Consider the following 63,236-nt stretch of genomic DNA (forward strand, 5'->3'; position numbering starts at 1 on the left):
TGCTAATATTAGAAGAATGGAAACTGTTCCAAAACCACTGTATGCTCGAAGAACACGGCAACTAATGGAGCCATTGCAATCTTTGCAACCAGGAGCAACATCTGCTAATATCACATACTCAAGTACAATGGAAAGTGTTCCAGAACCACTGTATACTCAAAGAACAGTGCAACCAAAGCAGAAGTTGCAATCTTTGGTACGAGGGCCAACATCAACCGATGTTAAATTCTCTCTGACAGATGATGATAGAACAGTGGAAGCTATTGGTGTATCAGCTGATGGTAGAAATGATAGGCAGAAGGATGATTGCAGAAGTAGAGATGAGAGTGGAAGTTGTCTTGATGGAGTAAGTTGTGAGTTTGAAAGATTCATTGCTGAAGTGCCTGGGAGGAGTGTTCAGAGTGAGCTTCACCGAATAAATATTTTCATGTCAGAGAGAAGTGTGACTGTGCAGTCCTGATCATCCCGTCAACATTGGAACTTCAATACCAGTTGACACTGTTTTATTAAAGCCTCTTACATTCAAGTGCTTGCAGAAGCTGGTATAATTCTCATTCACATTTTCCATTTGTTCATCTTTTGGAGTATGTTTTTGACTTTATGCACTCTTCAAATTTTTAATAATTGTTTTCCATGATAACTCTGTTAGATAAGTATAAAATTTACTTTATTTTATTTTCAATTTCAACTAAAATAATTTCAAACGCTGAATTTACTCAGAGCGAAGTGAAAAGTTCAAGTAATATATATAAAAGTAACTACAGCATTAATTCCTCAATTAAAGTAATTTATATTTTATAGTCACTTTAAATTACACCACTTTTTTTTCATAAATAAATGAAATATAAATAAAATAATAATAATAATAATATATAAGATTAACTACAGCATTAATTCTCAATTAAAGTAATTTATTTTTTACAGTCATTTTAAACTAGGTTTTTTTCCATAAAAATATAATGAGGTTAAATTTGTTTTGAATTTCATCCGTTTCTAAACTAACATTATTTGGTCTCAAAACTTAAAAAAAAAAAAAAAGACATGGATATAATAATTGTTTCTAAAGGATGAAATAAATTTGCTACATGTATGTCTAAGTGTTAATAATTATGTGTTCATGTAACGTAAACATAAATGATAACTTTATGTCACATAAACAAATTCTCAACATTGTGATAAGAATGAAATTTGGAAATCTATTTATCTTTTAAATTTGGAAATAAAAAGCCATTAAAGTTTCGGACAGGATGAAATCTAATTTCACAACTAAAAACATATTTATCTATATTAATCTCGTAATTAAATTTCCGTATTTAAATACTTTAAATAGAAAAATTTAAATACATTACGTATTTAAAAATCCCAATTAAAAAAAATGATTTGGAGATGTCCTAAATTCCTTACCAGACCAAGTCATAAATCATTTATTAAATTGCAAATTTTGATCGGTAATTTCTTTGTAATGTTGGTACCACATTTTAGAAATTTCACAAATTTTGTCCAACTATCTATTTTCTTTATAAAGTTATTTTTTAATCTTGAAATTTTAATTTTGTAAAATATCTTTTTGTATTACCTTTAATGAGAATATTAGGTTTAAGGTTCATAAGGTGAAACTATAATAATATATACAGAATTGAAGATTAATTAATTTAATTTTAAAACCTGAAAACTAAAATAAAAAATATCTTTGTAATAATTAATTGAAATCATTTCAATTTTCAACATTACTTACCCAACGGGCTTTTGTGACTGAAGCCCAAAATAGAAGGTTAAAATAATACGCGTGAAATTTAGCTTGTTTAAATTGTATAAAAATAATACATAACATAATATATATAAAATAATATCATTTAATGTAACATCGAAGTCAGGATGGCCGAGTGGTCTAAGGCGCCAGACTCAAGTTCTGGTCCTCGTTCGAGGGCGTGGGTTCAAATCCCACTTCTGACAATTACTTTTATTTTAAATATCAGTGTTTATTATTAATATTTAGTTTTAAATAAATTATTATTTTAAAAAGCCCAAGATACACAAATGTTAAATTAAAATATATATATAAAGTAATAATGACGAAAACTATTTTCTTTACAACATCAAAAGTCAAACTAAATTCTTGGAGATAAGAAGAAAAGTAAGACTTTGTTTCAAATATTAAAAATAACTTTAAGTGGATATTTTAAATAGATTAAAATTCCAGTAAAAAAATGTAAAAGGAAAAAACTTGAGTATACTTGGATATAAAGTAAGATAAAAGTGGACTTAAACACTCCCATTTTTTTCTTTTATATATTTTTATCCAAAATAAAGAAGATAACAGAGTGTTACAAAGTTCCATTAAACATAAATATATATTTATTATTATGGTTAGTATAAGTTCAGCATAAACATTGTCTAGTGAGTAAACTTAACCTAGTGATGGAGCATAATTTAAAATTATGTGTTTAAATTTTTGCAAAAGTTTTCTCATTTAATTTTTTTAAAATAAAATTTTTAATTAGATGATATGTTATCGAGGTAATTTTAACTTAAAGGAATTTATCCAGATAAGATTTTTCAATTTGGTTGAGTTTAGACAATTTGATCTAAATTTATGAGTTAGAGTAAAAAAAGTTCATAAAACTTAAATGCGTACATATATATATATATATATATATATATATATATATATATATATATATATATATATATATATATATATANAAGGGTAAAAGATCAATATACTAAGAAAAGCTCCATAGACTATATTAATGCATGCATATTTTTTAAAATAAAATTCTATTTAAATGAAAATATTCAAAAAAATCTTCATACACATAAGAACTTATTACTTAATTTAAATCAAATAAAAAAAGTTTAATTGATCACTGTTACACTTACATTACATTAGGTAATATTGAATAAGTTAAACTGAATTAGGTTGATCGACTCAAATGCACAAGATGAGTTGAGTCTTAATTTTTCTAATTAAGTTGCAAATATAAAAAAATAATTAAAAACTATTTTATAATTAATATAAAATATTTAGACATAAATTTGTAATTTAAAGTATTTTAATTACTCATTAACTCTTTAAAAGATAAATATTAAGAAGTTAAGTGAAATCTTCGAGTAAGTCAAATATAGTTTTGTCATAATCTTAACCTATTTTATTAGAAACTTTTAAAATTGAAACTTTTTTAATCTACTTATTTAGTAGATCAATGAAAAGAAATTTATTTTAAGAATGAGCTAAGTTGAATCATAGTGCATAAATCAAATTAAGAGCTTTAAGAATAGGCTTTGTTTCATAAGAGAAATAGCTGCGGCTTTGTATATGATACTGAAATATGAATAGCTTTATAAGACCCACAAAAATCTATGTTGCTAAACACTCTTAAACAAACATACTTTTTGTTATATAAATTCATTATCTCTAATTTCTTTTAACATGCTTTATTTTCTTTGAATTTTGCGTTTTAATTTTTATTTATATGATAATATTTTAAACAAAACTTGGTGTTTTTCTTATATAAGTAATCTTTTTTTGTTGACCAACGTTGACTTTAGGTTCTCAACTTTTGGCCCAATTTAAGTGAAATGAATGACACAATAGAATTTGCAATTGGCCTACCTCATTGTCTCGTGTTATTCTTTATATTATTTTAAAAGAAAGGGTCGTTTTCAAAAACTATATTATATATTATATAGTCATAATTATTACTATATTATTTGCCATTTTTGAAGACCTAGATATTTTGCTTATTCTCTTTTTTTGTCAATAGTCATGGGGCCCATTCATAGGGCAATCATGATTGTTTATGGTAAAATAATAATAATAAGATGGTGCATAGAATACTTAATATATATATATATATATATATATATATATATATATATATATATATAGAGAGAGAGAGAGAGAGAGAGAGAGAGAGAGAGAGGAAGAGATTGGGAGATTGAAAAATGGCCAATTGAGAGTAAAATGAATGATTCACAAATAAAAGTTCTTTTATATAATGATTATTTAGGATGAAGGTGAAATGAAAGAGCATGAGTAATTCGGTGAGCAAATTACACATTAAGCTATTGTATCTATAATAAACTAAAAGAAAGATAATTAATGACGGAAATGTTATGTTATGAGAGAGTAGAAATGTGAAATATATGAAACTATTATACAATTAACTAATAGATTATTATCTTTTTAGAAGAGAGTACTAATAAAAAAATGTAAAATTATTGATAAATAAAATATGTCGATAATTATAAAATCTTTCATAAATCAAAATTATTGATTAAATTTCATTATCGTATACTAAAATTTGTAGTAATTACTAACAATACAAAATTTATTAATAGTTAACAATAAAAGATTTGGTTCTTTTTCTTTTTCTATTTTTATTTATTTTTCTTTCTCTTATTTTTCTTATTATAATTATATTGTTACTGTCATCAACTTTTTTTTTCTTCTTTACACCCATTATCCTCTACCATTGTCGTACCTTGGTTACTCTCCTCATTTCCTTTTCTTCCTTCTTCTTCTCAATGTTCTTTTTCTCCTATTCTTCTCCCTCACTTCTAAGTAATTTATAACAAATATTTCATTAGTTTTAATGAAAAAAATGATATTTTACCAATAAAATTTCTGACAAATTTTTAAAAAATATAATTACCAACAAGTTTTAAAAAGAAAATTTATTAATAATAGATTTTACCACAACATGATAAAAACCTAAAGTATAAATGTAGAGCTCATTTTAACGAGAAAAATATTTATTGATAATAAACCTTATACATTTGAGAGACTTTAATTAATTGAGGTTCTTGAACATTTGTAGAAAAATAAAATGTTCAAAATCTTAATGAATATGAAGTGTGTAAGACTTTCAAAAATCAAGTATTAGATACGGTAGAGTGTATTAAATAATGATATTCTATTAATTTATTTTAAAAATATCAAAGTATAAATAGAATTTCTCAATCAAAAGTTTCATTATCTAAGAAATTTTATTTCTCTAAAATTTCCTTCTTTTAATTTTTTCTATCTTCTCTCTAGAAATCTTAACTCTCTACCCATTTATTGGAAGATCTATTGGAAGATCAGAGACCGCATAAGAATTCCCTGAAATGAGATTTTCATTTCTAACAGATTAATTTCAGCTATAAAGTGAGATTTAGAGTTTAATATATATATATATATATTTAGACAATTTTTTTCTAACAGTTTATCTCAGATATTATATGTTTAGAAGGTTCTACAAATATATAATAAATTATATATTTTCTCAGCTATCTAATATGTAATATTAAACTTATGATATTTTATTTAATAGATTACTTTATTAAATGGATGTTACACAATAGACCAAATTAGAGGTGAATGGCCATAAAATATTAAAGAAAAAATTTAGAATGTTGAAGAGTTTTGAAAGAAAGATACAATTGGAAATATCCACCAATAATACAATGAAAAAACAATTGCATGAAAAGTTTTGGACTTAGACAAGTATAATAAATCTATGTCGAAGATCGATGAAGTGTAAAAGATATTTTTACTCGAGTTTATATGATCATCTCATTATAAATCTTTTTCACTTATTTTATTGAATGAGTTGTTTAACAATTGATATATTAATAAAATACTTTCAATTTAATAAAGAAATTTGTGAAAATAGGCAAGTGATAAAATTACAAATAAATATATTATTTTTTATTTAAAAATAGATTTTAACATAATAATTTATACTATATTTTGATGTAAGATTTTGTTATATAAATTAAAAAAAGCAAAATGCACTACTTAATAAAAAAAAATACAATAATTATGAAAATTTTATTACTCAATTTTTTCCCATCTTATATAACTTTTAATATCTACAAAATTACGTGGAAAGTTTGTAACATGATGGTGTGTTATGGATTTTTTTTTTTATAAAACTAAAATGAGGTAAAAATGGTAACATTCAACAGGCAATAAAACAAAAGCCATTTTGTTTTGTTTGTAAAAAATTGTAGAAATTTTAAACATTGATTATAAACTGTGAAAAAAAGAATTTAGAAAGTAGTAAAATTTGTAAAAGGATAATAGTTTTGATGATCAAATAATTAATTAGAAAAATTTAAAACTTCCAAATTTGGTGGTAATCATTTATTATCATCATGAAGAAACAACAAAGTGTACTTATGCATTAAGAATACAAAGAACAAAGAGAGATTCTCTCTACTTATTCATGCACTTACTCTTAATTAGCATAATTACCCTTTCTACAAGAGATAAACTATAAAAGCCAAAAAGAACACAATGATTAAGATTAATGGCAACCAATTACGATTAATGGTGTGTGTCCACTTGATTACGAACATTAAAAAATGTTTAATTTCAATTACTAAGATTTGCATGAAAGGTTCTCTCTTTCATTTCATTGCCTTCTATCATACGTCTCTTTTACGTTTTTTTATTTTTTTATTTTTTTAACAAGTTATTACCATATTGTCTTCTTTCTTAAATGAATTTTGGACTTTCCATGAAAGAGAAACCCCATTGAATCTCAAGATTCCATCTTTCTCTATCAACGTCAACACCATACTTTGCTTTGTCTCATATTTAATGGAAATTCATTTACATAAATTCAATTTCTTCGATTTTTATATAAAGGGTAATCATAATGCATCAAGTTAAATAGGAGGGAAGACAAAGCTAAAAGTTGCGTGACCAAATCATCACCATTATGGAAATGTTAAATAAACAAATAAAGGAATTTTGAACTTTTATGGATGTTAAGTGTGTTAACTAAGCAAGCAATTTTTATTCTTTATCAGCCTCAAAACTGAAAAGTTGGTTGAGTATAATCGATTATAATTCAAATTAACTTTTATTTGGATAAGTTTGATGAAAAGGGGTTCTAAGAATTAATTTCGTTTGAAAAAAAAAAAACAGATTTTGTATAAGGAAAAATGATATAGGTAAACAAAATCATAAACTACTTGTTTTAATTCACAAAAACAAGTTATTTTTACATATTTCCTTTTACAAATTTCAGCTGCAAATAGATTTTTTTTATGACAAAATAGTGCAAACCAGAAAAAAAAGAATATATATATATATATATATATATATATATATATTTTTTTTTTTTTTTTTTTTTTCCAAACATGATCAACATATAATCAAATTTATATATTTTTTAATGTGATGTCCCCAATGAAAGGTAGAAAACAGCCATTTACTGAAAATTTATAGGAATAAGAAATCTTTACCTATTCATTTAGTTACAACTTTCTCTTCACACAAACATATTTGAAAATTTGTTAAACTCTTAATTATCAATGCCAAAACAGTATTTGAATGAAGATTTAGTCAGACTTAGTGCACCTAATTCCATATCTTTTTCTTCTCCCCTGAAGTTTAAGAGGTACACCAAAAATTCAAATTTGGTTGAACTACAGTTACATTAGGTTCCTGTTGCATCCACCAAGGTCAACTTGCAAGTGAGTCACAGGTCTACTTGCAGCAGCAGAAAAAAGGGTATGGGAAGAAGTGAAAAAAATTGGATTTTTCAGTGGATTCATTACTGCAGAGTCTGGCCCATTTCAGAAGAAATTTCTGCAATTTGCAATTTGCAATTTGCAAGTGAAGGGGAACTGAGATCAACCAATCATCTAAACTGATGCAAGACACTGTTGAAATGATGAAATGAAGCATGCCACAACATTGGTTATATCAGCATCAGAGTCACACAAAATTAAATATCACAAGACCAAAGGTTGCACCTCAGGACACGTGGAGAGAGAGAGAGAGAGAGAGAGAGAGAGTCAATAGGTTGATTCAGACATCAAACTATGCTTTGGGGGATAAGTACACTGTTTTGAATATCTCTTCATTGATTTTTGCATTATTGAGTATGTTATCAAAGGTTTCAAAGTTCAAAGACACTTTTACTGATAACATTAACTGCAATGAAAGAAACATACAAGTTACACTTAGATTTCTAAGTTTAACAATATTATAATTAGTGAAGTTTAATAATGCAAGAGATGAAGTGTTATTTGTGAGGAAAGTATGTTGCATCCACAATCCAAGAATGTGGTTTTGAGAAATTGGTGAGATTTGGAAGGAATAGATACTTTGCTTCAAAGCATAAAAAAATAAAAAATTCTTTTCCCCTTAAAGCAGTCTCATAAATGATCCAACCAAAGGGTCATCCTGAATCAACACAAAATCCAACACGTATACCTTCTTCATCCCCAATGATATAAGCAATATAGTGTTAAGACTTATACACATTTATCAGCATAGGCCATCACCATCCCATACCAATAAAAGTACAAATCACTCTCTCTCTTTTGTTTCTTTTAATCTCCAAAAAAATAGGGTAAAAGCAACACCAAAATCCTTGCGTGTCCGAAACCTCTGAAAGAAATTGCAACCTAATCAAAGACAGAGTGAATGTTGTTGAACACTTTCTGAAATTTTGGGGGAGTTTGAAATAAATAAAAGAAGAAAAACAGAGTGGGGGGAAACAGAGTGAGGAAACAGAGGATATTCATATGAAGAGTGAAGTGAGCTGGAGAAGAAAGAGTCAACCTGGGAAAGCCGGGAGAGTTTTTGCTGGAGGGAATTTTGGATTGCATCCATGAAATCACCACGGCACTTGCTTTTGCTGATAGGATGAGCGATTCTGCATACAGAGTCGAAACCACACCACGCCTTGCTCAATGGAGAATCGAAAACTTGGCTTCTTGCACTTACCGAAAATCCGATCCTTTCAAGATCGGAAAGTGGAACTGGTATTTTTCTATCTGTCTGTGTGTTTATTTGTCCGTTTCTTAATAAAAGAAAGTGATCATGTTTCATTTAAAGAACAGAAGACTCACAAGTGGGGTTGTGTTGTTTGATCAGCAGATTATGCAACACCCCACGTGGTTTAATTGGTTTTGGTGTGTGATGAAGTGTTTGGTACCTCAGAAAGTTTGGTTTTTGCGCTGAAATTTGAAGACCCTTGTTTTAGATTTTGTGTTGTTGATTTGTTGTCAGATTGGAACAAAGAGTGTAGTTTTGATTTTTGTATATATGTTTTCTGGTTTGAAATGAAGGCATTTGTCTGTGGAGAAGAACAGGGTTTTGTTTGTTAAATTGTTTCCAGAAATATCGAATCTTACAAGAGACAACCCTCCAATTGCATCTTTCATCATTCGGGTTGTAAGTTCTGTTGGAGATCGCAGGGCCATCATACACCCAGGTCTTGTTTCTTTTTACCTTTTCTCTCTTTTTTGTTGGTTCATTTTACTTTTTCTTCTGAATAGAGAATAATCAATAATCTTAGATTCTGCGTTTATTACTATGATGTTGTCGTACTTTGTCCAAATTGCATGATAATTGCAAATAGAAGACAATATGGCTTATCTTATGCCACTTTATTTGCTTTTTTACAATATCTCAAAACTGTTTTCTTTCTCATGTTGACTGAGTACATGCATAAATCTTCTCTTTTTTATGTGTTGCAGAAATAAAGGACAAAGTTCTAAAGAACAACGAGGATTTTGTTTGGGCAATTGAGGTTCCACTAACTGGGAAATTCATTATTGACGTTGAGTTTCTAGATTTGAAGACTGCATCACCAAGCGTATGTTCTAAATACACATTTCTTTATATATGGTTGTTTCTTTAGTGTTTATTGCAAATGATGATTATTTCAAGGCTTTGTAATCCAGTCATAATCATGAGCACTTAACTAAATCCTTTATCTGGCATTATGGAAGATCATCAATAATAAGCATGAAAGATTGGTGATAATGGATTAGTACCTACAAAGTAGAGTTTAATTATTATGCACTATAGTATAAACATTTTATACTTCGAATTCAAGCAATAAAAAATCAATAAGAAATCTTTTTACACTGATCATGCATATACCTTATCTTAAACTTAGAATGTTATTTCTGAATGCAGAGTGGAGAACCTTGTTCCATTTGGGCAGAAGGATTTACTCAGCAAAGATCAAATGCAAATGCCATAGAGTGTCTTGGTAGAATGCTAACAGAAGGAATCCACACTGACATCACCATCAATGTTTCTGATGGAAGTATTGGAGCTCATAGAGCTGTTCTTGCTGCAAGATCACCCGTATTCCGCAGCATGTTTTCACACAATCTTCAAGAGAAAGAGTTGTCAACCATAAACATCTCAGATATGTCACTTGATTCATGCCAGACTTTTCTCAATTATCTCTATGGAATCATCAAACATGAAGAGTTTCTGATGCATAGGCTGGCCCTTCTTCGTGCAGCTGACAAGTATGACATATCTGATCTAAGAGATGCATGCCATGAGAGTCTTCTTGAAGACATTGACACAAAAAATGTACTTGAGAGGCTCCAAAATGCTTCTCTATATCAGTTGATGAAACTGAAGATGACTTGTATTCGGTATCTTGTGAAGTTTGGCAAAATATATGAAATCCGTGATGATTTCAACACCTTTTTGCATAATGCAGATAGGGATCTGATTGCTGAAGTCTTCCATGAAGTTCTTGATGCTTGGAAAGGATTTTGAAGATATCGCAACTTCAGACAAGTATAGGAAGACATGGTGTTACTTAACATACTCAAGAAATAGGTTGTTGTTTCAATTTGTTGTGCAGGATTTGTTTTCATGAACCTAATTCTTTCACTCAGATGGATTACTTCTACGATTTTATGTACATTCTCATGTTGTGGTCTTCAAACGTAAACCACAAGTCATTATTGTTTACAGAAAATGTAAATCATATGAAAGGAAAAAAACATATGTTCATAAACGCAAATGGATCTGAATTGTGACGATACTTGATTGCTGCATTCTGTTTTCTTGGTTTAAAGAATTTTACATTTTATAATTTACATATCATATTGTATTTTTAACTTGCTAGGGCCAAATAGTCAGTGTATTTAATATTCAGGTAGAGAAATCTTGAGATTTCTGTGAAAAGAATAAGAAAAAAAAGTTGAAATATGATTACCAAGTCACATCAGTATGATACTTCAGATTTTTATCAGACAGAAGTGGTTGATATGCTATGGACTGAGCTCATATTATTCAGTTCCAAAGCAGCATAGCACTCCTTCCACTTGTCTTATCATAGTTGTCAGATAAGACCAAACATCCATACTAGCTTCTCAATGAACATGAAAAAACATGGCTGAGACGTAAAACCAAACATTTAACAAAAGGGTAATGATACATGGTCAATATTTTTTGACAATATTTAAACATCATCCGTGTCATTCTCTAATTGGTCCAAATGACACAATGACACCACCATGGATCAATCATACAATGACACGTATGATGATATTAAAATATTGTAAAAAAAATGTTATCTAAATATCTTTATCCTTAACAAAACTCTATGTTTCACGTGAGTAGTCATGTAACACAAATCAAAAGGGTTTCCTAGTGGTTTATTTTCTTAACTTGATGCATTATTTATTTATATATATTCTCCACTTCTTGTGAATTGTACATTAAAGGGAATATTGAAATGATGATACCTTGACTCTCTTTTACAGGCACTTTAATATCAAAGAAAGGTCACTTCATAGCCAAGCTAAGAAAAACGACTCCATTGTCTCCCAATAATAAAACACCTATAATGGCTAAGAAGAAAGATACTCTTTTCCATTCAAAAGTGTATTTTGTTCTGCCATCAAAACGACATGGAAACTGCAAATATGGACCACCAAGTTTTGCATACATAACATGCAACACAAAGAAACACAGCTTCCTTTGAGCTCCACCCAACTTTAACTTAGCATCAAAACCAAAACCATTCAGCTAACACAGAAAACTAAAACCAAAATTCATTCAGTGTTCTTAATTGACAAGAAGGTGAAACAATACACAACACAAAAAGTTGATGAAGTACTCACCTCTTAGCCAAAATTCTTGAAGAGGGTGATCAATATCAATCTAAGTATTCTTGCCAAAAGTTTCAACTTTGAAGAGAAAAGTGAGGAACAATGAAGTTAATAGCAAGTGCATCATGCTTTATGGTAGACATTTTGGCAAGAATATGGAATATTACGAGGATCTTCTGTTTCTGGCTGAAACTGTAATGTCATGTGGCCCTATAAGTGGGTAATTTTGTTTTCATTATGAATACGTAATTTTTGATGGTGACACAAGACTTTTGTTCTCTCTTGGCTTTTTCACCCACTTATTGTAGTTTCTGTTAACATAATAGTAAATTTTTCTGATAATCTTTTCTGACCAATTTTCGTACTTGATTTATGCGACTAGTATTTAAGATATTTATATTTTTGTGAGATAAAAAAAAAGTCTTTTTTTTGTTTGATATTTTATAAGATAATAAGAAAATTAATATGTTAATATAATTTTAAGAATGAATTTAACTAATGGAAAAATGGTTTAAACTTCATTAAATTCCAAAAGTTTATTTCAAAATTTCAAAAAAAATACTCGAAGTTTATTTTAAACTTAAATAAATAAACGTGCTTAAATACTTTTTTTTAATATATTTTATAAATAAATAATTTAAAAAATATATAATTTTAATAAATTTAATTTATTTTTATTATTCCTCAATTATTTTAATCTTTTTCTCTTCTCTTCTAAATTCTACGTCTAATCCTTGCATCATGACTCTCACAGCACCGCCGCAACTGTACTTCGGTCCCGCCGCACTTGGACCTTACCCTATATGGTTGCCAAGAATCAGATTCCGGTTTGCTTTGCTTAACTTTCTTCTCTGTTTTCATTTTCATTACTTTTATCACTTTTATTTGTACCGATTCTTCATTTTGCGGCGTTGCTTCTAGTTAGGTATTTTTTTTGTTTGATATTTTCTTTTTCAATATACCAAATGAAAATTTTTCAAGATTTCAAGCAGTAGATTTTTAATTGGGTATTGTATTGCTCTTCTATTTTGCTTCTAGAAGATGTCAATGCTCACTGAGTAGAAACCAATTCAGACCTCGAATCATTCAGAAACTTCTTCACCTGACAATATGCTTGTTATTTGCCCCTTTTGCTTCTTATGTTTCTAACTTGCTTTTGGAAAAGTCGTTGTCAATATTTACGTAAATTAGAGTGTTGGAATCCTTTGGAGTGGACTTGTTATGGTTAATCTTTTAGTCATGGCCTTCTCAAAAGACTCTATCCTAATTGGAGTTTTGCACCCTTAAAATCTGCTCTTATCATATATATCATGCCTCACAAAATGTTATATTTTTGTGCAGCTTGGATAGTAAATTCTTAGTGAACAATCTGTAACAATTCATAATTTATAGATAGATGATGCTAACTAATATCTTAAACTTGGTTGAAAATTATATATATTATAATTCGACTTGAGGATGTAAATCTACTACTAAATATAAGTAGTAGTAGATTTTGTTTAGAAATATAGGTAGTAATAGAGGAATTTTGAATCTTATCCCTGTTCCTCACAATTTTGTCATTCTGCTTTTATCATGCAAAAATTACTATTTCTCACCAAGGAAGAAAGGATGTGTATGGATCAACCATCGTTTAAAGACAATTTTAGAGTTATTATTGGAGGTGGAAAATGCAAGTGTTAGTATAAGAATTATTTCAAAACAAAATGTATTTTAATAATTAAAATTTTACTTGAGACATAATTTGATATTTATTTAAAAATGTTTAATTGCACTCTGGGAGCAATAGAGTGGTTTAAGTTTTTTAAATTTCAATTATGAGTTACATTTGCAATTGAAGCAATTAATTATTCTTCATCTCATTCTAAAGTATATTAATAACATGCTAGTTGAAATATCCATTTTATAAAAGATAATTTTAAATACTTAAAAAGGGTGCTTTTAGGAGTAAAAAAATAATTATCTCATGAAGATATTTAAGAAAATATTTTTTTTAGAAAAAGTATCATTTTTTAGAAAAAAATTATTCCATGGAGTCCCTTCTTTCTTTCAGAAAAATTCTACCACTTTAATAAATCTTTGTATTAGTTTTCTTTAACATTGTGGTGCAAACAAATGCTTCAAACTCGTTGCCATCCTAATCCCTAAGTTTTCTCTTGCTCCCCATGGTTCGCCTCAGACACAGGCATTTCTTGGTTTCCTTTCTACTTTTATTAGCCTATCAGGAGCTTCCTCCACGCTGAATGATAAGGTCAAGTTCTGTTTTCGTGGCAAATTCATGTTTTGATAAATTAGTTCTGAATTTGTTTCTCAATATACACCTTCTAAATTTGAACAAAATCCTTTCTTACTCGCATATTAACTACTATACACTTGCAGTTTTAGGGAAAGAGGTCTGTGCTGATACTGTTGCAGGAAATCCAATGTCAATAGATATCTCTGGTAGATGAAAGAAATGCATTACAATAGGCAGTACAAACCTGATTTCATCCTTGAAGTTTATCATGTTTAATCACCTCAACAAATTTATTGTGTTAGAGTTCTTCACAATTATAAATCTATAAATGCAGGGGAGATGGTGGTTGGACCAGCTAGAGGAATTATCTTTGAAGAAACTGGTAAGGAGTTATCCAAAACTAGCTGCTGGTGGGAGAGGCTGAGGTTGCCAAACCAGAATGAAGGTCAAGCAAATGCTTCACCAAGCCATAGATCTGTTGTACTCTAATGGACCAACTTCTGTTGATGATTACACTCGTCTTGTGCTTCATTGTGCTCGAGCCAATGACTTCATTCAAGCAAAGCGACTGCAGTCTCACATGGAACTTCACCTTTTTCAACCCAAAGACTCCTTCATCCACAACCAACTCATCCATTTGTATGTCAAATTGGGCAAGCTCGCAGATGCTCAAAACGTGTTTGATAACATGACTAAGAGAGATGTTTATTCTTGGAATGCCTTGCTTTCTGCTTATGCTAAGATGGGCATGGTTGAGAATTTAAATGTTGTCTTTGATCGAATGCCTTATCGCAATTCTATTTCATATAACAAATTAATTGCATATTTTGCTAGTAATGGACATTCAGGCAAAGCATTAGAAGTTCTTATGAGAATGCAGGAAGAGGGGTTTCAGCCTACCCATCACTCCTATGTGAAGGCATTGCAAGCATGTTCTCAGCTTTTGGATTTGAGGCATGGGAAACAAATTCATGGGAAGATTGTTGTTACTGATTTGGAAGGAAATACTTTTGTAAGGAATGCTGTGACTGATATGTATGCCAGATGTGGTGATATAGATAGGGCACGGTGGTTGTTTGATCGAATGATTAATAAAAATGTTGTTTCATGGAATTTGATGATCTCTCGGTATGTAAAATTGGGAAAACCTGATGAGTGCATACATTTGTTTGATGAAATGCAGTTGTCAGCTTTGAAACCTGACGTAGTTACAGTTTCAAATGTTCTCAACGCTTACTTTCAATGTGGACGTGTAGAAGATGCGAGAAATATATTTAGCAAATTACCGAAAAAAGATGAAATTTGTTGGACAACCATGATAGTTGGTTATACTCAAAATGGAAGAGAGGAGGATGCTTTGATGTTGTTTGGGGACATGCTAAGTAGAAATGTTAAACTTGACTGTTACACCATTTCTAGTGTGATTTGCTCCTGTGCTAAACTAGCTTCTTTGTACCATGGTCAAGTTGTCCATGGAAAAGTAATTTTAGTGGGCGTTGAGAATGACATGCTTGTATCAAGTGCTCTTGTTGATATGTACTCCAAATGTGGAATCACTTTGGATGCCTGGGTCGTTTTTGAAACTATGCCTATTAGGAATGTGATCACTTGGAATGCCATGATTCTGGGTTATGCACAAAATGGACAGGTTCCCGAGGCCTTGGCTTTGTATGAAAGAATGCAACAAGAAAATTTCAAACCTGATAATATTACTTTTGTGGCTGTCTTATCTGCTTGTATCAATGCTGATATGGTAAAAGAAGGACAGAAATATTTTAATTCTATTAGTGCACAAGGAATGACACCCACATTGGATCACTATGCATGTATGGTTACTCTCCTTGGTAGGTCAGGTAGAATTGATAAAGCAGTGGATCTAATTCAAGGTATGCCTCACGAACCAAGTTGCCGTATTTGGTCCACCTTACTATCTGTTTGTACCAAAGCTGACCTAAAGAGTGCAGAGTTGGCAGCTAATCATCTCTTTAAATTGGATCCACATAATGCTGGACCTTACATAATGCTTTCCAACTTGTATGCTGCATGCGGGAGATGGAAAGATGTAGCTGTTGTAAGATCTCTCATGAAGGAAAAGAGTGCAAAGAAGCTTGCGGCCTACAGTTGGGTTGAGGTTGGGAATGAAGTCCACAGATTTGTTTCAGAAGATCACTCTCATCCAGAAGTGGGAAAAATCTATGGAGAGTTGAAGAGATTGATCTCAATATTGCAACAAATTGGTTATAATCCTGATATAAACATTGTCCTACACAATGTGGGAGAGGACGAAAAATTTAGATCCATTTCCTACCATAGTGAGAAACTTGCCCTTGCATTTGCTTTAATTAGAAAGCCCAATGGGATTGCACCAATACGGATCATAAAGAACATACGTGTCTGTGATGACTGCCATGTATTTATGAAGTTTGCATCAGTTACTATAAGGCGTCCAATCGTTATGAGAGATTCAAACAGGTTTCATCATTTCTTTGATGGGAAGTGTTCTTGCAAGGACAATTGGTAAAGTCTCAATCAGATGGTTAACTGCTTTACTTTAACTGTTTCTAAAAGGAAGGGTGCTAGTAATGTAATATGCACTTTATCCATTCTAAAAGGTTATGAAACAGGGGAGAAAGCTATTATACGGTTCAAGACTTCCTAGTATTAAAGCAGGTGTGTTGCAAAAGAATACTAGGTGAGAAGTACAAGAGTACCTCAATGAAAATTCCGTGGCAGCAATGCAATTTAAGATGTTTTGGACTATATGAGACAAGTACGCTCTTAATTCATTGATCAATACTTGACATTGAATGAGCTGGTTTGAGATTTGAATGGAAGTGTTGAAAAATATTCTCACAAAAAGTTGCAGGGAAATTGGGGCTAAATATTGTTTGTGACTTATGCTATTCAATATTTTGGTAGATGCAATTTATACCTTCAGGTAAATTTGAATTATGATTGTACATATTTCAAAAGCTTTTTACATTTTTTACCAATATAGAAAACAAGTTCTAATGTTGTATAACATCTTATATTATTGACAGGAAACACTTCGGGTTCCATCACCTTCAATTTTTCTAACAGTTGTTTGTTTCTTAGTAGCTCAGTTTTAATTGCAACTGCACCTCATTGACGACAATACATGTTTGTTTTCATTTTTTATATTTAATAACTGAACATTGATCAACTAATCATATAATAATATTACATGGTATTGGTAGTAGTGTTTACAGAATATTGTCATGTCGTTAATGTACATGCATGGATGTTGGTTCTCTATATCATTGAGTGTATGAAGTTTGTAGAAGATCCACAACTTTTGAAAGAATTCTGAATTGATTTTTGTGTGCATGCGAGGGAAACTATAAATAAATTACTATTCTGGGTGCATTTTGCAGTGTTATTTATTTCCATTGCCTCTTTACAATGGTAAATATGAAAGGATAATTTGGTGATAATTTTGTCAGGGATGAACATAACAGTTAGCACCACCTGAATGCGATTGGATCTTAAATCTTAAGTTGTCATCTCTATTATCAATGCATGAATTCATTGATACGCCTGCATTCGTAATCTCCACCAAGGGTTCTATGCATTTGACTTTTGCGATAGGCCCTGTCCCTGTCAACTAAGATGTGGTCCAGGAAGCTCTTTTAGGGGTAAGTACTGTTTAAATTGGTTTCAATTTTGAGTATCATTCTTATATAATTATTGCTTCATTATTCTTGTGAAAGTTAAAATGCATGCTGTGGTCTAGCATGATTATATGATAAGGTTCAAGACCCAATGAAGCCATAGTAAATCAAAATTAGTTTTATAAGAAATTTTATCTTACACCAAATAAATAATCTCATGATTGTCATGTTAATAAATAATTTTTATATAAATTATATTGTAGTGATTTATTATTGCTGTAATTCAGCAACTGGATTTATGTTAATGAATTTCTTTGAGGATTTTCTAGATGCTTCAGGTTTATCTAGTTTTACATATAATTCAATGGATCCTATTCCTATCATGAATGCGTTGGTCTTGCTTCAACATTTGATTATGTAATTGAAGTTATATGGTACTCTAGTCCATTCTATATGAGACCAATTGACTTGTTATTAAAAATTTGTAGAGAACATTTTCTTAGTCAAACTATGGGGTTAACCCAAATAATTCACAAAATATATCCTGCTAGTCATATGGTTATATATGTCAAAATCACAATCACGTTTGATCAAAGACTTTTGAAGATTTTCTTCTTTGTCAAATCGATGGTTGCTATATTGGAGGATTTTTTTAAGAGGTGGAGAAAGTGAAGAAGTGGTACTTTTGATTTTGCTCAGCTATATTTGTTACTATTGATTATTTTATATAGAAGCTTTAAGCATGCTACTTTTGGTTAACTTCCATTGAACAAATTAGATTTGGGACCCAATGCCAACATTATTACCTGTTTGTGTTTAATAACTGTATCCTTTATTGCTTCCCTTGCCGTGCACTGTAATTAATCTATTAGTTTACTATGCTCTTCTAGATATCTCAACATAAACCCAGATATATCTGTTTAATTTTATAGTATTCTTGTGTTAAGAATTACCGTGAAGTGTGTAACATTCTAAATTTTTTCACACATAATATATTTCATAAACAATATTTAAACACAAAAAAATGTATCTTTATTAAAGTTATCCAAAATATAATTGTATTTAATACAAGGTTTTTACACTCTTAGCAAAGTACATATATTTATTTTAATTAGAAGTTATGCATGACTAAATTTTCGATACTATTCTGCCGCGTTTTCCTCACCTTACAGATCTATAATCACATTCTCATCTGTTTCTGTATAACACGTTATAATATCATCGCACAATACAAACAAGCATAAGTGAGTCAGTATGCAAAAGATCACTATTAAAGCAAGGTTAAACTCATTCGGAGGTTCTTATTTTGGTGTTTTTGTTCCAATTACGTCCTGTCTTTAATTTTTTTACCAATTAAGTCCCTTAGATTGAAAAATTGAAAGGAATTAACTTCTGCCGTTAAATCAAGTTAACGGAGTTAACTTCTCGCTTATTTGTGATGGTGAGGTGAAGAAATATAAATACATGGCGTCCAAAGAATTTTTGAGGTGACTTTTATTATGCACATGGTTTTTATTAGTGAACTTAAATAAAAAATTAAAAAATTGGAGTTTTTGTTATCCATTTTAAAAGCTTCCATCAGATTTGCAAAGATGGTTTAGGGTTCGTTGTTTTTCAACATTGGGATTAGGAGTATAGATATCCATCCAAGCTTTCTTGAGAGGGGTATAACGATGAGGTGGAACATTCACTTTGCGGAACTGAATCTGTCCATCACGCATCTCATGAGGCTTCAACGCCTCAAACTTTGGCTTCGGTGGCAAAACTTTGGCTTCTGATGCCACAGTCTCAATTTCCATGTTAGAAGTTGTCTGATTCGACATCATTCTGCACCTGTTCAAAAAGCAACCCATAATAAGTTGATTTAAAACATACAAAAGACAAACAATTGACAATTTCTCCACTTCTATTTACGAGCAGCATAATTATCAATCACAGATAGTTCTCAATAACTGATATTTCTTAGTATAAAATAGTATCTGCAGGCAACTTCACACAGCTATGATGAGCAGAGAATTCCGAAAGAGAACAAAAGTTCAGAGTTTGGAAGAAAATATAACTGATCAGGTAACCTCCTTATCAACTGATTTGCAAAGATGGTTCAAGGGTTCGCTGTTCTTCAACATTGCGATTCAGATTTCTCGTACAATTCTAATCCCAATTCTATTTAAAATAACCATAATTTTAAAATGGGTAACAAAAACCCCAATTTTTTTATTTTTTTGTTTAAGTTTACTAATAAAAGCCATGTGCATAATAAAAGTCACCCCAAAGGTTCTTTGGACGTCACGTATTCATATTTCTCCACCTTACTCTCACAGGTAAACTGGAAGTTAATTCCATTAACTTGATTTAACGGTAAGAGTTAATTTCTTTCAATTTTTCAATCTTAAGGACTTAATTGGTAAAAAATTAAAGGTTGAGACGTAATTGAGACAAAAACAGTAAAACAGAGACCTCCGAATGAGTTTAACTATAAAACAAACATAAGGTTATTATTATACAATATTCATTTATAATAAAAATTATCTCATCATACTAAATTCGATCATCCGGATGAAATATTGTGGAGGCCTCCAATCTTCTTACATAGTTATTGTCAATGCAATGCATCATGTCATCCATAAAATTATCTTGTCAACACCTATGTCTAAAATTGACAAATAATAAAGTAGTTATCAGTTTTCTTAAAAATGCGAAATGAATTCCTCCAAACATAAACTTCAAATTAAAATATGAACTGTCAAAGTAAATTAATATGTTTTGGAAATTATGTATAAAAATTTCAAGTTGATCCAACTGTTAAATAGGTGAAAATTAAGATTTTACAAAAAAACTCTTAAATAAAAATAAAATGGTTATCGATTTATTCAAAATTAAAGGATTAATTTCTCTAAGTACATATTTCAAATTAAAAATTTGAGCCGTCAAGGTGAAATAATGTCTTTAAAATCATGTTAAATTTTCATCTTAATCTAATAATAAATAAAGTAAAAATTGAGATTTTACTTAGATAATTTAAAAAATAGAAAATAATGAAAAATAGTAAAAAGATTAAAACCCTCACAAATATACATGATAACTATCTTATTAAAAGTGAACATGCTCATATCTTATATATTCATATTTATGATCTTAAAATATACAATTGTCATGAAAAAGAATAGAGGTAGTAACTCCTATCTCTTTTCTAATTCTAAAAATTTTCTTGGCTAGAATCTCTTCTCTTGTTGTAACGAAAAAAAAAAACTATAATTTTATTCACAAGCATAGTTACCATCTAAGTTAACACATTTTTTTTTCTTTTATTACCACTTTTCTTTTATATAAAATCATTCATCACATTTCTACTAATAAAAGATTATTACTTCTAATAATAATAATAGATAACTATTCCTATTTATTAAGATAAATATATCTTACAACGTGCAGACACTGGAAGTGACTTTTTTAACCAGTGTTTAGCTGATGTAGATATATGTACATAAACAGCTTTCTTTTCTCAGCTAATATCGCAAGAATGAATATTTTGGATACTTGAATGTTAAAAATTAGTAGTTTATTATTGATTCAGAAAAGATAATTTGAAAACCTTCGCCATCTACCACACTACATAATTTTGTAATTATATTATTTAGAACCAATCAAATATATACACGTTACGAAATTCAGTGGAAGAAGGAAAGATATGAAACTAGATCATCTGGCGCAATTAAGGGTTTTAAATTGAATATGAAATAAGAGATGTTCTCTCTGTCTCTCTCTTCACTACTCGGCTTCTTCCTTGTCATAGTTAAGGTTTCTCTTTGTATAAGTAGTAGGCAATATTAATAAGTTAACCATATTATAGTGTATTTAAGGATGTCGATGATGCTAATTCCAGACAAACAAGACCAACCCACAAAGCATAAAGTATAGCTTTTTGATGTAATAATGCTTGCATTTCATGACAATAATAATTGAAAATAGGGAGCTAAAAGAGTATAATTTACGAAAATGGTATCAAATGCTTTTTAAATTATATAGATGCGTAAGCTTTAAAAAAATTGCTCGTGTATTATACTTGCATGCCTTCTGCTTTTGTCTTATAATAAATAGAAAAGTAAAAGTGCTAGGTTTTGTCTTTTAATAAAAATGAAGAGGCGTGTTTGACAAAAATTAATTGAAGTACTTTTTTAATAACTTTGTAATTTAATAGACACTTTCCTTTCCACTCTCTTTTAGTATTAGATATATTTTTGATACATAATATACTAATAATAAATAAATATAGGGAAAACAAGTTATTGATTTAAGAACTGATTCATATTGTTTATTACTTTGTAATACTTTATATTTTAATATATCAAAATTTATTTAAAATATTTTAATTTTAAAAAATATTTGTATTACCAAACTAATAAATTTTAAACAATTAGTCACAATATTTTAATTTAGAAAAATATTTGATTTGAAGAATTGTAATTTCCAAAGTAATTACTTCTTTTGGAAAAATAACAGCCTCAAGAGCTAAAATTTCAAAATATATATATATAAAAAAAATCTAGCAATACATGATGTATATATATAAATAGAAGTTATATGCTTTGAAGTACAAATTCTTTTAATAAAATCTACAACATTTTTCAGTAAAGTTTTAACATATTTGTTTTAAATAAAAATTATATTACACTATATTGATTGGTGGAATATTAGTGAGGCGGTGTACCTTAATCATATTTATGTGATTTATAGGAGCAGATAAGAATTTATGTACATTAGAGCAGTTTTAGATTTTTTAGAACGGTTTGATCTTCTATTAGGAAAACTAATATTTGTTTTATTTTGTGCAAATAATATAAATTTATGTTTGATCATGTCGTGAGAATTATGTTTGAGTTGATAGGTGATTATTTGAGATGATTATTTAGTAATAGTCGTGGTTTGATGTGTGAAATTAGATTATTGTTGAATGGTTGATGTGAATGATTGTGTATTGATACTTGTATGATCATTTGAATGCTGCTATTTTGGAGTATAAATTGTATAAAACTAATGTGGTATTGGGAAGCAAAAATTAGGCTGAGTTATAGTTAATAAAAAAAATTATTGAGTTGGTAAATAGTCAATAAGTTGAGTTTTTGGTTAATTTTTAGGGGTTTTAATAGTTTAAAATTTAAAGGAGTAGGTATGTGTTAAAACTGAAGATTTGAGGTTTGTTTATGAGTCAATTGTGACTTCTTTAGATCTTTAGTTTGCTAAATTATGATTTCAAAAGTTACCTTATCATTCTATAGGGTCAAGTTCACTGTAATATTATTATTAAAATTTGTGTCGGAAATTTGTTGATAAAAATAAGATATTGAATATAAATTAGGTCAAGTGTTGGGGGAGCCACTTGCCAGAACAATTTTTTGACTAATTTTATAGTTTTATCTTTTTCTACAAAGTCAGCACACTTAAAGGTAGCATGCAAATTTTAATACATTATAAAAAAAAACTAATATAGTAAAATATTAAAAGAATTGTCATTTATCTTACATAAGCATATAGGCGGACCTGTCAGATGTAAAGTGTTTTCCCATTAAAATTGAAATATATAACATCTTATAAAACAATGACTTGGATATTATTTATTTTTAGCATTAATATCATCGTGGTGGAGCATGTGGTGTGACATCGTCAACAGAAAAATAAAAAGTATGTCCAAGATTACACCTGTAGATTTTGCTTTGCATTCCAACATTATGTGAAGTGAAAAAGAATCTCTCTTATCATCTTTTATAAAGTACAGATTCTTTATTATATTTTAACATATTTTAAAATATAAAAATCAATATATTTTAATTACCATAATAAATATTAAAAACTTATTTAACTATAGTTAATCCAATGAAGAGTGTTTTAACTTACAGCTTTTTTCTCAACCATGCAATGTGATCAATAAGATAAGATAAGCCTGATATACTTGATAATTATCGTAATATGCCGTGGGACACATTTTAACTACCAAACATTTTGTCAGATGTTAGTGTGCATTCCTCAGTTTATATCGTTTGGATCTTAAGGTTACAATAGTGACTTAAGCAGAAGGATTAATTAATTCAACATTTCTTACCTAAAACTTAATATATCTGCATAAATTATAAACCTGCCAATGATAAAGCATATATATGCGTCCTTGACAAAGATGGTTTGTACGGTAACTCGAGGCCTATTTAAGGGAAGAGAAAATTAAAAATAATCATCTCTTATTCACTTTCATCATCTGCATCATGAACTGGAAAAAAGCCTATATTGTTCTGATAGCCTTGGAGTTAACTTGTGTAGGAGCAAAGTATGGAGATTCCAAGAACAATCCCTTTCAAAGATTAAGTCCATCCATATTGCTTTTCTTCCTTGCTATGTTTTCTCATCTCCTTGCACTCAATGCTAACATGAACTTGCCAACTATCATCATAACTTTCCATCTATCAGGCTTAGTAGCTTCTGAGGCACTGCTTTGGATTCTCCTAGCTGAGTTCTTCCCCTACTATATCATCATCAACATACTTCTCTTCCTTTTAGCCTCCTTCTGCTTCTTCAACCACATAGCTAACATCACTCAGCTTCTATGTGAAAAAGTTTCAAATGCTGTTCAGATGCCGAATATGGAATCTGATGAATCCCAAGTGTAGCATTTGCAGCATAACCTCTCTTTGGTATCATGGATATATATATATATATAGGTTATATGGTTGTGTTTTCTGCTAATATATATGTTTTCTTTTCTATTAGAACATGTTCTGGATGAAATTATGACAAGTTTAGATATAAGATGCCTGCAGATGTTTTAGAATAAGAAATAGTTTCAATGATAGTCTAAAACGAAGCATATATCTAGGGTTCTGTGTATATATTATGTTCTTTCTTTCAATGAATAAACGAATTACCCTTGTTGATAAGTGATTTCATCAGTTTATCATTTACTTTCCATAGTTTAATAGTACTACTTATATTGATATTTTTATTAAAATTTATATTTATATTTTTTATTTAGGATAGATTAATTAGAAGGAAAATTTTAAATGAGGACTGACACAATTTATTTAAATACTTGACATATAATATGTTGTCATGAGATAAGATTTTTTTTTTAAAAATAAAAATAAAATAAAAACTGTAAAATAATATTATTTATAGTCCAACCTTAATTATTTAAATAACATTGAAAAAAATTAAATTAAAAAAATTGAAAAAACTAAAGCTAAATTGAATAAAAAATATTAAAACTACATTAAATAAATTTAATTAAAGTAATTAATATTTAAGTTTTATTTTTTCAACGGAATAAGAGTTACCATTTAAAACCATAAAGAAACATAACAGGTAAAAGACAAGAATGGCCTCCAACAAGTTTTAAAATACACATCGTTGTCCCTATAAAACCCTAAATACATTACTGCAAACCCTGAGAGATTGAAGCTACTGCATCAAACTTTCCACCCCGCCCCCGCCGTCAGTGCAGGTCGCTTCCACCACTGCCAGCTTCTCCGTCTCGACTGTCTCCCTCTTTTCAAGTATGTTTTTAGCTTTGTTTCACGTTGAGTATCGTATGTTGCTCTGTTCTAGTTTCTCCCTATTGACCTAATTAGATTTCATTGTCAAATTCTTCTGATCGTGAGCATGAAAAACAAAAACTAATCTTCACAAATCCATGCTTTAGTTGGAATCTCTGAATTAGATAACTCATGTGGAGGAATAGGTTTTAGTTATTCTATGATTCTCATAAAATTGTGAAGGATTTGAAAAGGAAGTGAAATTGAACGATATTAACGTGTGGCTCCTTCGTTAAGAGTGAGTGTCCTTTAGTATAAAGGAGAATAATCCAATCAGTTGATAAGGAGGTTTGGAGCACCTGATCAGTTATATTTTCTTGCAAACTCTGAACTTTTGTTTTGTTTCGGAATGCTCTGCTCATCATAGCTGCGTGAAGTTGCCTGCAGATGCTATTTGATACTAAGAAATATCAGCTATTCAGAACTATTTGTGATTGATAATTATGCTGCTCGTAAACAGAAGTGGAGAAATAGACAATTGTTTGTCTTTTTGTATGTTTTAAATCAACTTATTTTGGGTTGCAGAATGATGTCGAATCATACCGCTTCTACCATGGAAATTGAGACTGTGGCATCAGAAGCCAAAGTTTTGCCACCGAAGCCAAAGTTTGAGGCGTTGAAGCCTCATGAGATGTCTGATGGACAGATTCAGTTCCGCAAAGTGAATGTTCCACCTCATCGTTATACCCCTCTCAAGAAAGCTTGGATGGATATTTATACTCCCATTTTTGAACAGATGAAAATTGATGTGCGCATGAATTTGAAGGCTCGTAGAGTTGAGCTGAAGACAAGGGCCGACACACCTGATATTAGTAACCTGCAAAAATGTGCTGATTTTGTCCATGCTTTCATGCTGGGTTTTGATGTCATAGATGCCATCGCTCTTCTGCGTCTGGATGAGCTCTACGTTGAGTCTTTTGAGATCAAGGATGTTAAAACACTTAGAGGGGACCATTTGTCTCGTGCAATTGGAAGGTTATCTGGCAAAGGTGGTAAAACAAAGTTTGCAATTGAGAACGCGTCAAAGACAAGAATCGTGATTGCTGACACCAAAATTCACATATTGGGATCTTTTGCCAACATAAAGATTGCCAGGGATTCTCTTTGTAGCCTGATTCTCGGATCACCAGCAGGAAAGGTGTATTCAAAACTAAGAGCAGTTACTGCTAGATTGGCAGAAAGGTTTTGATCCTCTCTTATTCATGCCATTATAGGATTATTTTCTTGTTCCCTTAGATTCTTTTTTATAACCATCTAGTTTGTTGAGGATGATATTGTGAGGAGTTGCTTCATTCAGTTCAGCTATCCAAGTCCAAATCAATCATTGTTGTGAGTGTAAAGCATACTGTTTAAGTAAAGTTTTGTCCCTGATCATGAATACATTGGTACAAATTAGCGTTATTTATGAATGTTTACTGATCGATTGTTACAGAAAATCTTGTTAGTCTATGTGTGCCGAGTTCAATCTACAATAGGTGATAAGTCCTTTTAGTCTCTCTTTAAATTGACTCTGATGAGAGAAAATCTATAACAATCTGCCATAGGTTGTTTCATATTCGTTTTTCATGTGAATTACATAAACTAAAACACTAATTATTGATAATCAAAATTAAAACATGTTTTCTCTTTTCAGTTATAAAATATACAAAAACTAATGTGTGGGTGGGTGTATAAATGTCAATATGTATCAGTTATAAAAAACAAAAGGCCAAAATGACTAGAAGTTAGAGTTATCACAGGTTAAAGATTCAAAATGTTGGATAATTTTAAATGTCTTTATTGGAAAGTGAAATGGAAAATTAGTTGGTTAAAGATGAGAGATACCTATGGTTTATTAAAAATTTATATTTTAATCAGATCAATTATCATTTAAATTTCCCACTGCATAGGCATATATTGTGGCACGTATGTATATACTTAAAAATATAGATTGTGGTATAAAGCAGGTTATTTAGTGCTGAATAAAGTACAGTCATTCATTCCCAGCTCTTGGACTATTTAAGTTCGAATTTTACTTCCTCCACCTCACAATTTCTTCGCACATACCCTCAATTTTTCAAAATGATCACTATGTTTCAGAAGCTTTAAGCTTTCCAACAATTTGGGAATATAATTTTCTGAATAAGATTGTTTGAAAAAAAATTGGGAACCGTGTTTCTGAAACGCATTAAAGGCATTACAGAACATGTTCTCTGAAATAAGATTTCCAAAATAAACTTTTCAGAATGTATATAATATCTTCTGGAAGGAAAATGATATTTGAAAAATATGTTTTGGCAATAGACACTGAACACGTGTCTAAATGTTATTGGTGCATGTGAAAAATCATTTTTAAATAATTACATGAGGTAACAATGAAAGAATTCGGGCATATTCAAAATTGGAGTTCATTTTCAAATTTTCTGATTTAGAACTTTTGAGAGAGAAGCTCTGAGAACCACCCACCAGTGCTGTCGTCGGAGTGTTGTCTTCCCTCCACTCAGCCACCCAATATTGTCACAGTGTCGGCGTTCGAAGGCAAAACCTAGACGTTGTCGTGTTCTCTCTTCCCAACCACCGTGCTGCCACTGTAGTGTTGGCGTTCGAAGGCAAAATCTTGACGTCTTCTTTGATTCTCCCAACCACCCATAACGCACATCCATAATGTTCAGGAACTTCCAAGTCAGGATATGTTTCAATCTCAACTCACCCAATCAGAATTCATGTCTTTATTGACTTCTGGAGAATATATCGTTGATAACGTTGATGTCTCACCAATTACTTATACACACCTTTAACTCATGCACTTTTCGAATAAACAATTTTTTGGGTATGTATGTTGTTCAATATATATTGCAGGGGCTGACTGATGGGGAATGTGTTACAGGGGTATATGCCGCGGTTGGTCAGAGAACCGCGGCATATTCCCCTGTTATTAAATTTTTTTTCCTGAGGTAGAGTCAAAGGTGATGGTTGACTAGGGTATATGCCGCGGTTAAGTGGGGAACCGTGACATAATGTGCGCTGTATAATCCCTATTTTTTACTAGTGACATCCATCTCGTCTTTAGAAATGGATAGAGTTATTATTTGAGAGTTATGAATAGTTTACATAGATACTTATATTTATCTCATTTGGTATATTAAAAGATACCTAAATATCTATGTACTCTTTTTTTGTACAAATTCTTTTTTTTTGTACGAACACTCTAAATCCTTACTAATTTATATGGTTTTTGTTGATTTAAAAAAAAAATCATCATAAGTATCCAAAACAGTGGACCTACATAAAAATTTTCATGGTCAAGCATAGAACAGAGAAACCCAAACACAAACAATGAACAAATCAAGACAATATGGAATCAAAACAAGACATAATCATACAAATCATCAAGACAGTGAATGAAAAATAATGAACAACTCAGAAATGCAACATAAAAACACGAATCAAATGAAGTAGATAATGAATCAAGATAGAGACGCGAATCAACAACACAAAACTGAAACTCAGAACACTCAATAAAATACCATAAATAAATATAAATATTTGAAAATATAAAAATAAAAATAAAAGGTATTTTCATTTTATCCTGGTCTTACATCCACCCATCTCGCCTTTTAAAATTGATAAAGTTATTCTTTAAGAGTTATGAATCTTATATTTATCTCATTTGGTATATTAAAAGAATACTTAAATCTATGTATTCTTTTTTGTACGGACTATTTTCTGTACGGATTAGAACACTCTACATCCTTTTTAATTTATATAACTTTTGTTGATTTAAAAAACAAACTAACTTACCCTTCACAAAAGTGTAGGTGACTTTCATGAAATCATTAGAAGTATCCAAAACATCTAACCTACATAAAAATTTTCAGAAAAGGCTTTTATCATCCAACAAAATACCATAAATAAATATTAATATTTGAAAATATAAAAATAAAAAAAAATTATTTTATCCAGGTCTTACATCCACTCATCTCGCCTTTTAAAATTGATAGAGTTATTCTTTGAAAGTTATATATGAATCGTTTATGTCGATACTTATATTAAAAAGATACCTAAAGATCTATGTATTTTTTTATACTGACTCTATTTTTTACAGATTAGAACACTCTAAATCTTTTTAATTTATATAATTTTTGTTGATTTAAAAAACATTAAATGAACTATCTTACCTTCACAAAAGTGCATATGAGTCTCATGAAAATGATCAGAAGTATCCAAAACACCGAACCTACATAAAAAATTTTCGGGAAAAGGTATACATAATATTATTAATGCCTTTATTATTAGCTTGCAAAGAACAACCGATAAACAAGTAATTATTTTAGACAAATAAAACCTACCCGCAATCATTAAACTGAAAGGCTAATTGATTTGGACAAAAGAAGGATTGAGATGAATGTTGTTAAGGCTTATAGAATATCACAACCCCATACATGAAAATATGTATGAATGAGTTAGCACATGGTAAGTCTTTAGAGTTAAACATAATTTAATATATAAATGCAATATATGAGAAAAGACTTATGGAATGCCGTTTGATTGCTGTCCAACTTATTTACAAAAACAAATAACAAATAAGCCAGAATAACATGACTTTGATTATATAATTTAAAAATAACATTTGTCCTAACAGTCATATGTCAATTAAGAATACTAAGTTCTTGTTCGAAAATTTTCTTCTAGTGCGAATGTCCCACACATAACTAGATATTCCTGTATTGAAAATAATATAAAGTAAAGTTTGTGAGAATTAGTGTATGATCTAATTTATGTGATAGATTAAAAAAATTTACTTATAAATTTACTTTCAATTATCTCTAAATCCACTCAAATAACAAAAAAAAATTATATTTAAATCTTTTCAAATCTACTTAATTACTCTCTCCTAAATCCTTTCAAATAAACAAGATATGAGTGATTTACGCGGTTGGAAAATCATCTTTAAAAAACCGTTCTAAAACAAACCAAACTTAGTCACGCACAAGACCGTAAATAAAGTTGGATGATATTTAATTTACAATATATAAAATTGAAACAAAAATACTGGAATAAACCTCAGTCCCTGCCACAATGGCATTGTAGAAAGGATAGGCTATGCATGACGTGATTTTTTGTGATAAATGCAACTTTATATTCACATGAGAAGTAATGTAACTTGAGAAGTAAATTTAGTCATATTACTCTGCATTTCTATTTAATTACTTTGTGTGTCACTAGTCTCAACTTTTCTATCCTCATCAATGCTATATATCTCATTAATGTTATATATCTCATTAAGTGACTTACCTAGAATATATGTGCAATGAAAATCCAACACTCGAATGCTATATGTAAAAAGATCTGCATTATTTTTCGTTACCATTATTTTGTGGATTAGAATTTAAAAGTGTTACGTGATAGCGAATTTCATGAAACAAAAAGTATTTATTTTGTAATGTAAGTAGTAAATTTAAATTAAAATGGTTAAATTAAAATTAAAATTAAAAAATTAAACAAGTTGTAAATAAGAACAACTTAATCATTGTAACATGTTCAATTCTTTTAAAAAATTATTTTTTCATATGATTTAGAAAATGTTAAGCAATTACCCGTTTCATAGAATAAGTAAATATTTCTTTAATAATTATTATTCTCATTAATAAAAATATGTAATATACGTATATCCATCTGTCTATTTATGGATGCATATAAGAAAAAAAAAGAAAAACTAAGAGTTATATAAATAAAATATTTAACAAACTAGTTATTTCATGACAATTTATTGGTTCGATATGAAAACTTATTTGTATAATTTTCGTTATCATACATTCCAAACAAGTTTAGAATATATGATTGTTAAAAAAATGGAAAGAAATAAACAAACAAAAAAAAAGGAATATCCAATTCTAAAGAAAAGAAAATTATTCGATAAAAAATCATGTTTTACAATAATGGTTAAATTTGAATTAAAATAAAAATCAAAATTATGATTCACATTAATGAAACTATGTAATATACGTTAATCAAACTGTACACTAGTGGAAAAATGGGTTTTATGACGGACTTATTATGACGTACAAAAGTTGTACATCATAATAGGTTCATTAGTGGCAGAATTGTAATAAAAGTAGGATATATTATGACGTACTTTTGTATATAAGTTATAATATGAAACACGGTGACAAACTTGTAAATATGTTAAAGACATATTATGACGTAGTTTTGTACATCAGTCATAATATAAAACACGGTGACAAACTTGTAAATAAGTCTAAAACCTATTATGACATAGAAATGGACATCAGTCATAATATCTTTGCCTCTCTAATTTTCAGTTTTCATATTTCCCTCTCCCTATCTCTTTCATGTTCCCTCTCACTCTCACTGTCACTCCCACTCTCTTTCTAGAATTATTATTATTTCAAAGCTCACATCAATGGCGTGAAAAGCACGGGGAGAAGAAGTGTTCTATCTTATTGTTTTTGTTAACTCCTTAAAATAAGTATAGTTTCCAACCTATATTTATTGGGGTGTTACAAGAGCTACATAAAAATTTTCAGGAAATGCTTTTATCATCCAATAAAATACCATAAATAAATATTAATATTTGAAAATATAAAAATAAAAATAAAAGGTATTTTTATTTTATTCGAGTCTTACATCCACACATCTCACCTTTTAAAATTGATAGAGTTATTCTTTGAGAGTTATGAATAGTTTATGTGGATACTTATATTTATCTCATTTGGTATATTAAAAGGATACCTAATGTATTCTTTTTTGTACGGACTCTTTTTTTTTACAGATTAAAACACTCTAAATCTTTTTTAATTTATATAATTTTTGTTGATTTAAAAAACAATAAATGAACTAACTTACCTCTCACAAAAGTATAAGTGAGTCTCATGAAAATCATCAAAGTATCCAAAACATCAGACCTATAAAAATTTTCAGAAAAGGTATATATAATATTATTACAAAAGCCTTTATTATTAGCTTGCATAAAAATAAACAAGTAATTTTTTTAGACAGATGAAACCTACCCGCAGTCATTAAACTGAAAGGCTAATTGATTTGGACAAGAAGGATTGAGACAAATGTTGTTAATGCCTATAGAATATCACACCCCTTCATGAAAATACGTAGAGTGGTTCTTCCTGCACCTCACTTACTTCAGTCTGTACCTCCTTTCAATTTTATATTTCCAACTGTAACCTTGTCAGAGATATTTATTACCCACTCGATAATAATAAAAAAATATATCAGAACGAGCCCAACACTGTGCACTTAAACTTTGAGGCCCAATCATCTCTGGCCCGAGAAGCAGAAAAGGAAACAATGGGTGTCTGCATGGCAGAATGAAAGATGAAAGGAAAGTAAGAGAGAGAACGATCACAAGGCTCTCTCTGACGATGGAGAGAGAGGCACGATCTAGGTTGTCGGATCGGAAAACGACGGCGACGACAGACAACATAGAAGGAAAAAATGGAGACGACGTCAACCCGAGTAATAAAAACAAAGCCTTTTCTCATTTCATTGAACTGTAAAACATGATTNTGTTTCTTCTTCTTATTCTTACACAAAATGATAATGGGGAGACTCTATTAATAGAGTTACAGAGGGAAGAACGGGAAAAGCGGGGAAAACTAAAAACTAACAAAAANCTAACTAAACAAACAACCTTATTGTCCTTAAGACGGTAAGGTGAAGGAGAATCATAAGATTCTCAATACCCTCCCCTCAAACTGGACGGTGTATACTGACCAGGCCAAGTTTGGGTAGAATAGTTCTAAATTTGACGCGATGCGGGAATTTGGTGAAGATGTCAGTCAGTTGTTCGTCGGACCGGACAGGGAGGAGATGCAGGAGTCGTTCTTGTATTTTTTTCACGAACAACGTGACAGTCAAGCTCTATGTGCTTGGTCTGTTCGTGAAAGCTCTGATTATGAGCTATGTGTCGCGCTGACTTATTGTCATAGTATAGGACAGGTATCCCAGATTCTTCTATTTGAAGATCTTGTAAAAGATAGTGGATACAGTGGCTCCAAGTGCCCTGTATTCAACTTCAGTGGAGGATCTGGACACAGTCCTCTGCTTTTTAGATTTCCATGAAATGAGTGATGTCCCAAGGAAGATGTAAAATCTTGTAGTGGACCTTCTTGTGCTGGGACATGTTGCCCAGTCAGAGTCACTGAAGGCCTTTAAATGCATAGGGGAATCTGCAGCAAAAAATAATCCTTCAGATGGTGCAGATTTTATATACCTAAGTATATGTTGAATAGCCTGATAATGATAAGTAGTAGGTGATTGCATAAATTGGCTAAGTAAATTGATTGAAAAACATAGGTCAGGTCTGGTATTGGTGAGATAGAGTAACTTCCCTATCAATCTTCTGTAGGGTCCTAGGTCATCAAGATAACTGTCGCTTCTGTACAGTGGGCTTGTATCAAATATACAGCATGTCCAATAGCATATGACCAATAGGCATTAGGAATATTAGATTGGAAAAGCAAACTGCGAGTTACATTAAGTATATGTTGGTGTTTTCTTTCAACAGTGGAGTTTTGTTCAGGAGTCTCAACACAGCTCCTTTGATGATTAATGCCATGCATATCATAGAAACTAACACAATTGACGTCAGGACCATTATCAGACCTGATTGTCTTAATCATTTTGTTAAACTGGTTTTTAACCTTAATGATAAAACTTTGCAATAAGTCTCTGGTCTGTCCTTTATTATTCATTAAGAAAATCCACGTGTGCCTACTATAGTCATATACTATGGTAAGGAAGTATTTGTGACCATGAACAGAGACAGTGTTAAGGGGACCCCATATATCACAATGAACAATCTCAAAACATTCATTAGTAACAGTAATACTTCTTGGAAAAGATAACTTGTGTTGTTTGGCATAGTGACAAGTATCACAAACAATGTCAGCATCTATTTTAACATATGGAAATTTATCACAGATCTCTTTTACAACTTTTTGACTTGGATGACCTAATCTATGATGCCACAGACTATCATCAACATTTTTAAAAGAGAAAACAACCTTCGAAATGTATCTTTGATCAGGTTTAGGAAAATCTTGTAGATAGTAGAGCCCTTTCCAGGAGTTAGCACATCCAATCATCGTCGATGTACAATTCTCCCTTACCTGACAATTCTTAGAAGAGAAAATTAGGCTGCAGTTCAAATCTTTGATGAGACATTGAACAGAGATCAAATTAAAACAAAAATCTGGAATATAGAGAACATTGAAAATAACAAAGTCTTTAGAAAATTGCATTGTTCCTGCATATTCTGCAGTGAGTGCAGTGTTGTTTGGCAGTTTAATGGAAATGGGTTTGATTTTGTAGAAAGTTACAAAATTAGCTTTATCGTGAGTAACATGATCTGTAGCTCCAGTATCTATGATCCAGGAAAGATTACCTTGCTTATTTTCAACTTCATTTCTTTGCACTTGATTAATTTTGTGAGTGGGTTCTTTCAGCCTTGTCAATCATTTTGAGTAGTTTCTGCATTTGTTCTGGTGTGAGGGAGTTAAGAACATTGTTGTTGTTAGCCTGTTGAATCTTTTGAGTGCCTTCTGATTTTGTACTATTCTGGCAAGTATTGATAGAGCTTCAATCTCCTCTTTTGTCTTCTTTCTTATACCAAGGTGGATATCCGTGTTTGGAATAGCACTCGTCTACTGTATGATTCATCTTATTGCAGTAAGAACATTGTTTTCCATAGTTAGGATTTCTCCCCCTTCCTCTTCCTTGACCACGAACACCAGTGCCACGTCCTTGATTTTTCCAGTTTTGATCAAATTTCCATCGGTTGCTTCTGTCATTAACATGTGCAAGAATTTTAGTCTCTGTAGGGCCTTGCTTTTCCTGTCTCTCTTGTTGCATGATAAGAGAGAAAACACGGTTGATATTTGGTAAAGGATCCATTAGAAGTATCTGAGTTCTAACTGTGTTGTAGGAGTCGTTTAAACCTTCTAAAAAGCATATCACATGCTCAGCTTCTCTGTATTTCAAGGAAATTCGTGAAAGATCACAGCTGCAGGGGATCTCACATGTGCAGCTGGGTATGGGCCTTAAAGATTCAAGTTCTTCCCACAGGATTTTTAAATCTGTGAAGAACTGACTTACCCCCCTTTCTCCTTGTCTGATAGAATGTATGTCTTGTAACAGATCAGAAATCTTAAAATAATCTCCTTTTGAAAATCTTTCTTTGAGCTCATCCCATAGATCTTTGGCCTCTTCCACGTATATCACACTTTCAGCAATGTGGGGTGAAAGAGTCTTTGTTATCCACGAAATAATCATCATGTTACACCTCTCCCAGGCGTCATACACGGTGTCGGTTTTTTGTGGTCTTTTTATGGTCCCATCTATGAACTTTATCTTGTTCTTGGAAAGCAGAGCTTTCCTCATGCTCTTGCTCCAAGAAGCGTAGTTGTTTTCGTTGAGAACTTGCGTGATTAGAGATTTTCTCCTGGGTGCAGATAGAAAGCACTGCTTGGGTTGGATGACTGATCGGATTGATCCATGGAAGAAAAGAAAGCAAGAAACCAGCCCAAGAATGCACCAAGATCAGTAGCAGGCGAAGCGGAAGCAGAGCAGGTACTAGACCTGCTCTGATACCATATCAGAACGAGCCCAACACTGTGCACTTAAACTTTGAGGCCCAATCATCTCTGGCCCGAGAAGCAGAAAAGGAAACAATGGGTGTCTGCGTGGCAGAATGAAAGATGAAAGGAAAGTAAGAGAGAGAACGATCACAAGGCTCTCTCTGACGATGGAGAGAGAGGCGCGATCCAGGCTGCCGGAGACGATCAGAAAACGACGGCGACGGCAGACAACGTAGAAGGAAAAAATGGAGACGACGTCAACCCGAGTAAGAAAAACAAAGCCTTTTCTCATTTCATTGAACTGTAAAACATGATTNTGTTTCTTCTTCTTATTCTTACACAAAATGATAATGGGGAGACTCTATTAATAGAGTTACAGAGGGAAGAACGGGAAAAGCGGGGAAAACTAAAAACTAACAAAAAGCTAACTAAACAAACAGCCTTACTGTCCTTAAGACGGTAAGGTGAAGGAGAATCATAAGATTCTCAATAAAATAAGCAACCTTTCCTCCTTCAGTGTGCCACATTTCATATTTCACAACCTACACCCCCTTCCCTTTTCTGCTCTCTTCTTCTTCCAAGAGTCATCTCCTCTCTCCTTTTCACCATTTATGTACCCTAAGGACCGAGCGGTGTCTTACGACGAGTCCCTGCATATGTAGCATGGAGAACCAGTCAAAGACCAGTCGAACGCCCATCAGCCCCAGGTATCCGGCGCGAGACATACACGTGACTGGTAGTTAGGAGCTAGGGTTTACAGAGGGTTGCTATCTTCATGGTAACAACGATGAACCTGCGCGCCCCAGGCAGGTGGGCACGACAAACCGTGCCCGAAATCAGATAGGACGGACGGCTACCAACCAAACCGAAGGGTTTTCACGAGCATCTGCATGATCTTGGTCCGTATCGACGTCGCACGGGAGTCAAGGCACCGGACGGGAATTAACAGCGACCGGTCGTGTCTCCATGACCTTTTGAACCATCACACCGTGTGAGCCAAGGCGCCAGACAAGAGTTAACAGAGACCGGACGCACGTCAACTCCACTGCAGGTAGAAGGAAACAAGGTAATTAGGTTGTGTTAAAACATAATTAAGATAATTGGGCCAGAGATTGGGCCATGGTTAAGGAATAGGTAATCAAGGGCCCATAACGAATACTATAAATACATGTCAAAGGTGAAAGGTGGTTGGTTACATTGAATGCTCATTTATTCCTACTTATTACTTTCTCTTTCTATTTTTGCCCTTTTTAATCAAACTGACTTCAGCGTCGGAGTACCTGTAGCTAGGGATGACAAAAAAATCCGTGGGCACGGGTATCCGCGGGTAAAACCCGCGGCGGGTAGTTACTACCCGCGGATATTTACTACCCGCGGGTAACGGGTAGCGGGTATTTTAATACCCGCTTCTAAACGGGTAGGGTACGGGTAGTATACTATCCGACCCGCGGGTACCCGCTACCCGCAAAAAGTAAATAAAAAAATTAATTTATATATTTTTTAATTAAAATTAATTAAAAATAAAATAAAATTATATTTTATTAGATTAAAATTAATTAAAACTAAATTTTAATTTATATTTAATTTAATTTATATTATATTATATATATATATATATATATATATATATATTTGTTATTTTATTTAAATTTTATTTTAAAAAATATAAAACATATTTTTTTTTTATTTTTTGCAAATATCCGCGGGTACCCGCAGGTACCCGCGGATTTTTAAAATACCCGCGGGTATTTTTTAAGCGGGTACCCGGCGGGTAGCGGGTCGGGTGGCGGGTACACTTTTATCCGGTGGGTCGGGTAGCGGGTAGACACTATCCGTGCCCGACCCGACCCGTTGCCATCCCTACCTGTAGCAGGTACCCGGCCGGCTTGAACAGGAGCGTACGAGACCGTGGTGAGATAGCGGAGGACAAAGCACGTGGAGCGTTCGGAGGTCTAGGGGAAATTGTGCAGGAGCGGTCGGAGAGAAGTTCATCCAAAACAATTATTTTTAAGGTGTTTTGGCGGAGTGTTCCTCCCCTCTTCCCCAGCTCCATGTAGTGTAATAAAATGATTTATTTGTTGCAAATACTGTCTTTGTGGTTGATGTGCGGGTTGGGGATGCTTGGTCTGCAGGTTGGGATGCTTGATATAGAGTTTGGGTGTTGGATGTGAGGGCTCTGGATGGAGGAAGGCCTTAACCGTTCTTGGAATTGAAAATAAGGCGTTGATGCACTTGGAAGTGCAGTTGAAAGGACTGACGAAGTTGGAGTTGCGGATGACGTTCGCCGCACTTGAAACGAGTTGCGGTTATTGTTGACGCATTTGGATGAGTCACACTTGGAAGCGCGGTTGAGGAGCACCGCATTTGGAGGTGCGGCTGGTTGCTGACCGAAGTTGGCCACATTTGGAAGGTGCGGGTTGCTTATCGAAGTTGGAGCTGAAGCTTTTATTTTGTTTGGATTTCATTTTTTTTTGGTTTTTTTTATTTCTTTTTTTTCTGCTTTATTTTTCCTGCGCATATATTAGTATATTAAGTTTTTTGTTAGTATTTTATATACTTTTTTGTTAATATTTTATATTTATATGATTTGTAATTTTAATTTTTATGTTATATTTTATGGTTAAATATTATTGAATATGTATTCGGTGTATGTTTTTCTTTTTTTAATTTGTTTGTTAGTATTTTTTGAATTTTATTTTTTTTATATAATTAAATAAAAAATCTTACAAATTAAATCATGCAATGTAAAAAAAATGAAAGAACAGTAAACAAATAAAAAAAAAACCATAATCCTATAAAACTGAACTTCGAACCAGAATTTCTTTTACTAACTTCATGAAGTTCTCTCTAACCACATCGAACACTTTTCTTCTCCAAAATCACCACAGCACGACCACAATCATCGCCACAACACGACCATAATCACCACCAATGTACCTTACAATACACTTGCCCATAATTTACTGTTTACGAGAGTTGGAGGACGACGATTTGAAAAATTTTCGTGTTCACTTCAATCGAATTGCGAAGAACGATTAGGAGTGATTTGCGGGATGGTTACACTGTTCACTCACCCGCTGATGAGAGGAGATTTGGAGGGATGAAAGCCTCTTTGTCCGAAATGCCCCTCTAATTAAAAAGAATTCCCAACAGTTGAGACCCACCCACTTGCACTGTGTACACAACGTTGTGTTGTAGATGACGAGGAAGAAGGATTTCATGGCATCAAGACGACTGTGTTAAGTTGAATGCAAGGCCAGTGAAGGTGAAGAAGACGATGAACAGTGAAAATGAGAGTTTATGATACAGCGTATTCGGTTACCTATGCAACGTATTCGGTTACACACCTTCGACCCATGCACAAAGGACCTATATCCGATTACAAAGGTGGAGTATTCGGTTACACAACTTGCAACAAGATACACACGACCTGGATCCAGTTACGCAAGGTGTCGTATTCGGTTACGCACCCAATTACGCACCTTCTTCTTCTTCTTGATAGACCTTCTTGGAGTTTAGAGAAGAGGAGGGTTTTGTTGTGCATTGCCAAATCGTGAAGATATGAGAGAATGGCCAGGTCTAGCAGCAAGGATGCACAAGACCTTTTCCGCGCTCTTTGGTATGCGTATGCTGCAACTCCTACGAATCTCAAGGTTCCTCTCTTTCCTTCTTAATTCAATCAATTAATCTCTACACTCTTTTTTCTCTTTTTCCAACCCCAATTTTGCTCTTTCTTTCAGATCATTGACCTCTAACAAATACTACATTTTAAAAAAAAAAATATTTCACTAAATTATAATTTAATTAAATTTTTAATTTTATTTTTAATAATTATTATAAATTTTTTACTCTTAATAAACATTTTTTTAATTAAATATAACATTAACAAATATTATTTTATGTTACTTTAATACCTATGGGCATATTGATAATCTTCAATTTCTACCAATTAAACAAATTTTTTAAAATTGTCATATCAATCAAATCTTACATTAATTTTTACAAAATTCACCCCAAATCCACTTCCAATTACCTTCAAATTCACTCAAGTAAACACAAAAAAATTAACCTTCAAATCCCTTCAAATCCACTCAATCAGTCTCCCCCAAATCATCTCCCCCAATCACCCTCAAGTGAACACACCCTTAAATTTGTGTCCTAGTTTATTAATCTGCCACTTCTATCTTTAAATCTATAGAATATGTTTTAGAAATATTAGTCATGTATAAGATGCATAGTTTATAATGTGAAGAATAAAAATCATATTATACTCTTCTCTTATTATAAACAAAATAAAAGATAATATAAAGAATGTAAGACTAAGTTAATTGTAGCTTATAGCTTATCGTGAGACTTTCTTCATTTGTATATCTTGCTCAGTATAAACGTTATTTGAGTCATATTCTTTTTATATATGATTTTTATAATGTTTAGGTTTAATACCTATTTTGGTCCCTCTTTTGGAATGTTTTGTTCAAAGTGGTCCCTTCTTTTTCAAAAAGTTCACTAAAGTCCTAAATTTCGCAAAAACTGTTCAATGTGGTACTTTTTGGTTACGGCGTTAAGTTTCTTAACGGCACAGGTGCCAGGTGGCTATTAAGTGACTACGTGTTGCCACAGGTGTTGCCACCTCAGTCCCCTTTGCCACGTCATCACCATCTTCTCCAACAGAAACCCTAATTGCCACCAAACCCTAGTTGCCACACCAGATCCGCCGGTGGCCACCAAAACCCAAAGTCGTCGTCGTTGCCAAAACCCAAAGCCACCACGCGCAAATCGTCGCCCCACCATGCCGCCGGCCACCATTGCGCAACAAGCGCTCAATCTCGCAACACCTCCATGGCCGGAAGTTGAGCGTCTTTCAGAATCGCGACGCACCTCCAGGGATTTCGAAACCTGCACACAGAAACCCAGGAACAAAACACAAGGGCGACTCATCTGCAACCTTCACCCGCGAAGCAAAAATGCGAGTTCATCCAGTTTCGAACCTTCGTTCACCTTCGTCCTCCTCGCGCACAACGCTTATGGGGATTGGTTTTATCTGATTCTTTTGTAATATGTTAATGCTATGCCCTTGGCTATTTCAATTTTATTGTTGCCACTGTCTTCAGTTTTGTAACAAAAGATTGATTGCTTTTTACAGGAACACTTCAATCTCCTCACAGCTTGAGACTGTAGAAGGAAAACGTTTAATTTCTTCTCAGGTTCTTGCTCTATCTACTACGGTTTTTAATTGAATCGTTCATGTTTTCCTTCAAATTTAAAGATTTTTCCTTGTCACTAATTTCTGCAGATGGAGAAGAATAGGGGACTAACTCGCAATCGCAACAAGGCAAAAAAAGAATCCCAGAAAGAACTACAAGGTACTCACTTTAATTGGGGTGAACAAAATGCTAAAATTTTGTTGGTTAACTGGTGTGTTTCTTGCTTGACATTTGTTATTTTTTTTCTTGTTATCTTAATTTTATGCAGCTGAAGCATCAAAAAGCTGTTAAGAATCGTAAGGGGCAGGTTCAGAGTATCAGGAGACCAACTGCTCCTTATGGAGGGGAATCCTCTGGAATTAATGCAGCTATCAGTAGAAGCATCAGATTCAAGAGTTTATGCACTACGAACGCAATTTAACCAAGAATCTGTGTTGAATCTGGATGTTGAATCCTAAATTGCTCAGAAAATCATCATTTGATTTTACCTCAAATCCTAATTTTATTTTAACCCTAACTTTTACATATTCCACATCACATTTAATTAATTTTTTAAAACACATAACAATGTCACATCATCAAATATTAGCCACCTGGCAGTTCTGCCGTTAGTTTTTTAACACCGTTACCAAAAAGGACCTATTTACACAGTTTTTGCAAAAGTTAGGACGTAAGTGAACTTTTAAAAAAAGGGAGGACCACTTTGAACAAACCCTCCCAAAAGAGGGACCAAAATAGGTATTAAACCTAATGTTTAATGATATATTCATAAGATGTTTTGCGCATATTACTATACTTGTTTTACTCGTAATTACATTTTCTTATAGAAGGTCACTTTTTTTTTTTGCAGGCTAAAATTGTATAAACATAGAAATAATTTGTAATTGGTCTTGTTTCTTTTAATTTTTATTCGTCTCAAGCTCTCAAATTGACAAATTCATTTTGCATACTTTCTTCCTAAGTAAAGCATATATTCATTTTTTAGTTTATTAGATTCTATATATAAAAAAAAATAATGATATTTAGACAACACTTTTTTAACAACATTTGAACATTGATTACATGTCAATCTGTGATTGGTCAAAAATTACTTCACAATCAATAATAATAATAATAATCATAAACATTGATTGTGGAGTAATTTTTGACCAATCACAGATTGACACATAATCAATGTTCAAATATTGTCAAAAAAGTGTTGTCTAAATATCATTATCCTAAAAAAACATGAACGCTTTTTCATCATCTAGCTCAATTTAGATTATGCATTTTATCAAATATAAATGATTTCGTGTATAGAAATAGGCGGATACTTTAATATACATTTTATACCTCAAATAGTTCACTATGTAATCTTATATTCAATTTAATAAGATTATTTGAATTTAATTTTTTTTATTTTATTTTATCTCTCTTTAACAAAAATGTTTGTAAGATTTTTTGTACTAAATATTTTTAACGTTAACTAGAAAATTTTCCAACCTATTTTAACCATAATCGTTTTGACTAGTAAGAATTTTAGCTAACAATAGAATAAATCGCGGAAAAATATTGTAATCAATGATTTAAAAAAATTAACTTTAATTAATATTAATCAAAACAATTATTATCAATTTTAACTAAATAAATCTTGAAGAATTTGGTTTTATTGAAACACATCATTAAGCGATTTTTTTAATTAATTTATTCAAACAAACATTTAATAACTAAACAAATTGAAATAAAAATATAAATTTATTCTAGAATTTGTTATCCATACCCACGATAAAGGTTAGTAACACATTAACTGACAATGAGACGGTTTTCCAATTAAATAGAAACATTCTCTGAACAATTTCACAATAAGTCTACAATTTTGATTTTAGAAATTATAATTGAATTGATTAAGTAAAAATTGTTTAAAGTAACAAATTAATCAATTTCCAATGCACATGTTGTCTCTAGCCGCCGAAAAGAAATCCAGCAGCCTGTTCCTCATTGCCATTGAATATCTGAAGAGCTTCTACAACTGCATTTCTTTCAAATCCCAACTCAACAAGCTTTGCAACTTTCGCTTCAAATTCAGAATCCTACAATCATTTTAAGTGAATCATCAACTTGGTCCTCCAAAGATTTTTTTTTTTTAACTAAATTAATCTTTCAAAAATACAGTACATACCAATAAGGATAAGTATATGAAAGGATAAGTTTGGAGAAAAAATCATTGAAAACTGATTGAATGACTAATTAATCCAAAGGGAACCATTTAGAGGGTTTAATTGAAATTTATTCTGACATGTGAAGGGAATGAAAGCCGATGTTCATATGCATACAGTCAAGCAAAGGGCAAAGTACAAAACTGAAATATTGAAACTTGAAAGCATACCTTAGCCCTGTCACTAGAAGCTCCTCCTGAAAGATAAGTAGAAATAGAATGATTATGTTATTGACATTGGCCAAATTGATTACTTTGGAAATGTGAATTTTGTTTGATATGGGAAGTAAAAGGAACTTAATTTATGGACAACTGCAAAAAAAAAAATTACTACCTCATCAAATTTCATAAAAGTATAAAGAGTTTGCAACCTAAAAAGCTTGCTTTGGGTGAAAATTTCACGGAAAACTAACCAATTGAACCCCAGAAGCAGGACAAATACAAAAGTGAATATTTTTGCATATTTTAAGCTCTAAATGTATAAAGTGATTTTTCCCATTGTAGAGTTTTTACAAAATCTCCATAACTAACCAGAAGGGTGGCCTCCAGTTGATGGATTATTGCTCCCTGATGTAATCTGAGTGCACAAGAAACATCACACAAAACTGTTATTGTCTTCATCAAAACAAAATGACAAAGTAGTCAAGAAAAGCCACAATAATTTATGACTATCTATGATTGTTTACACCTTTTGCTCTTAATCCTTTTTATTGCAGGAAAAAAAATTAAGTATACTACTTAACATCTTGGCCTAAGAAGATATATAAAATGTGCCAAAAATACACAGCCGAGGGAATTTTCATCCTTCATGTCATATTATATCATAATTACCAATAGATTAAGAATGATGACAGTATTAGATATCTAAAAGCAGAATAAAGCATTACAATTTTAACTTGGCTGCTTAAAGAAAAGCGTATAATCAAAAGTATACTTACTTGGCCACCGGAGCCAGAAGCTTCCTTAGCATACTTCTCCTCATCTAAAAACCGAGATGGTATGTCTTTCTCTGAACATGACAACCAATATGGTCAATACATATATATTCATATATATTCTGTGAAGGATACATAACTGTGCAAACGTATGAGGATAAACAGTAGTCAATTTTAGAATTAACACATTAGGAAACTAACCTTGCAAAAATGGCACAGAAACTTCACCTCCACCAACTCGCAAAACACTTTCTTTCAAGTCAATTATACACTGCAGACAAGATACACAGCTATAAGAATAGCAGCTTCGAGTAAAAACTGAAGGAAATGATATCAGAGAGTGCAACTGAGGATGGTACCTGGTGTTTTCGGAGCATATCCAGTCCAAATAGAAACTCCATATTGGGAGAGTCCAGCACCAAGAATGAGCATGGGTAAAATATACTCCCAATCTTAAGGAAAATACATTCATAAGATAAAAGGTTGGAGTAAAACATGGACAAAGAAATACTGTAAAAGCTTATGAAAATTGCATCTCATTTCTCCAATCATTTAACCTTATGAAAATCACATTAAAATGAATGAAACAAGACAGCCACATGGTGAAAGAAGGCAGAAAGAGATACCAACCATTGCTAAAATTTAAATCGCAAACAACAAAGATCCTTCTCAGCAATATATCAATATAATTTGAATCAGAATATAATACTAAACAACAGCTCTAAATTTCAGTTAAATTTGCTACCTAATTAAAAAATACAATACACAAATGTAATTAATCTCAAAATTAGATATCCATATAAACAAGAGAAAATATATAATCATTATCTACCAATACCAGTCAGTATGCAATAAGATACACATAACTTGAGCAACACAATTATCCACGAGATCTGTTAATACCTTGATTGGTGCTACATGTATACGACCCAATATTTCTGACTGGCCAACTCCATGAGCAATCCCTCTGTATCGCTGATCTAAAAGCCTCAACAATCTGGAAACATGACCAGCAAAAAAAAATCACATCTTCAATCCGGAAACTTGTGAATAAGTACATGAGAACATATCATTCATTTCAATAGCCTATCAAAACAGAGCGAGAGAAAACCTGAAATGCTCACAAACTAAAGACAGTTTGGAGATGAATCTTCAAAAAGAATGCAATTTTATACGAACATGAAATTATATCAGAAAATAGGAAGGCCATGATGTTATAGAAGAATAGTTTGTTGAGACTCATAGTGCACAAAACCATAACTAAAAAACTTCTCTCTTCAACATTTAAGCATCTACTGCCACATTTAAGCAAAACTAGTCTTCCTCGAACTCATTCAGGAACTTATCTTCCACCTACAGCCATTTTTTTTTGTTGTTGCATGATTCACTGGCTTAACATCAAACTGTAAAATCATACTCAGGCTCTTCTGCTCTGTATGCAGAACACATATATGATTATGCATAATATTCCTTACAATTCTGCCCACTTTCTATTTTCCTTCCTTTTCTTAAACTACGATAGGTTGGTATAGTGTACAAGAGAAGGAAAAGGTAAGGTAGTTAGTACTGCTGTCCTTGAACAGCTGTAACTGACAATTATAAACTGTTCTAGGAGTGTAGGAGGGACTTTTTTGGGGGAATCAGAAAAAAGGGTCTGTGGAGAGTGGTTACTCTAGAAAAAACTTAGTTGTATTGTGTGAGTACTGAAGTTCTTTCTATTCTTTGACTCTTTCCCCTACTACAATGGTACGGGATTGGCATCAAGGAAAGAAATAAAATTCTAGTTCTATTTTTCCATTCTTTTCTAATATCAGTCCTATCAAACTACCTGATTTATGTATGCTGAAAGAAAACCTGACCAAAGGGAATAAATCAGAGCTCTATTTTTTACTTAGGATTTACTTACAAATAAAATAATGTACACCTATGAATATCGGTGGAAATATTAATCCCATTCAAGAATGTATAATCTCCACAAGCAATTAAGATGAAGTTTACTTCCTCAATAGCATATCTATCAAGATATGTATGAGTAAATTCATTGCCAAGCAGTTGAACTACTAATAAATTCAATCATTATATATTATCATAAATGTCTTGGAAGCAAATTTCAGTCAAACAAATTTTTCATACCCACAACGCTCAGCACAGCTTTTTGATATAATGGTAGACTGAGCTCCACTATCAACAAATGCCTGAAACCAAGTGAGAATCTAATTAATGCATGTTCCATTTCATATAAAAATTAAAAAATGAAATTGAAATCAACACGCAAAAAAGAAAACATATTATATTCTGTGTAGTTTGAACCAAAAGTTGAAAAAAAAGATACTAATTGTCACAGATCACTCACCTTCAATGGGACACCATTAACCTCCATATCAACATACAACATGACCTGAAATAATCCATAAAAACTGGAGCATTATTATGAAATTACAATAAACTAAAAAAGCTTGTAGCATTGAAAATACAACTGAAAAAATATCATACATACCACTCTAGCAAAAGCTTCGGGGTTATGTTCTAATGCAGCTGCCCAATTTTCATCAATCCCTTTCTGTAAGATTAAACAGAACAAACATGATAATATTAATCAGGAAGAGGGGTGCCCAATACAAGATAAATGATTACAGACAATGCTTTTGCAGGCAAGACAAGTAATAGATTGCACATAACATGGTAATCTAATAGAATCTGAAAATGTCTAAATATTTGTCAACTGCACACAAGCATAAATAAGCACAAATTTAATCTGACAAGGTAATGTCAGTCTTTAGCCAAAATATTATCATAAACAAACTGGTTAGTTAGAGATTCACAAGACAAAGAAATTATATAAAAAGAAAGAGTGCTATAGTATTAATATAATAAAACTAAAATCAATGAACTTGAATGCTAATTGATTAACAAATTCACAATAAGATTATCATTTGAATAGTTATAAAGTTCAATTCACCATGACCATGTTGCAACCAGGGATTTATATTTAGCGCTATAGCAGAGTGGAGGAGCCCCTGTCTGCTATAGCATAGTGGTTTAGCGTAGTGGCTAAAACAGCCTGAAGCCAAAACTGGCCACCAGTTTCTTCTTGTATCTTGACAATCAATTTGACATAGATTTAAAATCCAAAAGTAGATAGAATATCATTCCATGTAGTAACCGTGGTGTGTAGTATTAAAACAACCTGACATTAAAGTCAATATAACATACTCATGTATATAAATATTGAAGATTATATAGCCCTATAAGAAATAAAAACAAGAGCAGTGTATTTTGGTAACAAGTTCTCAAAGAAGAGAGTTAGATGTCATCAGCACTGTTGGGAGGAGATGGTGGTGAAGCAATTGGAGAAAGCACTGGTGTAGAAAGAAATTCAAAGGGAAGAGTTGCAAGATATATGGTGGTAGGAGGAAGGGTGTAGGTAAAGTTGTAGAGAAACCAGGTGAAGAAAGAATAGAAAAGAAGGCAGGAAGCAGAGGAAGCAAGAAGGAAAAAAAATATGGAGAAAAGGGATGCAGAGGTGGGGCAAATTGGTCTTCTTCACATTTTTTCTTTCTCGATACCATATGAAAGTCTCATCTCCATTAAACAATGGCACCAATAGGTCCCAGCTTAATTAGTTATTTCCTTAAAAGTTGCATCTCCATTGAACAATGGCACCAATAGGTCCCAGCTTCATTAGTTATTTCCTTTAAAGTTGCATTGTTAAACAAAACCAGGGAAATAGTCGGTTTATTTTATTTTCACCCACTATAAGTCTATCCACCCACCCAACTTCTCTCGAAACAAGCATATGGTTAGTGTAGACCTGAATTGGTTTATTTCAGTACAAATCTTTCCACCCCACTTTTCTCAAAACAAGCATATGGTTAGTGTAGACTTGAATTGGTTTATTTCGAGGAAATAATAGCTTCATTCTGCAGCTTCTGAAAAAGAACAGACTATTTTTCCAAATTTAAGCTAAACCAAATGCATAAATAAATTGAAAAACATATAGTACATGGCAGTGCCTGGAAAATTCCAAACACAATTGGAAATTGATGTTGTGTTGGTATAGTGAATGCATACATCAAAAGTCAATCTACCATACACTTGAGTTGTTTTATCTCTAATTAAAAGAATACTGACCTGGCGGATGGCAGCTTCAATCTTCTTTTGTGCTTCAACATCAAAAGGATCAGCATAAAGAAGAGCCTGCCCAAAATAAGTCAAATAAATTTGAGCAAAATATTCTAACAGAGAGACAGCAAAACACAGGTAATAAAATTTAAATGACTACAAAGGATTAAAGCAGCCCATCTAGTCATGAGACAACTGAACTTAAACTCTTGACATGTAAAGAAACAATAATGATCATACAGCTTACTTACCAGTTCTTCTTCTTTCTGACGCTTTAATTCATCTCTTTGGCGATGACGCAATCGCAAAACTTCTTGCAATCTATTCAGATCATTCCCTAAAATAGCCTGTGCCAACTCTGGATCACTCTGTATTTTCCATTATAAAGAAGGTTACAATAAAGCCAATCACAAAAGAAAAGAACCAAAATATGAAATAGTTAAACAAATTTACATGTAAACAGCTAATTGACAGGAAAGTTCAAAATAATTATTTTAAGAGTGAAAATGGCATATCATGTACATACACCAGATCTTGATAAATAAAGAATGTGATTAATATGTGATAAAACAAAACATAACTTACCTGAAAGAGCTGACCCATCAAATTAGAATCTCTTCTTATGTGCTGCTGGAAAGCACCAGGGTTGACAGCGGAACCGTCGGTATTCAAACTCAAATCATTGGTAGACCCACTGAAATAATTTAAATTTATTAGAATAAGTATTTTAAGAACATTATATTTCAAGGAAACAACAGTTCACATAGATTATATAACAGTAAAAGTCAAGCGGGATGCATCATATGTTGATAACACAACAAATCTATAGCATGGAATGACTTATCTCTTTTGCTGGTCCTAAAGAACATCGAATGGCTTATCTCTTCAATTTTTTTTACTATCTTCACATTAATTACCCGTACCTCAAGAATAGTGAGCATATGAAAGAAATGCATCAAATTGTAGAAATAGTGTCTTATCTCAGAGACTAGTAAGTCTGCTTTCAAGTGCTATGCCCACTAGTGATCTTCCACACTTCCACTACCCCATTTGCAATATTATCACTTCATTTTCTTACTTACGTTTATCCATAAAACCTTCCTTTTACAAATGGCACCCGATTTAGTTTCATTTTTGCAACAACACATCAGTGAATAAAATGTTAGGGAAGAGACATGACTAGACTCAAGTCAAAATGGATGGAGTATAGAGTAAGCTGACTACAACCCACATTTTGTCCTATCACAGAACAAAAATTGTCAGACTCCACAAACTATATCACTGTGAAGTATCAAATTATCAAATCAACCTGAGTACACAATCATAGCCAAGTCACGTAGAATTTCACAGTTCTTCAAATTCTAAATTTCTATCATGTGCAATTTAACAAATTTGAAAGGTCATACCTAGAAGCGGCGGAGCCGGCCGCAGCACCTGACACCATCATCAGCAAATCATCATCCTTAACACCAAGGGCACTCAACTTCTCAGAATTCCTCACCTCCTTCCCATTGAACAGAAGTTGTTGTTGTTGAAGAGGCACACTAGTCTTCTCATATGCACAAGTTTAGCATCAAACAAAGACGATAAGAAATCCAATCACAGAAACAACACACCCAAAAACAATTAAAAAAAAGGCCACACAAATTAAAATCAAACAAGATCCAACATCACCAATTGTACAAAAAAAGAAGCATGAATCGACCACAACCTCTCACATGGGTTTTGTTTCTGGATTGTCAAATAATGAAAAACCCACAAGCCATAATTTCAATGAAAAAACAGTGTTTCCCAAATACCCTCGTCAACATTCACAAGAAACAAAATTGGAACAAAGTTAACTCTTTTCAAAACAAACAAATAAAAAACAAATGTTTTTTTAAGGTAAGAAAGTGATGGGTAGTGAAGAAGAACAAAAAGAACTCACCTCAACCTCGAGCAATGCTTTGACGTTCTCCACCTACCCAAAAGGAAAAGGGAATGAGAAACAGTGATGTGAAAGGAAAAAGATGAAGATAAAAACAAAAAGAAGGATCTTTTATGAGTACAGATTCGTGGGGATCCACATCCAACGTGAGAATTTGTTCATCAACAGTCATGACAGTGATCTTCATCTTCAATTTAACTCAACCGTTTCTCTCTTTCTCTGTAGATTCTGTGAGAACGAATTTGTTGATGTTTGGTACTGAGAGAGAGAGGTTTGGATGGTGAATTAGGTACAGAAAACAAAGACTGTTGGAAGACTATCCTGTGCTGCCTTTTATACTCTGTGACTTGTTGAAGAGGTTTCGTTCATTTGGATTCATTCCGTGCTAACTTCTCAACTAAGAAATTATTATATATTTTTACCAAATTATATATATGATTGTGTTGGAGATGAAGATCACTGTAACAAATTATATCTATAAATTATCATATTAAATAAAAATATTTTAAGAAACTAATCCTTGTTGATAATTATTTTTTAATTCTTCAACAAAATGATATCTTATAGAAACTGTAATTAATGTTTTATTTATTTTATCTTTTGTTTTCATTTTTTTTTCTTAATTAGATTAAATAGTCTTTAAAATAAATTGTTTATTATTAAATTAAAATCTGTTTATCATAAGTAAATATAAAATTTATATACTTAAAAAAAAATATTTATCATATATTTTGGTTATAAAAAAATAAGCTCTTATTTTTGTATATCACGTAATAGTGGTAAAGTATGTTCACTAAATAAGGTATAAAGTCAGAAATTTGAATGATGTCTCTCATTTTATAGTGTTTAGAAGTTGAAAGATAATTTTATATTATTTAGAAGTTGAGATAAAAAAATAAGTATATTTTTTCTTAATATTTTAGAATTTGACAGGAATTATAACTTCTAAAATATAGAAAAATAATTTTATATTATTTAGGAGTTGAGATATAAAAAAAAAATAAGTATATCTTTTCTTAGTTGAGAGGAATTATAACTTCTAAAGTATAATACAGTGATTAATATTAAGAATATTATCTTAATATACTTAAAGTTTTAATATATTTTTCTCATTTAACTTTCGTAATTTTTGTGACAAAATTTTCTTTTATTTTACACAGAAAATATTTATAAATTTTTCGGTGAACCAAACAAAATTTAAAATTTTTATAGTTATTGTTTCGGATGTGGACCCGAGACAAGACTCAAGACGATCAGTCTTCTTTCCTAGAACGCCTGAACGGGTGGTGACCTGCAGGTTAGCACTCCAACGTCCAAGTCAGCCAAGTCACCATTAAATTCAGAGTCAAAAGTAGAAAAGATCAAAAGTCCTTTACCTCTCCCCTAACACTTGTATTTATAGGCCTCAACTTTACCTGTGGGCAGCCCATTACCTGTAACCGCCGAATCGTGACTCCGAATATCTCGCTAATTCGCGTAACTGTCGCTCCTCACTTCCGAGATCTTCGCTCCCATCATCCTGTCCGTTACGATATACACCTTAACTCCCTGGATCCTAGCCTGTTACCACGTGCCTACCCTCGTGCAGTAATCTTCTCCTTTTCACTTCCTTCCCGATCCGCTTCTCACTCTACCTGATCCCTTTCTCTATCTACCCGATCCACTATACACCTCATTTCCCCATGTGTCACATGCCTTCCCCACTTCCATTGACCACCCTCTTCTCTCAAGTCGTCTGCCCCTCACCNTCACTAATCTATCCCGATCATTTTCTCTCTCCACCCGATCCCTTTCTCCCTCCACCCGATCTTCCTCTCTCCTCTAAGAACTCCCTACGCAATTCAAATGGTCTATTTCTCCTCCCTATCAACCTGTCCTCCACCCCAGCTGAGCCCTACCGATCATTTTCTCCCTCCACCCGATCCGTTTCTCCCTCCACCCGATCCACCCCTTACTCTCAATACCTCCATACACTACAGTTATGTTTTTATTTAGTACTTCATTTTACTTTTAATAAGATCATCCCTAGGAATAATACATATTTACGTGAGAATGAAAAAACTATAGTTTCTTATTGCATATTTTTTCATGCATAAAAATAATTAAATTCAATATAAAATCAGATCTCTTAACATTTCAACTTTTTCTTAGAATGAATACATCTTCAATATTATTGTACTATCTCGACTCCAATGGTCGATAAACCAATTAATATTTAATATAATTAAATGGAGATTAGATATAAAGTAATTGTATTCTTCTCAATTATTTAAAGAATAAAGTCCAATAAAAAATATTATAAATAGATAAAAACCTCCTAAGGTAAAAGAAAATAAGTTTTTTCCTTAACTAGATTATCCTTCTACGAAGGAATTAGTGATATAATAAGACTTTGAACATTTTTACCGTTACTTCCACTGTTTGAGACCGACAATCAAGATCAAAGACCAAAGACAGAAACTAAAAGACTATAGGAATTCATCTTCCCTAGACTGTAGACCAAAACGAAAGAGGAAATCGCAACTTGTTAGTTCTTTGGAATCTTTATAATCTTCTAAGACCAAAAGATAGAAAACATGTCAACATATTTATACTATTGATGAATGAGAGATTTGTAATCCAAAGAGGCAATGGATACACTGTTTAAGAAGCACAAATCTGAAAAGGTAGATATTATCATTAAACGTATTAATTGGTCATTAATAATATCTATTTTTTCGTGCTTATCGAACAGTTGTCTATTTTGACTACGGATCTCTTTTTCGTCTATCACTAAGATATAAAACAATGTTATTATAAATAACACTCATTTTATATTTTCTTTTTCATTCAATACCTCATATTATATTTAAGTAAATTGCACAATTCTAAAAATATATATATAAAAAAAATCAATTAAATAACAAAATATATAAATTTTCTTTTTAATGTTCACACCTTCTCCTAAGAATTTTAGTAATTTTCATTATTCAAAAATTGTTGAAAAAGGTTAAATAATACAATCATTTGTATAAAAGAAAATTGTTAATAATTTGGATGGTGTGATGAGTAGTGAAAGAATGAAAAATAAAATAAAACAAAATTGAAAAAGAAAAAACAAAATCACCACTAAATATATTCACAATACTTTAGTGACTCATTTCAATTTTTTAATAAAATTGATTAAGGGCATATTAATCGCTTAATCAATTATTATGCATCATCAAGCCAATCATCATGCTATTTTTTTAATATTTCGAAAATTGGTTATAAAAATACAGCTAATAAATTACAAAGCTGTTGTTTGATGAACAAATTATTGGAATTTATTTTTCCCTGCTAACTTAATATCATCTCAACAGAAGTTATTTGTAAAAGAACCAAATCCAATAATCAATTAAAAAGAATCTAAATTGCAAAATATTTATTTGCAAAAGATTTGACAATAAAGGATCAATCGAGACAAAAAAAAAACCATAACATTTATTTACAAAGAGATTAAACTTAAAATTACTTTAGATAAATATTTTTTTAAAAGCATTATTTCCAAATTTCTCCACCTCTCATTAATTTCGAATATATCTTTTACATTCCAAAACTAACAGGACACCATAATAATGTATTTTGATGAGGCAATTTAACAGCGTAATTTATTTATTTAGAAAATCTAAAAAAATTGAGCTATTAGGATGTGAAAATTAAAACTTTTAAAATTTTAATAAGATTTCAAATAGCTAAAAAAATATAATTTGAAATTAGGTAAAAAAATTAAAATTCCACAATTATTCATTTTATGACCATGATACGGATGACAAAAAACTCCACATTCGCGAATATCCACGAATAAAATGTATGATGGATATTTGATATTTGTAGGTATTTACTATCTACGGATTGTGAGTAGTGAATATTTTTAATACTAGTTTATAAACGGGTCGGATGTGGTATTATACTATCATACCCGCGATATCCGCTACCCGCAAAAAATAAAAATAAAAATTTAATTTATATTTTATTGAGTTAAATTTAATTAAAATAAAAATTAACTATATCATATAAGATTAAATTTAATTAAAATTAAATTTTAATTTATATTTTATTTAACATATATTATATTTTATATATGTTTTGTAATTTTATTTAAATTTTATTTTAATAATTTATAAAAATATATTTTTTAAAATATTTGCGTGTATTTGGGAGTATCCGCAATATTTTTTAAGTGGATATACGTGCGGAATGCAAGTCATGTAGCAGATGAATATTTTTTTCCGAGTCAGGTTGCGTGTAGACACTATTCGTGTCCAACTCAACTCGTTGTCATCCCTACTCATGATTCATTAGTCAATTTCAACCCAATCCTAAGTAAGCTTCTATTTTATTAGTCAACTTAACTCGACTTCAACTTAAGTCAACTTGGCTTAACCTTTAACTTAGTTATTCTTGGTCTAACCGATTTGGTTAGACCTACAATCTAAAATAGGATGATGAAAATACTCGAGCTTGCAAGTATCTGCTGATAAAATCTCGGTTAGACCTACAATCTAAAATAGGATGATGAAAATACTCGAGCTTGCAAGTATCTGTTGATAAAATTCATGACAGATAGTTGATACTTGGAAATATTTATTATTTGAGGTTAGCAAATATTTTAATACTCATTTATAAATGGATAGGATATGGGTCTTATACTACATGTACTTACAAATATTCTCTATCCACAAAAAGTAAAAATAAAAATTTAATTTATATTTTATATTGTTGAGTTTAATTAAAATTAATTTATATTTTATCAAATTAAATTTAATTTCTAATTTATATTTAATTTATATTATATTTTATATATTTGTTTATAATTTTATGTAAATTTCGTTTTAAAAATTTTTAAAATATTTGCAAGTATTCACATGTATCCAAGAGTTTTAAAATATCTATTGGTATTTTTAAACGGGTAACCACGTGAGTAAGGAGCGGGTAGTGGAAAGATTTTTTTGTTACGGGTGAGATAGCGAGTAGGCACTATTCGTGCTCGACTCGACCCATTGTCATTCTTAGTCTGAGCTGACTTGACTTGACCTTCAGCCTAGGTCAACTTGGATCAACCTTTGTTTGAGCTGACTTAAATGAACCTTTGCTCAAACTGACTTATATCAACCTTTGTGTAGGTAAACTCAGATAAACCTTTGGCCTAAGATGACTTGCCTCGACCTCCTGCCCTATTCAACCTTGTCTAAAGTTGATTAAACTTGATTCTTCAGCCATACCAACTTAAGTCTACCTTTGATTTAACTGATTCAGCTCAACCTTTAACCATAAAGACTTGACTTGACTTTCTACCACGCCTACTCGGCTCGATCTTCAGACCTTTCGGGTTGGTCAACTCAATTTGACCTTCGACTTAGATTAACTTAACTTGATTTTCAACCCAATTCGACTTAACTCGATTTTTGGTCTGATCTAATTCAACTTGATTCTTCGACCCGATCGACTTAGCTAGGCTTCGACTTGAAGTGGCTCAAATCGATTCTTCAACTCGATGACTTGGATCCAAGTGACTTAACTCTACCTTCAATTTAGACAATTTCACCTCAATATTTAGTCTAAGTTTATTTATTTCAACCTTTGACCTAAATTTACCATTTCAACTTTTATTACTTTGGCCTTGTGGTTTTCTTATGTGAGCTTGTTTTTTTGGCTCGGACTCATAAAAGCAAATCATGTGGGTTGAACTGAATTGTTGAGTATTATTTTCATATTTAAATTTAACTATTTTTTTGTAAATTTTAATTTTAAAATACATATTTTTAAAATAAAATTTTGCCACAAAAAGAATTTCAAATATTTTATTTAAATAAGAAAATAAAAAAAACGTAAGATATTTTAATTACTATATTCAAACAAAATATTGAGAAAATTAAAAGATTTTCTAACATCAATTTTTAAAATTGTTGAGATCCCAATCACTAGGTGACAATTTAACCATAGTAAAAGTTAGATAAGTGGTTCAGACTGAAATTCGCTCTATCAATAGCTAAATTTCTCTTATTATGGTAACTAAAGCAATCAAATTTTTATAGTATAAAATAGCTAGTTTTACCATCTTTCTTTCCTCGTGATAAATTCTGATCTGCAGTTTACTTTCTTGTTAAATACATTTTCCCAAGTATCCAATAACAATTTGTTTTATTATCACATCATACTAATGAATAAGATGAGATACTAAAATAGTCACCAGTAATGTAGATTAATTAGACTGCTGAAGTTATCCCTTAATTTTCCATCTGATCTAGAGACACTGCTACACAGCAAAACCAGTTGCTGGAGAAGAACGTTTTAGAATGACTTTTAAACTCTTCTATACTTTTAGCTTATTTTGCTTCATTGAACAAAAAACTTGCTCTGTTTCATGGATAATGCATGCAAAACTTCATGCAGAATGTAATTCTGTCATAATAAACAAGAAGGATAATCATGTTTTAATCTTCTAAAATTTTCCGAGTTCATTTTTCCAAATTTTGAAATATATTATTTCTACTTTTTTAATCTTTCTAATTTTGAAATATACTAATTTGAGTGTTCCAAATTATTTTGACAATTTTTTATAAATAAAAACGAATATTTAAATGATGTTTGACTGACTAACAATTGAGCATTTCAAACTTAGAATAACCCAAAATAGACAACAGAAATTAGAGAAACCTAAATTTAAATTTAGTTATTTCAGGTGGAAAAGCATAATTTACCAGATAAGAGTCTATATATACTATGAATTTACATATATAGTACTCGAAACCAATCTAAAGAGAAGCACACAGAGGAGAGGATAACCCCTAAATAGCAATGCGAAACCAAAAAAATTATTATGAATGTCAATGTTTGAATAACATATACATCTAAAGATATTCTTAAAGAAACCCTAATCGAATATAAGAATTTCAGGATTATATATATTTTTAGTCAATCTAAATATACAAGCACTTTCTTTTAATCCCCAAGAAGACTGTTTCCTTTTGCTTCCTTATATTTGGAAGCCATATTTAACCCAAATCCTAATGATGTATTAGTTTATACCGGGAAGTCAAATATGACAGTATGTTGTCAAAAAATATTTAAATGAAGATAAAATATAAAAAGCTCAGGCATAACCGGGTTCGTAGTCAACATCCATAGTAGAGAGGTTCATCAACTCAGTTCTTCGGCAAATATCACATCAAATACTAATTGAACTGCAAGTCAAACAGCAAAAAGACGACATTAGTACAAGTGTTTCACTCAGCAATGGTTAGTGTAAAAACTTTTCTATACTATCATCCTATCACGTGTTTGCCACTTAAAGATTAAATCCTAGTTAGCTGAGAATAAAATGAATAAAAAGTGCACAACTCCCAAGTAGTATATTCTTAGGAAAAACTCAGGCCTGCATCAAGGTGACATGTGTTTCTAAAACAACGCAGGAAATGCATAAAAAAAATAAGAGACCAACTCTAGGTAATTTGCAGTATCCAGTCTCTCTCTCCCAAATAGATATTAGTATCTCAAGCGATTACTGTCAGATTTTTAGATAAGGAGTCCCTCAGATTCCTCTTACATACACCTTAGTTATCTTGTGGTCCTATCATTAGAGAACACCAAAGACAGCGTATCTTAAAAAAGTTCAAATTGTTTTGTTGTACTAGAGTATCTAAATAATCTCTTGCTTCCCCTTACCTCACACACCCCCACCCCACCCCACCACAAATAAATGTGTTATAAACACCCCAGAAACTAGATCATCTGAACAAATTAATAAAATGTCCATCTCTTTAGTTTAACATGTTTAGTTCTCTTAAAAATGAGGAGTACCAGACTTGCAGAGTTTTACTTTATAGATTCTTTAAACAAAACAATGTAAAATTTAAGTAGTAAAAGCTTTTCCAAACCAAAGCCATTGTTTTCATGTAATCAACAGCTTTGTTCTACACAGCAATTATACTTGCAGGGAAAGTTATGGTATCTCTTTGAAAAAAGCCAGACCTGTATGGTATCTCTTTGAATCCTTACTTAATATGCTTAATATGGTGATACCCCCCATTGTAACAACCTACATATGTCTCTCCTCCATCAAAATGAAGCATTCCAAATGATTATCATAAGCATTACATGAAATTAATGGTGCTGACATGCATATACATTTTGTATTGTTAATGCTCAAAACATCACTTCTACTACCTCACAGATAATTCTAGCATACCTTCCTCAGTTTGTATATTGGGTTGATCAACCAAGAGTTGCTGAAGTGCACCAAGATCACTTACACTGCAATGCAGTAAATGTAAAGTACAGAATAAAACATTGGACAGCATAAGTACAGGCATTGGAAAATGAAGGCAAGTTTTTTCATGAATAAAGTAAATGATGAATGTAGCTATCTCAATGTATATAGAATTGGATGCAAGAGCAGAAACATATCACTAGTTTGCATCGTTGCCTTTGCTTTCCTTGATAGAAAGATTCCAATGCCAAATGCAGAATGTAGATTTCCTGCTACACTTTCTATGACTATGAATAACAACAAAACTATATCACGGTTTAGGGAAATTAGAAAATAAGGAGCTAGGTATTGGAAATGTTTTCTACTTGTAATTCTGTAACTTAGTAGAGAGCTCATTAAAGGTATCAAAGTTGGCTTAAAGGAAGTTGAGGTTTAACATATTCATTTCACTGACGACTCATCTTTTCATGGAGGAGAAATAGTGTTGCCTTTGTGAATTTTCCGGACATACTAAGTTAACTAAGTCCTTGAGAGTGCTTTTGTTTAAAGTTTGACTGAAAAAAGACGACCTGATTTAAATGGGATAACAAATTTCTTTTACATGCTCTCGAAGCTGCTTCTAAAGGTTACAGGCTTACAGCACCATCTCATTCACTTTTCCACACAGTGACAAATATGTCGTCAAAACAACAAAATATACACAAGTGCATGTGTGGGCATGGACACACTGTCACACAGATACACAATCATGACATTTGAATGGCTAAATATTGGTATTTTCGTACCTCGGTTTTAAAGCCATTTCAGATAGCGCGGAGATCACTGATGATTTTAATAAATACCTATTACAAAAAAAAACACTAGTAAATATTTTTTTTGTTCAATCAACATGGTGTTATCAAAAGTAGAAACGAAGGGAAAAAGCATTTTTGCACAAAGCCTTTAAATGAAAAAGGTTGCATTCCATCATCAATAACATCTTGCGAGAGGAAGCAGTTGATGATAGTTTTGGAAGAAAGTATATTTTAAATTTAGAAAAACCTAACAAAATCATTTATAGAGTAAAGTTGGCGCCTAATTATATATTATAATTTAGTTGATGCGGAATCTCCAATTCTAACTAGGTCAGTGGGTGTTTATCTAGTAACACAACTCACTTTTTCTCAAACCAAAATCCATAAAACTAGCAACATATATCAATGTACTTAATGTCCAAGCCCATGCAACATAGGTCAACAACTATCCCTATCCAAAGAGTACAAAGTCACACTCTGAGCTCCATGCCAGTCCCTTCAACCAACTTATGCTACCAACGAGTTGGAAAACTCCTACTGAATTCTTTATATAAGACGATACATTTCATTTGGCAATTTAGAAGACAACATTCTAACTGAAATAGATCTAACTTAGGTAGTTGAGGCCTTTAGTTTTTTCTATTTTTTCTTTTCCTCCGACTTTCATTTCTTCTTCAGGTCTTACTATGCCCAATATACATTACAAATGTTTGACTTTTCTCTTGAAAGAGAGTTAAACCAAAGTAATAACATTGAAAAAAAAAACAACAAACTTCATAAATGGAATGCAATTCAAATGTTGCCATGTTCATTACACTTCCTGCCAATCTTTGAATTTGATATATTAAAATTTAAGTTTACGTTACTGCATTTCTGGTTTGTCAAGAAGCACAATAATATACATTAAGAAAAAGTTGTTCCTTACTCAGAGTTGTATATCTCATGTATAAACATCAGGCTATCAAGGCAATAACTAAGACTAGGTTTCATGCCAATTTGTTGCTGCAGTTGTTTCTTATTCAGTTGAGAAGAACCGCCGTTCACTAGTTGTTTACTGTCTCGGTGAATTTTGTCAAGAGATAAGGCAATACAACGAAACTCTTCCCTGAAAATTAAAATTAAAATTTTAGTCACAAAAGCAAACAAACCATCCCCTACAGATCATCAATGTTCATAACCTTTATCATAAAAACTGAACCAAAAACACTTCATAATTTCTTATTTTCATTATGTACATCTAAAGACTCAAAGAAGGATAAAACAAAGACAATTACCATTTCATCAACATCGTGAAAAAATAACCACTATGCATTGGTCTAATCTCTATGGTTCATTCATATAAAAGATATCATATGTAACTTGTATACATGAAACAACCTTCTCTAGCTAAACTTGATACAATGATATAATCAATCCATGTCAACAGCTGCTAGTAAAAGAGACTGGAGCTCATTTCAAAAGTTGTTCTCAAGAAACATTTGGGAAAAAAATAAAAAATATTTAAAAAGCTGCCATACAAGTGCACCTCAATGTTAAAAAAGACCTAACTAAACACAGAAACGTAATTTAGTGAAAACATTTTGGTCATTCTGCACACAAAACCACATTTAATCTTTGAAAACAATCATCAAAGAGTTGGGGTTTGTGCATTGTGGCTAGAAGAAATTAGGTCCTATTTGGTTTGGATGATTTTTTCCATATACACTTCTAGGAAAAGAAAATAAAAAAAGGGAAATAAAATGAAATATTCCATACGCTAAAAGAATTTGTTTTAACTTATCTGCATAAGAAGATGTTGACCTATAGGAAATTTTGTTTCATTTTTCCTTTTAAGCTTTCCTCTTATAAATGTTTAAGGAGAAACTTATCCGAAACACTCTTAACCAACATTTTGGTACTTATGTCATTAAAAAAAATAGGGAACAATTCCAAACAGAAAACAAGAATGCATTAGCCATAAAATTAAATTAAAATACCCATCAGTTTTACATATCGCTAAATATCAATAGAAACTCACAAAGTCTTTCTCATGGAAACCAAAATGTTGCTGAGCGATTCAATTTGCTTATCCAAAAGGGCACCTCTCATGCCGCTGACACAATTTAGAACACCATAATTGTTGGAATTTTGAAGCAACTACAACATTGGCAGTATCAAGGTCAAATCATTATTAATAAATAAGGTAGAAAAAAATAAAATAAAAGTATACAGTAAAAGTACAAGGCAATTCAAATAACCTGTAACCTATCAACAATATGGGAAGCGTTCCTAAACTGTGAAATTAAGCAAGATTGGAGTTCGTCCCATCGATTTATCTCTTCCCTAACTTTTATGAACTTTGACCGAATTTTTTTCACTATCGATTCCATTATTGTCAATGCTGAACCGACCAGTCATGAGGCAGGAAAAAGTAATTGTCAGCTACAGCTAAAAATCGCGTTTTGAATCCTTTAAGTGTTCGTTTCGAAGCGTACCTCACAGCGGAATGTTCAAAGGCAATGGCGGCGGAGTGATGACCGTTTCTTGTCGGAAATTAATCCAGTGCTGTTGTCGATGCTTGGCGCGGTGGGATTTGGTGTCTCTGTGGAGGTGATGGCGAGGTCGAAGGTGGCGGCGCGGTAGGAGTAGCTGGTGTGATGGGAGGTATTGAGGCGGTGAGGAGTGGTGGTGGTTTCACGGAAGGAAGCCGGCGTGGTGACACAGTAGGACGCTCGCGCGGTGGTGGAAGGCTGGCACAGTAGCTGTGGAAGAAGAGACAGTGCCTTTGGAGCAGACGGGGTGGCACGTGTATTTTAATAGAATAAAATAAAGTTACTTTCAAATTAGAAATATAAGGTAAAAATGATTTAAGTATAGAATAACTATGAACATTTGAAAAAAGAAATAAAATAAAATAAAAAAAATTATATATACATATATATATATATAGGGGTTTGTTAACACGCATACGCTTAAGTTTTAACAATGTGTACGAGATTATAGGAAACAAAAATATGCTCATTTATTATGGATTCTAAGTTTTAAGATATTTAAATAATTTTCATTCTGAAAACTAAAAAAAACTCAAACCCTTATTCACTTTCCTCATTCCTCTCAATTTTTTCTCTTTCATCTTTCTCACTCCAACATTTTCTCTGTCTTCCCTACTATTGCCCCAATTGAAACAAAAAAAAACTTTGCCTAACCCTAATCCACCTTCCTCACTTATCCAATTTGTTTCTCTCTCGTCTCCATACTCTCCCTCAGCCACACACAACAACTCGTGACATCATAATTTGTTGCTCTTGCTCTGTTCATGTGTTATATATTTTCCCTTCTTATTATTAAATTAAATCATGTAAATAAAATCTTCATAAATCAATTAAATTTTCATACATTATTTACACATCTACACCACATTTCATTATATTTTTTTTAAAGAACAAGATATTTCCCTCTATTGTCCTTTTCCCTTTACACAAAGTGTTTCTTTTTCCTTTCTCTGACATACATGATGTAAGATTACAACCTAGAATTGAAAAAATTGTACTCCTAGGGAGCTCTTCTATACCTATTTCTTTAATTTCCATATAGGCGTTTAAAATAAACTTTAACCACTGTGCAAGATAAAAAAACAGTAAAATCATTTTTTACCTTTGAGATTTGGAAATAGTAACATAAAGTGACAAAGTTTATATTCATTTTACACACATTAATAAATATAAAATGATTATAAAAGAGTAAACTTTTTCCATTTTTAAAAAAGGTTGGAGTGATGACAGAGAAAATGTTGAGATGAGGGAGAAAATATCTTTGATGACAAAGGATTTCTGATTTTTTTCAACTGGGACAACATGAGGGAGGTGAGTAAGGGTTTGGGTTTTTTTAGTTTTGAGAATGAAAATTATTTAAATATCTTTGACCTTAAAACTTA

General features: G+C 31.6%; 6 protein-coding genes and 1 non-coding gene across 12 annotated transcripts; 4 read left to right on the plus strand and 3 right to left on the minus strand.

Annotated features, from left to right (window-relative positions):
- Positions 1-1,869: 1,869 nt before the first annotated feature.
- On the plus strand, positions 1,870-1,953 carry TRNAL-CAA. Its single transcript has one exon. It is a non-coding gene; the product is annotated as a tRNA-Leu (tRNA).
- A 6,137-nt stretch (positions 1,954-8,090) lies between these two features.
- LOC106774604 (BTB/POZ domain-containing protein At1g55760) lies at positions 8,091-10,818 on the plus strand. The gene is made up of 4 exons (XM_014661649.2): positions 8,091-8,769; positions 9,076-9,221; positions 9,487-9,605; positions 9,932-10,818. The coding sequence occupies exons 1-4, from the start codon at positions 8,651-8,653 to the stop codon at positions 10,532-10,534; spliced, it is 987 nt and encodes a 328-aa protein (XP_014517135.1). The 5' UTR covers positions 8,091-8,650; the 3' UTR covers positions 10,535-10,818.
- A 1,800-nt stretch (positions 10,819-12,618) lies between these two features.
- On the plus strand, positions 12,619-18,018 carry LOC106774625 (pentatricopeptide repeat-containing protein At5g04780, mitochondrial-like). 6 transcript variants are annotated; one of them, XR_002669847.1, is made up of 5 exons: positions 12,619-12,704; positions 14,448-16,630; positions 16,726-16,883; positions 16,974-17,051; positions 17,578-18,018. XR_002669847.1 is itself a non-coding variant. In XM_022786748.1 (5 exons), the coding sequence occupies exons 4-5, from the start codon at positions 14,553-14,555 to the stop codon at positions 16,730-16,732; spliced, it is 2,085 nt and encodes a 694-aa protein (XP_022642469.1). In that variant the 5' UTR covers positions 12,651-12,704; positions 14,057-14,128; positions 14,257-14,319; positions 14,448-14,552; the 3' UTR covers positions 16,733-16,938. The 6 variants fall into 6 exon arrangements, 3 of the variants coding, with proteins under 3 accessions (XP_022642468.1, XP_022642469.1, XP_022642470.1); XR_002669846.1 differs by having other exon boundaries at positions 16,980-17,051; XM_022786748.1 differs by lacking the exons at positions 16,974-17,051; positions 17,578-18,018 and adding exons at positions 14,057-14,128; positions 14,257-14,319 and having other exon boundaries at positions 12,651-12,704; positions 16,726-16,938.
- A 7,139-nt stretch (positions 18,019-25,157) lies between these two features.
- On the plus strand, positions 25,158-26,753 carry LOC106775300 (RNA-binding protein pno1). Its single transcript, XM_014662411.2, has 2 exons — positions 25,158-25,283; positions 25,848-26,753. Exon 2 carries the CDS (start codon positions 25,849-25,851, stop codon positions 26,509-26,511), a length of 663 nt encoding a protein of 220 aa, XP_014517897.1. The 5' UTR covers positions 25,158-25,283; position 25,848; the 3' UTR covers positions 26,512-26,753.
- An 8,166-nt stretch (positions 26,754-34,919) lies between these two features.
- LOC111242697 lies at positions 34,920-35,720 on the minus strand. The gene has a single exon (XM_022787238.1). It carries the CDS (start codon positions 35,718-35,720, stop codon positions 34,920-34,922), a length of 801 nt encoding a protein of 266 aa, XP_022642959.1.
- Positions 35,721-42,903: 7,183 nt separating this feature from the next.
- Positions 42,904-50,681, minus strand: LOC106774443 (DNA damage-inducible protein 1). Its single transcript, XM_014661437.2, has 16 exons — positions 50,421-50,681; positions 50,300-50,332; positions 49,779-49,921; positions 48,958-49,066; positions 48,624-48,740; positions 48,382-48,447; positions 46,748-46,810; positions 46,604-46,648; positions 46,384-46,445; positions 45,154-45,247; positions 44,610-44,702; positions 44,452-44,521; positions 44,254-44,324; positions 43,847-43,892; positions 43,487-43,512; positions 42,904-43,190 (listed from the first exon to the last, which is right to left on the minus strand). Exons 1-16 carry the CDS (start codon positions 50,484-50,486, stop codon positions 43,062-43,064), a joined length of 1,233 nt encoding a protein of 410 aa, XP_014516923.1. The 5' UTR covers positions 50,487-50,681; the 3' UTR covers positions 42,904-43,061.
- A 6,434-nt stretch (positions 50,682-57,115) lies between these two features.
- LOC106775404 (uncharacterized protein At5g43822) lies at positions 57,116-62,136 on the minus strand. Its single transcript, XM_014662528.2, has 7 exons — positions 61,798-62,136; positions 61,561-61,703; positions 61,341-61,459; positions 60,249-60,428; positions 59,315-59,371; positions 58,509-58,573; positions 57,116-57,504 (listed from the first exon to the last, which is right to left on the minus strand). Exons 2-7 carry the CDS (start codon positions 61,690-61,692, stop codon positions 57,461-57,463), a joined length of 597 nt encoding a protein of 198 aa, XP_014518014.1. The 5' UTR covers positions 61,693-61,703; positions 61,798-62,136; the 3' UTR covers positions 57,116-57,460.
- Between the last annotated feature and the right edge of the window lie 1,100 nt (positions 62,137-63,236).

The sequence above is a fragment of the Vigna radiata genome, chromosome 10, assembly GCF_000741045.1.
Source record: "Vigna radiata var. radiata cultivar VC1973A chromosome 10, Vradiata_ver6, whole genome shotgun sequence".
Classification (NCBI taxonomy): Eukaryota; Viridiplantae; Streptophyta; class Magnoliopsida; order Fabales; family Fabaceae; genus Vigna; species Vigna radiata.

Bases quoted from the DNA above. Each gene is read 5' to 3' on its own strand.
- LOC106774443 (XM_014661437.2), bottom strand. From the start codon at position 50,486: ATGAAGATCACTGTCATGACTGTTGATGAACAAATTCTCACGTTGGAT. The intron at 46,811-48,381 runs GTCAGTATTCTT...TTAATCTTACAG, and splicing joins TTGAAGCTGCCATCCGCCAG to AAAGGGATTGATGAAAATTG. The intron at 46,649-46,747 runs GTATGTATGATA...GGATTATTTCAG, and splicing joins CCGAAGCTTTTGCTAGAGTG to GTCATGTTGTATGTTGATAT.
- LOC106774604 (XM_014661649.2), top strand. From the start codon at position 8,651: ATGAGCGATTCTGCATACAGAGTCGAAACCACACCACGCCTTGCTCAA. The intron at 8,770-9,075 runs GTATTTTTCTAT...TTTGAAATGAAG, and splicing joins AAGATCGGAAAGTGGAACTG to GCATTTGTCTGTGGAGAAGA. The intron at 9,606-9,931 runs GTATGTTCTAAA...TTCTGAATGCAG, and splicing joins TGAAGACTGCATCACCAAGC to AGTGGAGAACCTTGTTCCAT.
- LOC106774625 (XM_022786747.1), top strand. From the start codon at position 14,553: ATGAAGGTCAAGCAAATGCTTCACCAAGCCATAGATCTGTTGTACTCT.
- LOC111242697 (XM_022787238.1), bottom strand. From the start codon at position 35,720: ATGAGGAAAGCTCTGCTTTCCAAGAACAAGATAAAGTTCATAGATGGG.
- LOC106775300 (XM_014662411.2), top strand. From the start codon at position 25,849: ATGATGTCGAATCATACCGCTTCTACCATGGAAATTGAGACTGTGGCA.
- LOC106775404 (XM_014662528.2), bottom strand. From the start codon at position 61,692: ATGGAATCGATAGTGAAAAAAATTCGGTCAAAGTTCATAAAAGTTAGG. The intron at 61,460-61,560 runs GTTATTTGAATT...CCAATGTTGTAG, and splicing joins ATATTGTTGATAGGTTACAG to TTGCTTCAAAATTCCAACAA. The intron at 57,505-58,508 runs GTATGCTAGAAT...TTTGACTTGCAG, and splicing joins CAATATACAAACTGAGGAAG to TTCAATTAGTATTTGATGTG.